Genomic DNA, 72,089 nt, shown 5'->3' on the forward strand with positions numbered 1-72,089 from the left:
GGATCCCATTTTTAAACTTTTTAAAAGTAATATTTCAAAATACACATTTTTAGGTCGTACAGCGACTATCAAAATACAATTCCCTGATGTCCCGAGACCGAACACTCCAGGTCGTGCTGCTTTGACATGTACAATCCTATCCGAGCTCAGGTTCACCCCAGTTCAGTTATCGCCTTTTCTTTACCTACACATGAAAGTAGAATCTGTGAGTCAACAGACTCAGTAAGAAAAGCATATAACATATCATATAACTTCCGACTTGTAACTAGGCGCCCGTACACCTATTTACAAGGCTTAACAGATGAGTAAGAACGTTCTAACTAGCTGTGCTATTGACCACGATATCACCCACTATCAGCACTATGATCGCACTGCGGGACCGGCACTATGTTCGTACCGCTATAATAGCATCAATAGCACCCAAGAGTATAATTGGCCATGATATCACTCTTAACCAGTACTGTGCCCGTACTGCCGAACCGACACAATTGTTGTGCCGCTATGATAGCGCCAATTAATACTCTCTAGGATGAATATCACTCTTAACCAATACGATGCCTGTACCTCCGAACCGACACAATTGTTGTGCCGCCATGATATCACCCAAAACATATATAATCATACATACAACATGCATATATCTCATATAACACGCTATATACAGTTCTTACCTGATTTCCAAATTCAAGTGTGCTGACCGACCTGAACGGAAATGTTCGCGCTAGATGGATGCCCTAATCACATTAATTGTAACACTGATGAGTGACTCGCTAAATCACTTTCCGGGGACTTAGACTTGAAACTAAAAGTTTTCCTATCGATAAACATCATGGCGATACCCTAAATATCTCAAAATTGGGAAAAACTAGGGTTCTAAAAATTCCCCCAACCGGCAGACCGGTCCCAACCGGAAGTCCAAAAATTGGAACACCAACCGGTCGACCGGTTAGTTCAGGTCCCCCATAACCGGTCGACCGGTTCTGTGCTGGGAACACAAAAACCAACGCCCTTAACTCAATTCAATCACAAACCTTACTAAAACTTCCAAGGTACCTATACAATGTATAAACAACAATTTCCAACAAGAAAATCACAGAACAAACCAATAAATTCCAACTTGCCATTAAAGCTCAAAGCTTGAGTTTCAAAACTCAAGCTTGCTTAGAATTAACACCAAGCACCAAAATTAACTACCAGAACCTCTAAACAACCAATATTGAACATAAAAACCGAACCCTAAACATTTCTAAACCTAACAGCCCCTATTTCACAAATTCACCATTTCTAACTAAGCAAAAACTTGAAAACTAAAGGGGAGTTCATTAGGGCTTACCTTAGATTAATTTCTCCCTTGAATTCCTTGCTAAAAACTCAGAAATCAACAACCCTTTCCCTTGATCTTGCTGGTTCGAGAAGAGAGAGAGAGAAGAAAGAGAGCTTCTCCTTCTATTTTTGGTATTTCCTTCTAATTCCTCTCTTTCTAACTAAGTAAATTAACTACTTAATTTTGGCTGAGAAAAAAGGTTGCAAGGTGTCACCAAACTAGGGCAGCCACCTATCCCACCATTTAACCAAATGACAATAATGCCCTTTGACCCAAAACTAGGGTAAATCAAAAGCTAGGGGTAAAATGGTCAAATCTCATAATCCCGCTCAATCCCGATAATTATTTTCTCTAAAATATTTCCCGCTAAGAAATAAAGTTCTAAACTTACCCATATGATCAAACTAGTCATCCATCGCATTTTCCGTTGTCGCCGAGCAAAAATTACAAAAATTGCATATTTCACATATAAACTAAATAATACCCCTAGAGTTTAATAAAATCTCTGAAATTGAGAAATTATAACTCTAATATTTATTTCTAAATATTGGGGTCCTAAAATAATTAAATTCATAAATAATAATAAAATATTGAAAATTAGTGCTAATTGCCTTTACTAATCCAAATTACTAAAGCGTTCATTACATAAAGCATCTACAGCCAGCAAGAAGCAGACTTTTTTTTTTGTCTCAAATAAGCTACGCCAGACGAAATTCAGGTTTGGGAAGTATCAAGCCTTAAAGATACGCCCAACAAGGCTGTTGTGATTAACCAGAAGACGACATCCTTGTTTACCCAATAAAGCAATATTGAAATCTCTCAAATTTCTAAACCCCATTCCGCCTTTGGATTTGCTTTTACTGAGATTTTTACTAAGAGTTTTCACCTTTTGATTGCCACCAGAAACGATTCATGAGAGTTTCCATTTATTTGCACGTGTCTTTTGAGAGGAGAAAAACATTCATAGCATAACTAGGGAGGGATTGAACCACTGATTTGATCATGACTTCTTTTCCAGCACGAGATAAGAACTTTCCATCCCCACTATGGATCCTCTTTTGCATTTTGTCTTTGAGAAAGCCAAGAACAACGTTTTTATTTCTTCCAAGAGTTCTACAGAGGCTTAAGTATTTGTTGTCTTCAGTTGCTTCACAGATTCCCATTGAGCTACAAATGAGATTTTTTGAGTTTTGGGTAGTATTGGAGCTGAAAAAAGCGGAAGACTTGTTAAAATTGACTTGCTGGCCTGATGCTTTTTCGAAGGTTAACAAGAGCTCTTTAACTTTGTTAATTTCAACACCAGTAGCACGACAATAAAGATAACTATCGTCAACAAAGAGCATATGAGACACAACTGGAGCTCCTCTGGCAACTTTACAGCCGTGCAACCAGCCTCTAACTTCTAAATGTCTTATAAGAGCAGAGAGACCTTCAACACACACCAGGAACAGGTAAGGGGAGAGGGGAGAGGGGATCGCCTAGCCTTATCCCTCTAGTTGGACTAAAGACATTGGTCTCATGATTCCCACATATTACTTTATATTTGACAGAGGATAAACAATGGTGAATGAGAGAAACCCATTTCTCATGAAAATCGAGCTTAAGAAGCATAGCATTAAGGTAAGCCGATTCAATGCGATCAAATGCCTTGCTAAGATCTCGTAGATACCTACCCTTAACGAGACAAGGATTTCCTGCCAAAATAAGGAATAGGGATAATTTTCCATTCCCAAATGCTAAACAAGACAGGGATGGGATAGCAACTCCCACCTTAACAGGTCCCGTTTGATTTTATTTATTTATTTTGTAATATTATTTTTAGTTATTATACATATATTTTTATGTGTTTTTTGTAATTTATTAGCAATTTTTTAAATATTTATATTTTATTTTAAATAATATTATATATTTAAAATTAATAACATATATTTATTATTTTAATTTTTACATAATTTATCTTTTTTATTTATAAATATATTAATTTTTAAATAAATGAGTTTCCACAGGAGTTATCATCCCAATAGAGGGAGAGAATATGTATTAAAATAGTTAACGGGAATAGAGTTGAAGAAAGCACTTTCTCTACATTGCCTGCCCAATTTCCATCAAGTTTTCATTTTTAAAATACTAATTTTGAATTAGAATCTCTTCCTTTAATATCATTACTAATTCAAATTGTTAAAATAAATTAACTTAAATAATTATATAAACACATTTTCATTGCTGGCAAAAAATTATTTACACTTTAATTTGTGGTGTATGTTAAAAAAAATGAGAAGACGGGAAAAATAATAAAAAAAAATACAACACTGACTCCTTTTTAAAATTAATAAATGTTTTTTTTGGTAGCGAAAACATTTTAGTTAAATCCCATGAATGTTTCAAATAATTCCATCATCTCTGATTATAAGACGCAAGGAAGAGGACAATTTAACAAGTTTTTATTTTTAGTTATTAATATTATTTTTCTTTTCCAAAGTGTTAATTACTACTACTACTACTAATAATAAAAATACTACAAAACATTCTTGTTCCCTAATAATATTTTATGAAGCATGAGCTTGAAGTGTCATTATCAAAACAAACATAAATGCGAAGAATATTTTTACCTAACCAAATTAAATGCTTCTGATGTTTGCATTAATTGAATAAAACTTAAATGCTGTGAAACCCAAAATTTGTTTAATTTCTTTCTGTGTGTTTGGCTCGATAACGCTAGCTACCATATTTACTACTATACAGCTTGGACCCTGTACGCCTCGGACTACATAGTAATGGTCGTCGTTTTGTCTTTAACCATTTTGAAAACGTTAAATGCTCAACGACGAACAAACAAACAAACGCAAAATCCCACCCAATCTTTAATTCTTTCCCTAATCTTCTCTTCTTCGTCTCCCACTCTCTTCTCTTCTCTGCTCCTCTCTTTTCTTTTTCTTTTTCTTTCACTTGCATTAATTCCCCCGCCTACCCATTTTTCTTTTCTCGTTTCTCATAATTATTATTATTATTAAATACGTATTTCATTTGAAAAACTTTATTGATTTTTAATCATTTATATATAAATGCTGCTGCATATGGGTTTGAGCAGAGACAAATGAAGCTAATCCATTCGAGCAAAGACAATCGCCACCACCTTTCACTACTATCAGAAATAAACAACTGAGACAGCCTCGGCTCTCCCATTTTTTATTTTTATTTTTTTTTCGATTTTTCTATTAATAATATTTTATTGATTTATTTGGGATTCTGGGTTGTATAAAGTGTATAAGAATAGGTAAGGATCAGATGGATCCAAAAGGCAAAACTTCGGCTTAGTCGTATTATTAAAATCAAAAGAAGAAGGAAAGAGAAGAAGGTTATAATAAGAGAGCATAGGAGGTCGTGTTTTGGGGTGTAGAGACTATGTTTGAGCAATCAATTTGTTTTTAGAGAGAGAGAGAGAGAAAAGAATCCCGAAGCCACTGTCCAGTTCCTCACGGCTGTTATCTGCTTGGCTACTGCCTTCTCATCACATCTACTTATCTTCTTCATCATCATCATCATCATCTTCTTATTCTTCTTCACTATGTAAGTACTTATCTTCTCATTTATATACTCTTCTGAATAACCCCATTTTTATTACTTTTTCTCTTTTTCTTATTTGGGTTTCAATTCATTATGACTGCTTTGATTAGTGACAATGTCGGGGGAGACGCTACTACTGATTTGACTGGAAACCCTGCCACCAATTATACAATTAATAGTACCACTACAACTGCTCATGTTGGAAGCTCTCGTCCGAGCTCCGGTGCCGGTGGTGGTGGTTCCAATAGCAGCGGGAGCAGTACTGAAGACTTGGCCTTAAACCGGCGTCGTTTACTAGCAGAACAACAACAACAACAACAACAACAAAGGGTACAATCTGTAGAGTCTGGAGCTGGAAAGATGGTGAGAAAGAGGATGGCTTCCGAGATGGAAGTCCAGACTGCAACCGCCGCTGATTATCTTAGGCTCTCTCGGCGTGGTGTTCCTATGGCCATCGGGTTCTCTTTTCCGGCCACTGGTGATAGTAATAATAATAATAATAATAATAATTATGGTATTATTCCTCCTAATCCAAATAATAGTTCTCCGACCTCGGCCAGACCATCATCAGTGAGTACGACCGGGATTAACCCCAACTACTCCACTTTGTTACCCAGTTTGACAAATCTGACGTCAGGTGGGGTTTCTGGGGTTTTATCAACTAATACTACTACTACTTGTTCTACAAGTCCCAACTTGACCCAAATCGACCCTCTCCATTATCAACATCTTCATCACAATAATAATCCTAATCAAATCAGGTCACTCCCCCAGACCCACCACCACCAGTACCAGTCCCCAGCCGTTTGTGGGTTTTCGGGTCTGCCTTTGTTCCCACCCGAAAGTACTACTACTACTACTAGCCGTGAAATAAACACTACTACTACTGCCAATATTATTAGTATCAACAACTCTAACAATAATACCATTCACAACAATCTTAGTCCAACTCCTACTGCTGGTTCAGGCTGTAGGGTTATTAGCCCCTCAAACACCACTAGCAGCACTACAACGTCATCAATGGATGATAACAATAACAACAATAATAATCACAACAACAGTGCCTCCGCTACGGCATGGATCGATGGTATCATTAAGGACCTCATCCACAGCTCCACCAACGTCTCAATCCCTCAACTCATCCACAACGTAAGGGAAATCATTCACCCTTGCAACCCAAACCTAGCCACACTCCTCGAGTACCGCCTCCGCTCCCTCCTAGCATCCGACCCATCCAACGTCCCCGTTTTCTCTCCTCCCCTGGAATCTTCACCCAACGACCAGTACTTGCACTGGGGAGGAGGAGGAGCTGTGCTTCCCCCTCCTCCCACTCCTCTTCCTACGTCAACCGCAACCAATACTGCTGATGTCATCCAACAACAACAGCCGGAGAATCCCTCTCCTGTGGAGGAACCTGTATCGGTACCATCCCCGGCGGTACTACTCCGGGAGAAGAAGGAAGAGCTTCGGCAACAGAAGCGGGACGAAGAGGGTTTACATCTGTTAACCCTTTTGCTCCAATGCGCAGAGGCAGTATCGGCAGACAACTTTGACGATGCGAACAAGATTCTTCTCGAGATTTCGGAGCTGTCGACGCCGTTCGGGACGTCGGCGCAACGCGTGGCGGCTTACTTCTCGGAGGCAATGTCGGCTCGGCTTGTGAGCTCGTGTTTGGGGATATACGCGGCTATGCCTTCGGTTGGGGTTCCGCAAAACCATAGCCAGAGGATGGCTTCGGCTTTCCAGGTGTTCAATGGGATAAGTCCGTTCGTGAAGTTCTCTCATTTCACAGCCAATCAAGCGATCCAGGAGGCGTTTGAAAGAGAGGAAAGGGTTCACATAATCGATCTTGATATCATGCAGGGTTTGCAATGGCCAGGCCTTTTTCACATATTGGCGTCTAGACCAGGTGGACCCCCTTACGTTAGACTGACTGGCCTAGGCAACTCGATGGAGGCACTCGAGGCCACCGGCAAAAGGTTGACTGATTTCGCCGACAAGTTGGGTCTTCCTTTTGAATTCTTTCCGGTGGCCGATAAGGTCGGGAATTTGGACCCTGAGAGGCTGAATGTCAGCAAGCGGGAGGCCGTTGCTGTCCATTGGTTGCAACATTCACTTTACGATGTTACGGGTTCGGATACCAACACGTTGTGGCTTTTGCAGAGGTAACTAATAACAATCTCTCTCTCTCTCCTTTGTTTCTCTCTCTTTATCTCTCTCCATATATAAATATATACATATCAATTGTTCACTTTTACAAACTCATACTTGAAAAAGATACAACTCGATCATCAAAGTTATTTGTTCTTTTTACGGTACCTTGTTTCTTTTTCTCTTTGCCTTTTTGTTATCATCTTCCACTCTCTCCCCAGTAACGGAAGACCAATGCTTTTTGAGTAATATAGTTTGGACGTTTTCGACTATGGGTCTTAATATATACAAAGAGATTTGTGTAATAAGGCCTAAACAATATTTCAGTGGTGCCATTTCTCCTTTATGTAGAAAAGGGAAAGGTACTTTGAAAGGCAATCAGCGCTAATTATGTCCACTCCTTTTCGGCTTTACAAATAATGCAATTTGTCATTTCTCGTGAATGCATATATATCACCATGCAAGCCAATTCAAACTACCGAAAAAAATAAAATAAAAGAAGCTTCAAGTCCCATGCTAAAAGAACAAAAGTAAAAAAAAAAACATGTTAAATTTTTTCATTAATTAAACCTTATTGATCGTGGTTATTTTTACACTATTCTAATTATATGGTATGTAACATCAGATTGGCGCCAAAAGTGGTAACAGTGGTGGAGCAGGACCTGAGCCACGCAGGATCGTTTTTAGGAAGGTTTGTGGAAGCGATTCACTACTACTCAGCGCTGTTCGACTCACTAGGAGCAAGCTACGACGAAGAGAGTGAGGAGCGGCACGTGGTTGAGCAGCAGCTGCTATCGAGGGAGATAAGGAACGTGTTGGCCGTGGGAGGGCCGTCAAGAAGCAGGGACGTCAAGTTCCACAACTGGCGGGAAAAGCTTCAGCAGTCAGGCTTTCGCGGCATCTCTCTTGCAGGCAATGCTGCCACGCAGGCCACTCTACTTCTCGGCATGTTCCCTTCAGATGGCTACACCTTGGTGGAGGACAATGGAACCCTTAAGCTTGGCTGGAAGGACCTTTGCTTGCTTACAGCTTCGGCTTGGAGGCCACCATACCATGCCACGCCCACAACTCTTCACTATTAGATAACTTTCTTGTTTAAAAAGAAATGAAAAATCCCAAGAGAGCTTAAAAGTACTATCCCTTCTACACTTGTCATTAATCTCTCCTTTTATTATTATTTTTTAAAATTTAGTTGAAGAGATGTTCTTACAGTTACTATGAGAAATACTTTCCAGTCTGAGCAATGTGGAAGGTAAGGATATATAATGTATAATCTGCAGAATGATCATCTTGTTTATGAAAGTCAGCAAAAATTTAAGTCTTTCTTTCTGTACTCATTACTTTTTGGAGTTTAGAGGGTTTATCAAGTGGTCGTTTCTAGAAATAGAAATGCTTGCCACGGTGTACGCTAATCTTTGTCTGTACTAAATTGATGTTTCCTCTTTCTTTGATTTTGTATTCGTCAAGGATACTTCCAAGCCAAAGGTTCAAATAATTATTAACACACCCTGGGCCCCTCGTGGTTATAAGTCTGCAATAAGAAATGGACAAGTGCTTTATCTGAAGGTGTTGTAATACCACTGCCAGTATTTTTGGTTTTTCTGGATCTCATCGTGTCAATATTTAATTAACAATAACCCAAGTTGCTGTATTTGATCAAGAGTTCATTCTACAAATGCCACAATCTAATACTGATTTAGACTAAATGAAAATGTAGTTTCTCTCATCTCGACAATGGATAGTAGTAAGAAGAAAAGAAAACACACACGTGAGTGACCAAAACTAGTTCACATTATAAAGGAAAAACGTTAAAAATAAATAAAATACAAACCCTGGTAGAAGAATGATTTCCTTTTAAGGCATACAATACTAGTCAGGCTTTACAGCCAATAGTGAATTATATTATGAAATGGCATGTTGAATATCTATGAACCAAACATCCAGGGCAACTTCCCGTGTACATAATTATTTGTATGCTTCTCCACTCCCAGTCAGTTGACAAAATAAGCCAAAAGGCTACTTAAATCACTTTCTAGATGAATTGCCATTCTCATTTCAATTCCTCTAATACTCTTGACTTGACACTTTGGTTGCCATCAGAGATCTTTGTCCCTTTTGCTCTCCCCAAAAGTGAATAAAATTATATTTACCAAAAAAATTAGAATTTACTGTTCGTCAAACTCAAGATGGCAATCTCCACTTCCAAATCATAAACCCTTTGGGGTTTTTTGATGAATAAGGTCAGCAACTGCAAAATCAACATCCACAAATTTCTTCCGAGCACTGTCTCCAGGAATCTCTACCAGAAAACCAACACAGTCAAGCTTGTCATAAACTCACATTGCAATCGCTCAAGAATTGTTCATCTTGGTTCCGAAAGTTCCTCCAGTAATGCTTATATTTTGGAATTCCCAATTCAAGCCACGGTTTCATGTTTCCATTATAGTGCAAAACGGCTGCTCCTTTTATGGCTTGCATATTAAGCATGTAGTCATGACCTAATCCACACAATGCCCACGAGTCATCAAGAACATGTATCAAATCCTGAAAGATGAGCAAACTAGCACGCAATGCTACAGCTTCACTTGGTCCTTGCATTCTCAACTGTACATAGATTTTAAAAAGAATAAGATAAAAGTCAAAAACATGTAAGTAGCTTACAGTAGATTTAGAAAACAAAATCAACAAAGAAGAAATTCAGAGAAATTGAGTCAGTAGACTCTTGCCAAAGCAACCTTAAATATGATTAAATTGTGAGCCTATATTATTGCACAAATGAACTAATAAGATTTGTCAAGCAAAGATGCTTGTTGCTTGCGTACCTCCTTCACCAATGTGCGGTGCTTTTCAGTAAGATCTAGTTCTCTCCACTTGTCGAGATCAATAACATTCAAGCCAGACATCCAAACACAAGAGTTATTGTGAAAACTTTTCTCACCCAGATAGCTTTTCAGAATATCCAATTTCACAGAACACAATTGCACTGCCCCATTAACTTTTCCTCCCAAGTTGAGGCTCCAGAGGGCTGATAAATCCTTCTGGACAACAACATCATCATCTAAAACAACAACTTTCTTCAAATTCTGGAAAATTTGAGGTAGAAGATAGTGTGAATTAGAGAAAGTTGACAAGTATTCTGTTCTACTTTGGGCAATGGGTGAAGAACTGTCAATGATATGGAAGGAAACACGGAATTCCACAGGCAACGACACATGTATGTTTTCGTTGTCCGGATAAAGCTGTTCAATGTTTAACACTTCAACTGTTGCTTCTTTATAAGTGTTTCTGATGAACCATAACTTCATTGCATAATAATTCTGAGCATTAGTTAGAACATGAAAAACCTGATTCACACTATCCTGAAAAAAGGAAAAAGAATTTTCAATGCCATAATGAGAAAAGTGAAAAAGAATTGCACAGCAAGAGAAGGTAGAGAGACTATCTAAACATACTTTGGCATGCATTACAGTTGAGTTTATCACAACTGATGATGCAAGTAAATTATTGGAGAAAATGACATAATGCTGCAAAGCAGGATCCCTGTATTTCTCAGTGGAGGAGAGCTCCGTATCTCTTGATGATTTAAAATATTCTACAGTTAATCTCATGGACAGGCAGTGAAGACTCTTCGGCATGGTCTGGACAGCCAGCTGGTAGAGGAATGCACTTTGTTTCATATGAAAGTTAGCTTCATCCTCTGTCATATCATATATTTGTCTTAATTTCTTATCAACATTATTACAGTCCACAGGGAATGTTTTAGCTTTTGCTATTACAGCTTCTATCCTCTTTAGCTTCTTCTCCACCCTAATCAAACATTTAAAAACCATACAAACATAAAAAGCTGGAACATGAAAAAAAAAATAACTATAAGTGTAGTGCAAATCATCTACTGCTAACTTGTCCTAAGAGCTAGATCTCGATCACTAGGGTCAAGGAAATTTTTAAATAGATTGATCTTGTCTAGACAATCATCAAACAAATTTAAATGGATCTACTTATGCAAATCACTAAAAAAAATGCAATCAGGATAACAAACTAACCAAATTAATTAAAAACTCTAAAAAGAGATCAGAATTTAAGGTTGTGTTTCATCTATTTCTTTAGTTACTACTAGAGAAAGCCAACATCAAATATATACAATGACATGTTAATACACCACCCTTAATCAATACAAGATTTCACACCCACCATGCCCAGCCTGATCATTGTACATTGCAACAAATATATTCAGAAAAGGAGCAAGTTGTTGGCTCCTTCATACTTGAAGGATAGTTGACATTATGGATCCAAGAGAAGTAAAAGAATAATTCAGCTGGAGGCTATTATTGAATCTGTTTATGTATATTCCGTAACAGGGTCGTCATTTAGTATTATGCTCATGTTTAATCATCTCTATATACCGTGAAAGAAATTTTAGAAATCCTTGCTCAAATGGATGTCCTAGCAGAAAAAATAAAAAACTGGCAGCAAACTATGCGCCTAAGAATAATTAATGGCAAAACATTGAAAAATTAAAGTCAACTGGAAAATATACGTGACAATTGGTAGTATCTTGGGTAACTGTTAACTCAGATGGTCAATAGTGAAATTATATAAAATGTTTTTTGAAACTTACTGTGGTGGAAGATCAGCATCAGTGGTTGATTCACTAAAAATTTTCTCCAATTCCTGAATATTTTGTTTCAACTCCCGAGACAACTTGTCTTGTGCGGGAAGTTTCGCAATAGTAGGAAAATATGCTCGTGCGACAAATAATCGGTCCTTCAATTTCTTCACCATTGAATCCTTCATCTCTTCTTTGTGCTCACGACTCCAAATGCAGTAGCTCCCATATTTTAATTCACATTGCTTGCCACTTTCATCAACATTTTTCATATCTTTTGTTATGTGAGTTGGGCCACCAGCACCAACCATCTGTTACAAATTTCAAATTCATTAAAGCAAATAAAACACAAGAAAATGAATAGCAAGTTACAACAATTTTAAGCAAAAGACTGAAAATTCATACACTTGGATTGGGAGAAGACTGTGGAACTTTCTTAGCTGGTGTTGAGACTCCTACAAATTGATTTGAAAATAATCCACGTTAATGCATAACTATAAGTGGGAAGGAGGGGTGTCTTAGTACTTAAAAATGCAGAGTTCAATGGAACCTTTTTTAAGAATATCATCTTGCTTAGTGCCACTGCGAATGGTTTCCTTCTCAGATTCATGTATAGATTTCTTAAATATATCCTGGCATGCAGAATGAGAGGATAATGAGACATCCATAGGCTACAAATCTGATTAACACAAACAATTTTATAATAGAAGCACCTTTCCATAACCAACAACAAGCCACTAGGAATCAGGGTTGAAAATATTGGTGTTGATAAAATTTTAGTACTTGATTTTATGAAAATCGATTGGAAATGCTTATCATAAAATTGAAATGAAAATTGATTGGAAATGTTTACCACAAAATTTAAAACATTCAATAGTACATAAACAAACATTAGCCATACATACGTTAAAAACTATCTTGAAAATTACACTACTATACAAATATAATAATATTTTACACACTTAATAAGATATCGATACCAAAACAAACTCTTAGAGGTTGAAAAGTAACTTTCATATGGTCTTGATCAATCAATACTAATTATATTATGATATAAACTTTGTATATGTACATGCAAATTAGAATTAAACCAACCAAATCAAGTAGATGAATAATACAAAATATCGCAGATAGTTGAGTAATAACTATTATTAGATCCCATTCTATAGTTGCGAGAATCATTAATGTGGTTACAAGATTCTCTACAAAGATTACTAAAAAAATATCAGAACCTTATAAATTCAGATATTTTCAACAAAAATATGCCAATCATATTGATTTTTTTCATCCTTGCTAAGAATCAATGGCTTCTCTAACAAACACACAAGATTTGACTAGAAAAATACTCTCTTGTCAACATTAAATCCTACACATGTACTGAGATCAAAATAGAAAAGGTATATCTATGGTCAGATTCAAAACAATTGTGTAAATTCAAAACATGAAATGAGAAGCCTTCCATAAAATGCATCAAACTTATGTTGAGTGTGGTAGTAAGGCAAACAAATTTGCACAAATTGAAAACAATTGTTTAAGTATAAAACAAATTATACAGTAATAGAGTAATGAAGCAGATGTACCACAAATATTAGTCAAGCAAAAAACAGAAAACAAACCATATATTATTTACAATAAAGGATGGTCTAGAGCAATTAATTATGGGAGTGGTATTCCAACGAAACAAAGGAAGGTTGAGCTGAAAAAAACTTATCAATCAAATATAATTTATTATGGCAAGATGATAGCATAGCTCTATGAATGATAAGTGTCAAGTACAACTATAAGTTATAACAACACACCCTTTTTGCACCCTAGCAAGCATTACCATAAAAATTTGAACTCATGGGGCTGTCTAGCCTGGCAGTGGCAGGTGGTGAGGATAATTGAAAAAAATAAGTTAAGATCTGAAGTTCATGTGGAGCTACCTATAGCAAAGATAAACTGTTGACTATACAAAGACCTCCGAACTAGAGTAGAAAATGCTAAAAAAAGAATCAGTGGAAGGAAAGAGAATAGATGACTAGAAAGCAAGCAACATATATTGACAAAAAGCAGCACTGCATTACTTATTGCCTTGCTATAACTCAAGTATTTGATGTACTCCAAGAGTAAGATCAAATGCATAATAATGCCCCTGGAGAGAAACAGAAGAGTACATCTGCGATAGTTATATCAAAATCAACATGTCTATCAAGGGATGAGGACACAAATTTAGTACCTCTGCAAACAGATATTTGTTATTTTGACCTATTGAAATACAGATTCCCTGCTCTACTGATCAATCCCATAACCTTCTTTTCTTTCCTTTTTGTTGGAACTCAATTCCATAACCTTCGCATAACTTAGTGGTAGCTTACTCCATACTATACTTTAAGAGTCACAGAAAGTTTGATAATATCCTTGCCCTAAATTTTCAACAAAGCCAGAGGCACTAGATTCATGTAAACATCAGTTTTCACCAAAAGGTGTGACAGTTTTATTAAAGTAAAACCAGTTTCAAAGCTATAAACCTACAACTAATTCGCTAACTGATTTCTTAGATAAACAATTTCTAGCCATGGTACAGATATAACACGCGGTACTAGATTTATCCCTGCAAGAATTAGATTAAATAATTATAACTGCGTCTGTTGTCCCATTCAGAAATCAATAATCGGGTCATTTGAAGTTTGAGCTTGAGATTATCGGGGACATTTATATTATATTTGGCATGAAGCACAAGTAACACCACATGATTTGATGATTAGACAGAAGCATAAGTTATGCAATAGGGAATTAGGAAGTTTATCCAATTTGATAGAAAAAAATGCTCTATGCAAATAGCAAGATAGCAATGCACTAGCTATGGTTTGACAGTGATAGAAAAGTAAGCATTGGCCAACAGAGTTCTAAGTAATGAACCTGAGAAAGACTTGGTGCCAGTCGTCTCACGAGATCATCCACATGACGAGACTGATCACCCTGAAAAATAAATAAATAAATCTAAGCATACACAGTTTCAAGACTAGTTACTACAAGTAATGGGTCAGTTTGCTCTTCTAGATTAGTGGATAAACTACACACTGATAACATGTACACACACTATTACCTCAGATTGGTCAGGGCTATCATTAATAAACCCTCGAATCGGATTCTGAAACAAGCCGAAACATAGAATTAAGTTAAAAAAAATAAAAAAATAAACGGGCATTGACAAAACACAAAATCTATTCACAAAACCCTCACCGAAGCCGAATTTTGTTCAGACGCGTATCCTGCATGAGACGAAAAGATAAGAAGGAATTTAGCAAAAGAAAGCAAACGGGTGTAAGCTGAAACATCCAATGGGGAACCAAAATGGACAAAATAGATTCAAAATTCGGGTATAGAACAGTGTCGATCTGAGTAAAATCGAGAATGTAAAAGCAAATCGCCATTAACAGAGGAGTAGTAGAGACAGTCTAATGGGGAAGAAGAAACAGATCTAAACACGAGCAATTGAGATTTGGCTGAACAGACATGATGGCAGTGAAAAAAGTAGAGGGAAGTGGAAAATTAAGTTACCTGGAGATTGAAAGCCATTGTGAAGACCAAGCAAGAAGACGAGTGGAACGAGCATGGAGAGGATAACGAGGCAGAGTACCCCAATCACTAACCCTCGCCATCGCTTCTTTGACGGAACAGCATACGAAGAGCCACCGCTCTTCATATCTTTACCCTTTTTCTCTTCACTCTACAGTCTCTACTTCCAATTATATATGGTATTGGAATGGAAACTGTTGCTTGTTTGTTCCTCCCAAGCTTAACCGATTTCGTTTGCTTTTCTATTGCAATCACATGGAGATGTATGTAAGAAACTTAAATTTTCTTTTAGTTATGATGATAAATAGTTTGTCATTGAAAAAAAAAAATAAGGAAGAAAGAAAAAAGAAAAGAAAAGAAAAGAGAGAGAGAGAGAGAGAGAGAACTAATAATATTAATTAATTTATTTTAATAAAGATACAAAAAAAGATTAGTTAATAATTTCAGGTAGATCTCACTGTGAGATTAGTATTTTAGTAGTGGCCTAACGATTGTTGGCTAATCTCACACAACATTAACATAAACCTCTGTAACGCAAAATTAAGGGAAATGTAGAACACATGACAAATTTAACCAATTTTTAATCTTCTAATTGTGTGAATAACTCATCTTCAACTTTTATTATCGTGTGCGCAGAGTAGAGTGTCATTCAATCCAATCCAATAGTAGTTATCGTCTTTAGCCGTCATCTTCAGTTGCTATCCCATGCTTGAAATTCGTCTTAACTAGTGGCTTGTCCTTCAAATGTTTTTTTTGTTGCCATTGATGTTTTTGTTAAGCATAGATTTGAAAGTTAATTTTTTTTTTCTTTGCTGTTCAAATTACATGGATGAATAGAAGTTTAAATTTTAATGTTATTATCAGAATACTATAATTGATGTGCTCGTTTGTTATTAATTTCCTTATTTTACCCATTAATTATTTGATTTGTTTTCTTCTTTTCTAAGTTAATTTTTTTAGATGTATACATAAAAGCACACCGACCATATATTTAATAACATACTAAAAGAATTTTATTCTTTATTAGTCTAAAAGAGAGAGCATCTTGAAGTGATTTTTTTTCTTATCTTTTTTAAGTTGTTTTGTAACATTGTTATAGTGCTCTATTTTTTTTTTTTTTAGGGAAACTTTTGCTTCATTAAAATATGGAAAGACAGTACAAAGCAAACAAGTTAAATAAAAGATAAAGGACCATTCCAAACCAACTCATTGTCTAATCTTAATCCTAGCTTTGCAATCTGATGAGCCAATTGATTAGAGTCCCTATATACATGCTCATTCTTAATATTAGGATTGAAGGATAACAAGTGTTTAATACTAGCTAAAATATCATCCAGTGGACTAACATTCCAATTACAAGAGTTAAGTTTATCAATAATAGTTTTACAATCTGTTTTTAAAACATCCACAGGAAGATGAAGCAATTGAACCCATTGAACAACATGATATATTGCCTTGGCTTCAGCTATGACAGCAGGGATACTTCCAATACAAGACTTGGCTATACCAGCTTTCACTCTACCCGAATCATCAACCATCACAATACCATAGTTGTGCTTCTTACCATGAAAATCAAGAGCAGCATCAGTATAAACCTGTAAAGAAGCTCTCAGAACATCATCCGAAACCCTGCTTTGCAAGTGAGCTGAAACACTAGAATGCTGATTAGTTTGTTGGGCGTCAAGGTACTGAAAAAAATAGTTGACACACCAATCAAAAATATCAGAAGCTGGTAAAACATTGTTATGGTGCAGAAAATTGCTCCTTTGATTCCACAGAGTCCATAAAAAACAAAACAGAATGTTAACATAATCTTTGTCCAAAATATTAAAAGAGAATAATAAAAAAATCAATGATATCATGATGTTTATATTTATAATAATGATCCATAAACCTAGAAGATTTTCAAGCTTTTTTCAATCTGGGACACCCTAGCAAAGCATGATGAACCATTTCTGGACTATTTTTATAAATAGGACAAAGTGGGGATTCAATAATATGTCTAGCAAAAAGTGAGGAAGCAACTGGGACAGTATGAGATACTACTCTCCAAATGAAGTGTTTAATTTTAGGAGGAGCTTTAGAGTGCCAGATTTTATTCCAAAACTTCTTAGAATCAGAAATAGAGGAAGAAGAGGGGATATCGTGACAAGAGAGAGCTAATTGATAGGCTGACTTAACACTGAATAAACCAGAACTCTCTCTGGACCAAATAATAGCATCTTTTCCAGATAGACCAGTAACAGGGACTTCAAGAATATCTTGTATAACAGACTCATCAAAATGATTTCTCAGATTGCTTATATCCCAATACCCAGAGTCAGAAATAAAAAAAGAAAGCTTAGGCGAAATAGGCAAGTGACCATCTTTATAGGAAATATATTTATTATTGGGAAGCCAATGGTCCTCAATGGTTAGAATGTTGTCCCCATCCCCAACCTTCCAAATAAGACCCGAAGCCATCAAATATCTTCCCCAAAGGATACTCCTCCAAGCAAAAGATGGTTTATGACCAGGGACAGCCTCTAAAATAGATGAGTTTGGAAAATATTGAGCTTTAAGCACTTGACACAACAAGGAGTTAGGGTGTTTAAAAAATTTCCAAGCTTGTTTTGCTAGCATAGCCTCATTATAATGTATTAAAGAACGAAAACCCAACCCTCCTAGACATTTAGATTGACAAACTTTTTTCCAAGATTTCCAATGAATTTTCTTGGTGTTACCAGAAGATCCCCACCAGAATCTAGCCATCGCAGCTTCAATTCCTTTACATAATTTGACTAGAAGCCTAAAACAAGCCATTGCATATGCAGGAATGGCCTGAATAACAGCCTTAAGAAGTATCTCTTTACCAGGCTTGGAAAACCATTCACCAGACCAATTAGTAAGCACAGAAAGAACTTTGTCCTTAAGAAAAGCAAAAGAATGATACTTTGATCGAGTAAGACATTGGGGCAAACCTAAGTATTTGCTAATGAAAGGCCTATCTTCAAGATCAAAAGTGGTGTAGAAAAGATTTCTAATATTCTGAGGGGTATTAGGAGAAAATAAAACAGAGAATTTAGCAAAGTTAATTGCCTGACTAGAGGCTTGGGAATAGAGCTAAAAAATACTCCTAAGGGAGCTACAAGAATCCCTATTAGTAGAGCAAAAAATAAGACTGTCATCAGCAAAAAGGAGATGGGAAATAGAAGGAGCCCTCCTAGAAATGGCTATACCCTTTAGAAGACCTTCAGATTGATGAGCACGAATGAGGGATGACAAACCTTCAGCATAAAGAAGAAAGAGATAGGGTGATAGAGGATCCCCCTGTCTCAAGCCTCGAGAGGTTTTAACAGACCCTTTAACAGTACCATTAATCAAAAAAGAAAGGCTGGAGGTGGTCACACATTTCATAATAAGGGATACGAAAGAAACATGGATATTGAAATGTAGCATAACGCTCTTCAAAGAATACCAATTGACCCAGTCAAAAGCCTTAGCCATATCAAGCTTCAAGGCAGCCCAGCCACATTTACCATGCTTTTCGGGAATTGATAGCATGAACAACCTCCTGAGCAATCAAAATGTTATCAAAAATAACTTTCCCAGTCACAAAAGCACTTTGAAAAAGAGAAATAATTTTATCTAACACCATTTTGAGCCTATTTGCTAAAACTTTAGAGAGGACTTTATAGAAGGTGGTACAAAGGCTTATGGGCCTATAATCTTTAAGGGTGCTAGCCCTTTATTTTTTAGGGATAAGGACAATCAAGGTGGAGTTAACCTCAGAGAAGTCAGCCTCATTGTTTAAGCAATCTAAGACTGCATGAATAATATCAATTACAACGGTATCCTAATTCTTTTGGTAGAAATAGGCATTAAGGCCATCAAGACCTGGAGCCTTATTTCCAGAGAGTTGGAAAACAGCCTGTTGGACTTCATCAAAAGTAAAAGGCTGGTTTAAGAAATCAACCTCTGAATCCTCAAGAGGGGGACCGAGACAATCAAGAATATAGTTGACTACCTCCGTATCACAGCCATCACAATGGAAAAGGTCCCCAAAATAAGAAGTGATAAGATCACTCAAATCTTCTAGGCTACTAAAGACATCACCATTATCATCCCAAAGAAATTTAATAGTATTATTTCGTTTCCTTTGAGAGGAAAAATGATGAAAGAAAGTCGTGTTTCTATCTTCAGCCCTAAGCCAATGAACCCTAGCCCTTTGACGCTAATAAACCTCCTCTTTATACAAGAGAGCATCAAGTTGGGACTGAAGATGTTTAACATGTGAGAGTATGTTCCTATCACTAGAAAGAGTAGATTGAATTCTCTCAATTTCCTGTTGAAGAGTAGTGATCCGAGACTTGAAACTATTTCTAACAGACTTACCCCAAGATTTAAGAGAAGAGATACAAGCTTTCTGAGAATAAAGGAACCTAGAGTAAACACCTAAATTGGACACATCATGGGAATTCATATCCCAACAACTCCTAAGAGTGGTGTAGAATTCTGGATTCTCAAGCCAAATGTTCTCAAAGTGGAAACGCTTATTAACAGAATTAACACAACTATTACTCTGCTGATTAATCAGAACTTTAAGGGCTCTATGATCATAGGCATAAATGGCAAATGATATAAAGCCGCATAAGAAAACAAATCTCACCAAGAAGTAGACCCAATGGCCCAATCAAGTCTCTCAAAAATAGTATTATTTTTCCAGGTATATTTATTACCTATAAAAGGAAAAGGAAGTAAATGAAACTTATTTAAAAAATTAGAAAAATTATCCATATTAGTATTATCAAAATAAGTGCTTCCAATTTATCACTATGTAGAAGATAGCTATTAAAATCCCCCATGATGAGCCAAGGGATATTAGGAGCATTGTAAAAGATTTTATCAAGAAGATCCCAAGTAAAAACACGTTGTGAGGCAATAGGAGAACCATAGAATCCAGTAAAATGAAAAGATTCATTATCATAAAGAGTTATAATACAGTCTATATGATTACAAGAAAAGTTTAAAATATTAACATCAAGACAATCCTTCCACAACAACATAAGTCCCCCCCCCCCAAAAAAAAAAAAAACTTCCTTGGGACTTCAAAAGCATGATCAAAACTAAGACCTACTCTAAGCTTGTCAACTGCATGGATAGGAAGTCGAGTTTCCATCAAAAAAAAGGAGAGAAGGTTTGTGATCTTTCACCAAAAGGGAAAGTCGTCTCAATGCACGTGTACTCCCCAAACCACGTGCATTCCAGCTTAATAAACTCATTTTTCTGGGCAGGTGTGCTCCACATCACCCGCCTATTCAGGTTCTAAAGTTGTAGCAGAAGAGCCATCTTCACTGTCACCAGCACGGGCTTGCTTTAGAGTAGATCTTAAATAGCCACCAATAACAGCTTAGTGAGGTTGAAAAGAGGGTCGTTTAATTCCAGAAGCTGAGGTCAGACCCTTGCCACGAACAGATTGATCTGGCTGGCCTACATTGACACCAGCTTCTAGCTCCATAGTATGAGAGCCAAGAGCTAAACTCCCACCATTTGTGGCTGGAACAGGGACTTGAGAAGTAAAGCCTTCCATAGAAGACTCAGAACAAACCATATGAGCAGTAGCAACTACCAAGACAGAATCAGTAGAATAGGATGTGAAAGCAGAATTATTCGAGGATAAGCCAAGGCCCGACCTACTAAAAGATGATAACATCCCTCCCAAATTAGGATTTACAGGAGTAGGGATCATGATGGCAGCAAATTGTTGGGATGGGGTAAACTGGAAGCCAGAGGTGACATGATGAGTAAGAAATGAGGGAAATCGAATGGTGGATCCCAGAGAACCCCTAGCAGGGATGTTAAGATCAACAGGAGGGATATCAAGCAAAGTCATGGCAGGTGGGTGTGGATACTGAAAAGGCATACTCTTATCAGATATTTCTTCCTTTCCCCTCAATAGAATATTAAAAGGACATAAAGGTTCAGAGAGGGTTTCGTCACATTTTTGTTAGAAAGCATGGCAATATCTTTTAGTGTGATCAAGGCAACCACAATAAAAGCAAAAAATCAGGGAGGTGTTCATATTTGAAATCAAGCCACTTAATGAACTCTCTCCCCATTCGGATAAACTTGATGTTCATACCCCTACGAATGGGTAGATTGACATCTAAGAGGATCCTAAGCCTTAAATATGGTCCAGTACCCTCCCTAACAGTATCCCTATCAACTTCAATGAGATCCCCAATTTCAAAGGCAATAAATCTAGCTAATCCATGGCTATATTGCAGCGTTGCAGTATTGGGCGTACGAGTCCATTCTGGACTTGGGCTACGAGTATGTAGTACAGATGTTGCATCGCTTTTCGAGAATGGTCAACTGGGAGGGTAAGCCAAAGAAGACACTCGACAAGGACGAAGTGATACGATTGTTTATTTGCTAGAAATGTAAGTTTCATATGCTTAACATTTATTTCATGTTAATTTCCATCTATTAATATATTTGTTTTTATTTTTCAGGTGACAGTGTACTCTATGTTATTGTTAGCCCAAGATATATTTCTAAGATGGGGTGAATTGGAAATTTAAACTAATTTCGGTAAATTCAAATTTTTAACACAAAACTATGCAATTAAACACTTAATCAAATAAATGCAAGTAATATGGCAAGTAATAATGTATAGCAAATAATTAAACTTGTAAAGTAAATAGTTTAAGGATAAGAAATTGCAAACTCTCAACTTTTACAAGGTTCGGTAGAGCTAAGCCACCTACATCCTTGGTCTTTAAATGTATAGACCTAGATTTGAGTTCTGATATTGATCCAAGTTAACGGGCTTGACTAACCCTTACAACCAAGAAATATTCACCGAGGTGTTTCCTAACCTCTTATAATAGTTTCGCACCGCCAAGGACTATTAACCTCTTTCTTGGATTGTTGTAGTGATAATCTCACTCTAACCGGGTTGTTTACAAAACCGGTGCCAACCTCACCTCAATCACAATATGGAAATGTTTTTGAAATTACAAGCAAATTCACTCTAGAAGTATGATGATACAATAGAAACCCAGAGTGATTAGCAAGGACACTTTAAATGAATAAACACAAATTTTGGCTCAAAGTGAGTGAAAAGTGTTTATTGGATTTTAAACTTGGAAGCTCATTGATCTCACTTGAATATGTTAGGTATATGACATAAATGCTCAGCCAACTTGAATGTTTTAGTGAAAATTGAGTTTGTATAGTGTTGGGGTGAAATGTAGACATTTATAGACGTTATCATGCATTTTAAGGAGAATTTTATCGTAAACTGGAATTCTAGATGGGAACTGGAATTTTGGATTGACAATCGGAATTTTGGATTCCAATCGGAATTCCAGATGGCTTATAGTGGCAAATTTTGCATTTTTTTGAATTAAAACGTGCATAACTGTTTACTCTATTACCCGATTTTAGAAATTCCAAGTTTGTTCTCTTAGTTAAATGATATGTAATTTAGAAGGTCAATCAAAAAAAATTTGAACTATTGGGTGAGAAAACTTATCGCACAAGTTAGTGAGTGGACCAAAATTTGAACTTATAAATCTTATTATACTATGCAAATCACTTTAACAAGACTAAAGTACACTTATACCATTTGATTGTGTGTAGTCTTGATGTAGATGAACTTTCTAGCTTTATTTGTGTGTTTTGATCAAAATTTGACTTTTTTCGAGAGTTGACTTTGACTGTTGAGTTGACTTTTTACTTTGAGTTTTTGAAGTCCTCTTTTGAATAGGGTCTTTTGCTCTTAATCCCTTAATGAATCTTTTGCTCTTATCAATTATGAAGTATTTATTTTACCTTTTAATTGTGCTACAAAATCAACAAATCTTTTTTTTTTTTTTTGAAAAGAGGAATCTTTATTCAAAAACAAGCAAGAACACACAAAGGCACATGGCCGAACTAACAAAATCGGCGGCAGCTGCTTCAGCCAGCAGCCCCACACCAAACAACTACCACCTATTAATTACATTGAAGAAATAATTGTTCTTTTGGAAATCTTTAAAAGGCCCCATACTCAAGATTCTCAACTGAACCTCTTTCCTAATATTCAAGCTCAAACAACTAGGAGCAGTGCAACACAAATCATAAATGCATCTATTCCTATTCTTCCAAAGATTATACATAGTAGCAGCCAAAATTGCATTAATGATACCTTTGGAAGCTCTTTGCCACGTTTCTACATGTTTCCATCAGGTCCTCAATAGAATTAGGCCATTTATACTCTCCAAACCAAGCATTTATTGTAACAACAACCTATTTAGCAAAAGAACAAGAAAACAGCAGGTGGTCATGTGTTCCGGCCTCTACCTCACAAATAGGGCACAAAGTGCTAGAGATTATCATGATTTGAGATAAGAAATCTCGACTAAACAGTTGGGTATTAGTTATTTGCCAATACAAGAATTTGTGTTTAGGCACAATAAGCTTATCCCAGACAGCACTAACATACTCAATCTTGTCCACATTCACCAACAAGTCATAATATTTCTTAGCGCTAAGCTTGTTCCCTTTAACCGCAAGATAAATTTTATCTTCTTCCATAGTTTCACGGAGTCGAAGAATCTTCTTGAAATACCAGCCATCATCCATCTTCATTGGGTAGTCCCAAATATCATGCTCTTTTAGATAAACAGAGTTAATCCATTTAACCCATAGAAAATCATGTTTACTAGTATGAGCCCAAAAGAATTTAGCCAAGAGAGCCTTATTCCACTTTTTCCCTTCTCAGAATCTAATTCCTCCAAGGTTTTTACGAAGACAAACCTTTTCCCAGGAAGCTTGATGAAGCTTACTCTGTTGGAAATTATTTTACCAGGATCTTAGATCTACTCACAAGTATGTTTATTAACACCCTAAATATGAACTTTCTAAAGCGATAAATTAAACACATATAAAGTTTAAGAAACCTTACATTGGGTGCAGCGGAATATAATGACTCCTTCCGTTCAGATATCTAGCCCTTGATTCCTTTCTGTAGCAGAGCATTATCAATATCTGAACCTGGATCTCTTTCTCTGAATCCTTGATGCTGAATCTCCTTTGCTGATGATCTTTCTTCACGATCTTCCTCACTATGATTGAGGTATTGCTTGATGTGTGTGGGCACTACTCATACACTAAGGATTTCGAAATTATCAAGAGGGAAGAGAAAGAAGAAGTGGCAGCTAAAGATAGGGAGAGAGAAGGCTCAGGTTTTTCTCTGAAGGAAAAATAGAAAATTTTAAGTGTAATTTTCCTGAAGCCTTCACTATCTATTTATAGCATTCCACTAGGGTTAGGTTTGAATTATTTGGCATTAAAATAATAAAAATATCAGTTTAAATTTCCTACAAAAGTGGCTGGCCCTATACTAGTGGATTTGGGCCTCACTTTTTGCAATTTTGCAATTTTAACACCTTTTGTATCTGATTTTCTCAAAAATGCCAATTTCCTAATTCAACCATTTAAATGCCAATTCTAACTATTTAATAACTATAAATAATTATTAAATAATATTGTCATTTATCATATTTATTAATTGAACCATACAAAGTATCATAATTAATAAATATGCCCCTATAAACTCTTTCTTTACAATTTCGCCCTAACTTAGTGAAAAATTCACAAATAGACATAGTCTAATTTGAGAATTATAATTGATTAATCAAAACCAATTACATGAGTCTTACAAGCAATATTATCTCAACTAGTGGGGGGACCATGGGTCTATATAACCGAGCTTCCAATAAGTAGATCAAGAATTTAGCACTAAAATTCACTAACTTATTAATTCTTCGTTGAATCCACGCATAGAACTTAGAATTGCACTCTCAGTATATAGAATGCTCTATATGTTCCACCATATAGACACATCATTAGTTATCCATTGTTATAATCCTAATGTGATCAATGATCCTCTATATGAATGATCTACACTGTAAAGGGATTAAATTACCGTTACACCCTACAATGTATTTATTCCTTAAAACACTTGACCCCGTATAAATGATATTTCAGCTTATGTGAAATGAGTACTCCACCATTTATGTTCGTTTGGTCAAGCTTGAAGGAGATCATCCTTTGCTTACTATTCGCCAGATAGAAGCTATAGATTCCATGTTTATGCTAGCGCTCCCACTCAATTGCACTACCGTGTTCCCAAAATGTACGTATCACCCTGACCTAAAAGTAGGCTTAACTAACAAATCAAAGAACACGAATAGCCTCCTGAGATTGAGCCTAATCATAACAGGATTAAGATCATTTGATCTAGGATCAACTAGGCGATATTGACTTGAATAGATATTACGGTAAGTTTAATAAATCTAAGTCAAAGTTCAATATCGGTCCCTTCCGATGCATACTCCATGCATCCAACCTGAGCTTTACTTTAGCCAATGTTTTGGAAAGAACATAGTATTTCTCCAAATACAAGTAAACTCTTGTTGTAGATTATCATATCAGCAAAACCCTGTGTCTGATAAATCTAGGAAACTTTATTCACATAGTCATGTTTACTTTCCAATGTGTTGACGGCACAATAAACAGGATCAAGTATGTGAAAAGGGTTTCAGATGAATTTATACATTATGTACATATAATCATGAAATAAATCATGTGAACCATGCAACATTAAATGTTATTTATGATCTATATTAATAAGCAAATCTGATTATATTGAAATGAGTTTTATTTAGGGCATAAAACCCAACAAACTCCCACTTGCACTAATATAAAACAAAAAGTGCGTTTCAAATAATCTCAACACCTTGATATGCAAATCAATTGTAGTAGTAGTAAACTCCTCGTAATAGGATCTGAAAGGTTGAATTAACCACAACCTTTTCTCCACTATTACTCTTCCTTAATCACAAAATCATTAATAATGTGAAATTCCTCTCTATATGTTTACTCTCTTGGGATACTGGATTCTATATCTTTGGCAACTATTTTTGGTTAATCAGGAAATTAACACTAGTAGTGTAAGGCAATTTGGAATGATGCCAAAAATGTATAGAACTTTCCTTAGACTGAATAAGTACCTTTCCTGCAACCTTAACATTCAGTCCCTCTCTGGTAGACCTAGAGACTTCAGATAGGTTTTTACACTTCTCCAAAATCACTATTCCACCCCCAGAGTAATCACCATCTTATCAGAAATATTTACTAGCACATAGGCAAATTTCGAAATCTGATATTGTGTAGTCTAAGAGTTTTAATCACACCCTTATAGACTAACATATAGTTCCTCTTCTTAATCTTAAAATTTACTTGATTGTCTTCCAATGTTCTTCTCTTGGATTAATCTGATACCTACTCATTACTCCCACTCAACAGCAGGTGTCTGGTCTAAGGCATACAAAAGCATATCTAAGACCTCTCACTGTTGATTTAAGAAATTCTTTCATGGCTTTATCTTTTCTGGAATAGTTGAGACTTTTCCTTAGATAAATAAAATCTATGTCTAAGAAGTTGTGAAGCTTCTATAGATTGCCATTAGAAAGAAAATGCTTCAGCATCTTACTAAAGTAAGTTGCATGCATTAGAGTAAGTAATTACCAAGTATACCACAAGCCATAGGTTTAGATAAAATCAAACCTATAATACTAGGAACAGGAAGTTTGTTAAGTCCATAGAATAGACTTATTAACTAAAATTTCCTTTTATGTCCTTGTAATAGAAAACTTTACGTTATTCCATGTGAATGGATTAAACCATAGTTCTATTGGCTTTTCTTCTTAGTTTCTTATCTTGACAATCCATTACTTGTTTAAACTCACAATGGATTTTAATCACTAGTATCTCCCAAGTCATAAGAAGGTGAGTTCCTAGAAACTCTCCCACTACGACAAGGTACCGTGAATTATGTCGAAGAAAACTAAATGGTATTAACCTCTTTGGTTGTGACAAGACAACAGAGGCAGTGGGATCATCATATGTTATATAAGATGATAGAACACTTTTGGAATCAAGAATTAAATATCTCCTTTATTTGCTTGTTTTTCAGACTTAGTCATTTTCTTAGAAAAGTAGTATTTGTTTGAACAAACACTTTCTTATCTATTGACAATGGGATGGTCCACCCATAATCACTTAGAATAGCTAACAAACCATGGTTAACAGTTCTAGCTTTTCTTAAGATTTTGATTAGGTCATCCATGAATCTAGTAATGATTTACATTAAGTATACAACCATTACATCATTCTGAAATTGTATTACCATAGAAGGATTTAGGCAACGACTAGTAACTAATCATAAATATGCAACTCGAAATTTCTGGGGAGGTAAGTTTGGATATAATTCAAAAATCAATTTAATGATCTTTGAACTGCATATCTACTAACTATTTCTCCACCCCTATCAGTTCGCAAGATCTTTAACCACTTACCTTAATGGTTTTAACCATTGCTAGAAATTAATGAAATTTTTCAAACATTTCAAATTTCTTGCTAAAAGGTATAATCTAGAGTTATCGTTTTAAGAATACAACGAAAAACTCATATCCACCCCTGAATGTACATCCGTCTGCGAATGAGATGAACTACTTTCAGTGGATATAGGCATATTAACTCTTTGCAGAGATTGATCTTGTCAAATCCACTATGAACAAGATACAAATACCATAGATTAAAAAAAAGTGGTAGTGTCTTTTGATGACTTAGGTATAGTTACATCAAAGAGTTCTTAGAATACTTCAAGTGGATCCTGGTCACAGAATACCTAACTCATATTCCATACAGTTTGAATCCATTAATAAAATATGGATATTAAACACTTGAGAAAGTGTAACTGTATTGTATCTGGAATTAGAAATATAAGAAAATTTCTGTTTGGATTCTAAAATTAAAGTCAAAGACTTAAATTCAACCAAATATAATGAGTAATTCTTTCTTGGACCACCACTACTAATACAAACTCTAAGTCAGATTTGCCCATACAAGTAGGAGATTTCTAAGATTGAGGATTTATATCAATTGGGAATAGAATTTCGGGATTATAATCATATGCGTCATTTAATTTCTTAAGAGAAAATATAGAATGACATGAAATGATTTATAGACCATTCATCCAATGATATGTTATAAAGCTAATTCGAAATGAATAAGCTAAGAGGAATTAGGATAATTTTGTTTAAAATAAGAATCCAACGATGCTTCGATTAGCGAAAGACAAAGTAATCTTATTTATGTAATCTTCTTGTTTCATATTGTAAAAATACTAGTCTAAGGTGTCATCAATTGATGAACAGTTAGATGTCGCATATACAATACTTATCTTTCGAGATCTTACACTATTATGTATGTCTAATGGTGAAAATCCACTAGGGATTTATCTCATTAGATAAACAAACATGTTGGACCAACAATGAAGATTCGAAATTAAACTACAACTTAATAACAGAAAATAACATGGTTCAATATAAATTCATACACAATTCAAAAATTATAAACATATAGCAAGTAGGAATGACTAGTGAAAATACTAAAACATACAATCCTAAATAATTTCCAAGGTTTTCAATAAACTGATACAAAGGTCCCTAAGAGGCGAGAGTCAAAGCATCATTTATTGAATAGAGTTGTCAGCTCATCTAAAATAGAAACCATTCTAGCAACCTTTTATTCGATCAAAATAAGAATCCAACGTTGTCCCGGTAGGCGAGAGTCAAGGTTATTCTCATTTTATGAGCTTCCACCATTGTTTCATGTTTCATAAGTTTATCTCTAAGTAGTCACCGTAGGGGAGAGTCTAATAGAGACGAAAACTTACAAAACACTTATCAAATGAAATCTTACGGTGTTAAATGCGTTCAACGAATAACCATCCATAGGGGGACGAAGTCTAGCGTCTCGAGGTTATATTGAAAACATTTAACTTTTGTAAGACCAACAATGGAGATCGAATATCTTAATAATAATCAAGCTCATTATTTAAAGTGTGTTGTATTTTCTTTGATTCTCTTTATTTAATTTATTTATTTTAAATATATATTTATTTAAAATTTCCAATTTAGAATGAAAAATTCTAAATATAAATTTTAATTTAATATTTATAAATTTTACTTAGATGGATATGAAAATAACATGTATTTCTTCCATCTTAGTAATAATTTCTAATAAATATTTAGAAAAATATTCAATTTAAGTTGTTACAAAATTAATATAAATTAATTTACAACTCAAATTTAATTTTCTATAAATATATATTGCATTTTGAAAAATTAAAGTATTTAAGAATACAATTTTCGAAAATGCATGTTAAAATAAAAAAATTAATCCTGGGAAAATTATTTTAATTTAATGTTGGCCCAAAATTAATTAATAAAATTAATTTACAACAAAAAATATAATTTTCCTATTTAATTAAATATATAAGAAAAATTTCAAATATTTAAGTACGATGATGAAAATCAACTTAAATATTAATTTACTATTTAATTAAATACACTAGAAAAAATACTTCAAGCAAAAATATCATCTATCTAGATTTTCCTTTGACTAATTAATTCAATTTTTAATAATATACTTTAATTTAATTTATTTTAAATTAATCAATAAATGAAAAAATCATTGATTTAAGTTGATCCAAGAATTAATTAAAATAAATAATTAATTTACAACTTAATCTATTTTTCAAGATAAAATTCGAAATTCTAGCATTTAAGAAATGCAATTTCAAAAATTGATTAATAAAATAAAAAAAAATATATATATATTTTGAAAATTATTTAAATTTAGTTGAAAAAATAAATTTCAACTAAAAAATAATTTTCTATTTAATTAAATGTCATGAAAAAGAAATATTTAAGTATGATGATAAAAATCAACTTAGATATTTAATTTTCAAATTAATTAAATGTATTAAATTCAAGAAATAAATAATTAAGTGTAGAGAAGACTTAATTATTAATTTCTAGTTTAATACTAGGAAAAATATACTTAAAATAAATTGTACCAAAATTAATTAAATAATTAATTTCACAATTTATAATATTTTCCTATTTAATATTAGAAATAATAAGTAGTCTATAAATAACTATCTAGAAAATATCTTATTTGACTAAGTATCTTTTCCACAAAATTTGAAAAAATATCTAATTTAAGTTGTATTAGAAAAGATCTAGAACTTAAATATTTTTCAAATTTAAATTTAATTAAATATCAAAAATTAAGTTGTAACCACTTAATTTGAAAATATTCCATTTTAAGTTAATATTTGAAAAGATATTAACTTAAAAAATATCTAAAGAATCTTAATAACCAATGCCTAAAATTCCTCAACTTAATTTTAAAATTTGAAATTCAAAAGATATTCAGATTTAAGTTGGTTAGTTGTAGATAACTAAATATCAACTTAAATAAGAATATTTAATGAAAAATTTAAATTAAGCTCCAGAAAGAATCTAGATGGTTATAATTCTATATTCAATTAAATACAAGAAAATACATATAGTTTAGCTTAGAATAAAGAATTCTTTAAACTATAATTTTCTTAAATTAATTTCAAAATAAATGAAATTAATTATGTTGCTAATCAATTTTATTAGGTTAAACTAGTGTAATTAACCTAGTACAGTTATTCAAATCAGACAAATGGGCCTTCACAATTGGGGTGGTTCATGTGAGGGGGTGCTGGGTTCAGTATGTCGTACCCACTTCTATGACTCCCAACTCTCACACAAGGCCCAAAAGAGAGGAATTTAACCTTAAAATGAACAACTGTTATTAATTGACTAAGCCCAAAAACTAAATGGGCCTAAATAAAATCTATCAAAAAAAAAAAAACTATGACATTTTATTTAGCAACAGCAACCTATATGCATCTATAATCAAATTAAACACATAGGCTCACACAGGCACACTTTGGATGGGTCCTATCATGTTGCTAGGTCATACACAGATGAAAGAAGATTGTAAATATACCTGTTACAAATTATTATCTTGACCAAGGGAGCCATCAGATCATTAGATCTGGCAAAAAGTAACCATGGCTATTTGCAATCAAGTAATAATAGGTTTTGAAAACTTACACATAAGCTAAAACACATACTCCTGCAACAAGGTTAGCTGGATAGTTGGATGTAGAATTTATTTAATTTTAAATAAATAATTTCGAAAAATAAATAATTAAAAAATATTTTAATATTCGAAAAATAAAAAAAAATTTAAAAAAAAAATTTAATTTCGCAAATAAAATTTAAATTTCGAAATTTAGAAAAAATATTTAAAATTAAACCTACTTTTTGAAAAATTAGGTTTCAACCAACCTAAATATCATTTCAAAATTTGCTAACTACTTTTAAAAATTAAATGTTATTTTAAAAATAAAAATTAAATAAAAATAAGAAAAGATAAATGAAATATCTTTTCAGATTTTAAATTTAATTTAAATAAATAAAATAACAAAATTTAAAAGTTAGCAAAATATCCTACATCTATTTAAATTATAAATATTTTATTTTAAATTTAAATAAGGTCAAAATATCTAAAAAGATTTAAAAAAAAAAATCTTAAAAGATAAGATATAATTAAAAATATCTTAAAATATTTTATAAATATCTTATAAAATCTGACCTTAAATTTTAAAAAAATAAGATATAATCAAATTTAAAAATAAGATAGATTTTTAAGCAAGAAGATAGATACTAATTCTATTCAAATTCAAATTACACTAATATCTTGAATTAAATTTAAAAAATATTAAATTAATTCAAAATGATAATTAGAATTGAATTAGGAATAGTAATAGTATAAATACAAAACTATACAAAAAATTGAAAGTTAATTCCATGAAAAAGCATGAAAAATCGAAGAAAAACAAAAAAATTCGAAACTGTACAGACAGATTTGCGATCGCAGGAAAATATCAGCACAGCCCCAATTTTTTCAAATCTTCAAAAAATCATAACTAATTCAAATAAAATCCAAATTAAGTTCTGTAAAAGGCTAACTTGCTTAATTTTTTCCATACTATCCAATAAAAATAATTCCAGAGATTAAATCGCAATTATTTTTCACGAAAATTTCACAAACATCAATCAATCATCAAATAACACTCAATACAACATGATACCATCCAAAGAACATACAAACAATCGTTTTAAAGTCCAAATTTCTTGCAAGTAAATCAATTACCATGGCTCTGAGGCCAGTTGTTGGAAATTATTTTACCAGGATCTTAGATCTACTCACAAGTATGTTTATTAACACCCTAAATATGAACTTTCTAAAACGATAAATTAAACACATATAAAGTTTAAGAAACCTTACATTGGGTGCAGCGGAATATAATGACTCCTTCCGTTCAGATATCTAGCCCTTGATTCCTTTCTGTAGCAGAGCATTATCAATATCTGAACCTGGATCTCTTTCTCTGAATCCTTGATGCTGAATCTCCTTTGCTGATGATCTTTCTTCACGATCTTCCTCACTATGATTGAGGTATTGCTTGATGTGTGTGGGCACTACTCATACACTAAGGATTTCGAAATTATCAAGAGGGAAGAGAAAGAAGAAGTGGCAGCTAAAGATAGGGAGAGAGAAGGCTCAGGTTTTTCTCTGAAGGAAAAATAGAAAATTTTAAGTGTAATTTTCCTGAAGCCTTCACTATCTATTTATAGCATTCCACTAGGGTTAGGTTTGAATTATTTGGCATTAAAATAATAAAAATATCAGTTTAAATTTCCTACAAAAGTGGCTGGCCCTATACTAGTGGATTTGGGCCTCACTTTTTGCAATTTTGCAATTTTAACACCTTTTGTATCTGATTTTCTCAAAAATGCCAATTTCCTAATTCAACCATTTAAATGCCAATTCTAACTATTTAATAACTATAAATAATTATTAAATAATATTGTCATTTATCATATTTATTAATTGAACCATACAAAGTATCATAATTAACAAATATGCCCCTATAAACTCTTTCTTTACAATTTCGCCCTAACTTAGTGAAAAATTCACAAATAGACATAGTCTAATTTGAGAATTATAATTGATTAATCAAAACCAATTACATGAGTCTTACAAGCAATATTATCTCAACTAGTGGGGGGACCATGGGTCTATATAACCGAGCTTCCAATAAGTAGATCAAGAATTTAGCACTAAAATTCACTAACTTATTAATTCTTCGTTGAATCCACGCATAGAACTTAGAATTGCACTCTCAGTATATAGAATGCTCTATATGTTCCACCATATAGACACATCATTAGTTATCCATTGTTATAATCCTAATGTGATCAATGATCCTCTATATGAATGATCTACACTGTAAAGGGATTAAATTACCGTTACACCCTACAATGTATTTATTCCTTAAAACACTTGACCCCGTATAAATGATATTTCAGCTTATGTGAAATGAGTACTCCACCATTTATGTTCGTTTGGTCAAGCTTGAAGGAGATCATCCTTTGCTTACTATTCGCCAGATAGAAGCTATAGATTCCATGTTTATGCTAGCGCTCCCACTCAATTGCACTACCGTGTTCCCAAAATGTACGTATCACCCTGACCTAAAAGTAGGCTTAACTAACAAATCAAAGAACACGAATAGCCTCCTGAGATTGAGCCTAATCATAACAGGATTAAGATCATTTGATCTAGGATCAACTAGGCGATATTGACTTGAATAGATATTACGGTAAGTTTAATAAATCTAAGTCAAAGTTCAATATCGGTCCCTTCCGATGCATACTCCATGCATCCAACCTGAGCTTTACTTTAGCCAATGTTTTGGAAAGAACATAGTATTTCTCCAAATACAAGTAAACTCTTGTTGTAGATTATCATATCAGTAAAACCCTGTGTCTGATAAATCTAGGAAACTTTATTCACATAGTCATGTTTACTTTCCAATGTGTTGACGCCACAATAAACAGGATCAAGTATGTGAAAAGGGTTTCAGATGAATTTATACATTATGTACATATAATCATGAAATAAATCATGTGAACCATGCAACATTAAATGTTATTTATGATCTATATTAATAAGCAAATCTGATTATATTGAAATGAGTTTTATTTAGGGCATAAAACCCAACATACTCCTATTCCCATTTGTTCCCCAAAGGAAATCCCGACAGTTCTTATCAATGGCAGCCGTTATCTTTGACGGAATAGTGAAAACACTCATCCAGAAGTTCCTTATTCCAAGCAACACCGAATGAATCAATTGAGCACGACCTGTAAAGGACAGATTTTTACTAGCCCAAAAATTAAGGTTCTTATTCACTTTATCCAAAATAACACCACAGTCAGTTACCTTCCATTTTGTTGGCCGAAGATTCACCCTAAGGTATTTAAGCGGAAAGCAACCTTCTTCGATTTGAACTAAGTCAAGGATCTTGGATTTGACTTGCTCACTAACCCCTCCAAAGTAAATATGAGACTTTGAGGTATTAGCAGACAATCCTGTAGCATTACAAAACTTCCTGAAAGCTTCATAAGTAAGCTTCAACGAATTATAATTCCCTTTGCAGAAGATAACTAGATCATCAGTAAAATGCAAGTTAGTCAATCTCAGATGCCTACATAAAGGATGAAACCCATAACCTTTCTTGTAATGACAGCTTTAGTAATTTGGATTAGTAAAGGCAATTAGCACTAATTTCTGATATTTTTATAATTATTTATGGGCCACATTGTTAGAAATGGGCATTAGAGTTATAATCTCTCAATTTCGGAGATTTTATTAAACTCTAGGGGTATTTTATGAATTATATATGAAATATACTATTTTTGTAATTTTTGCTCAGCGACAACGGAAAATGCGATGGATGGCTAGTTTGATCACATGGGTAAGTTTAGAACCTTATTTCTTAGTGGGATTTATATTGGAGAAAATAAAATACCGAGGTTACGCGGGGTTATGGTATTTGACCATTTTACCCCTAATTTTGAAAAATGCCTAACCTAAAGGGGTATTTTAGTAATTTTAGTGGTGGGTTAGGTGGCTACCTAAGTTAGTGACACCTAGCAATTCTAAGGCAGCAAGGGATTAATTAGAATCCTTTTCATATAAAGAAAATCAAGAAGAAATAAAGAAAGAAATCAAAAATTGAGAAAAACCATCTTTCTCTCTCTCTCTCTCTCCCTTGTTCGGCCACCATAAAACCAGAGGAGACCACCTCAATTCAGCTTGTTTTCAGGAGTATCAGCTAGGGATTCAAGTAAGACTCAAGTTGAGGTAAACCCTAGACCATTGGTTCTTTGTTTTCAAGCTTTGATTTGGTTTTAGTTTGTGATTTTGAGACATAGGGGCTGTTAGAGTTAGAAATATTTAGGGTTTGAATTTTTAGGTTCATTTGAGTTGAATATAGCTTCTTGTAGCTGGTTTTGATGTATGAGATTGGATTTATGCAAGTTTGAGTTTTGAACTCAAAGCTTTGGTCTTTAATGGCATGTTGGATTTCATTGAGTTTTTCTGGGAAATACTTGTTGGATTATGTTGTATATGCATTGTATAGGTGATCTGGAAAGTATGGTTGCATTTGGTGGAGTTTTGAGCAAGAAATGTGAATTTTAGGGTGAACTGGTATGAACCGGCTAGCCGGTTTTGGGAGGGTCCCCGAATGCTCCATTTTCTCAATTCTCATCCATTTCAGTACCGTAGTTGGGTGTTTCCCTATTTCTTGAGTTGGTGTAATTCCTTGAGGATATAATAGAACCTAGAGTTGTAGGTTCGGGTTTCTCGGGATTAGGGTTTTAATCATGTGATTTACCCGGTTTCATTATGTGATTAGGGCATCCATCTAGCACGAGACTTTCCGTTTAGGTCGGCCAGCACACTTGAATCTGGAAAGAAGGTAAGAACTGTGTATAATATGTAATATGAATATATGAGTGTATATTTATGTTAAGTGTATATGCATGCTTATATGTTAGTTGCACTACCAACACTTGTACGGTTATGGTACAGAGTGCATTAGTATAGTGAATATTATTTAAGAGTACATTACAGTGATACCAGCACAAGTACGGGAAAGTACAAGGTGTCTGTGGTATATCACTCAGTGGTACTCGGGGTAAGAAACAAACCCTACCAACACTCGTATAGCAAGGTACGTAGTGTATGTGGTATAGTGGTTGTACCCTAGTATAGAACGTTCTTACTCATCTGTTAAGCCTTGTAAATAGGTGTATGGGCGCCTAAATACAAGTCGGTATTATATGATATGTTATATGCTTTTCTTACTGAGTTTGTCAACTCACAGTTCTGCTTCCATGTGTAGGTAAAGGAAAGGCAAAAGCTAAATAGGAGTGAGCCTGAGCTGGGATAAGGTTGTACATGTCGAGACAAGGCGACCTAGAGTGTTCGGTCTCGGGACATCTGGGGTTATATTTTGTAGTCGCTGTGCGACCTGGATATTATGTATTTTGGAATATTGTGTTTAAAAGTTTGAAAACGGGATCCCGGTACTTGTAAATAGTTTTGTAAATTATAAAGTTTAATATTTATTACAAAAGTTTTAATTTGACACGTTTTTTAAGAAAAATCTTTGATTGGCAAAGATAGCACTATAATTGAAAAGGCATTGTAGCGTGTCTTAGCATTAGGGCGTTACAATTTTAGTATCAGAGCCGTCAAGTTTGTTTACCGAAGCTTGCCAAGACATGTACAATCTGTTGGAATTATATTTATCCAGGATCTTAGATCTACTCACAAGTATGTTGATTTAACAACCTAATATTGAACTTCTAAAACGATGAACTAAACACATAAAAGTTAAGAATAACTTACAGTGATTGCAGCGGAATTAATGTCTCCTTCCACTCAAATCTCTAACCCTTGATTCCTGTCTGTAGCAGAGTATAATCAAGATCTGAGCCCGAAAGTTCTTTAGTTGGATGTGATCCTTCACAGTCTTCCAAACTATAATGAGGTACTGAATGATGTGTGTGGGCACTTCTCTCTCACTAGGAATTTCGAAATTTCTCTCTTGTTTTCTCTCTTGATTTCGTGTGATACACTATGCAAAGCAAAGTTTTCTCATTCAAGCACACCAAGAGAAGAGAGGGGGCGGCTATAAATAGGAAAAGGGAAGACCACAACTTTCCAAATAAACAGTTTCCTCTTTTTCTGTGTAATTGAATAACTGCCTTATTCAGTGTGATTCACCACTTTCTTATTTAGGCTAGGCTTTGATTAGCAATTATATGGCAAATTAAATTGAAAATAATAATTGGGAAATATGCAATCATGTGGCCGGCCATGGTGTGTATGGGCCTCACATGGATTTTGCAGTTTCCTCAATTTTATTTCTATTTCTCCAAAAATGCCATTTTTCCAATTCTAATCATTTAAATGCCAAAACTAATTATTTAATAACTAAAATAGATTATTAAATAATATTTCCATTTAAAATTAATTATTAATTTAGACATGCAAAGTCTCATAATTAATAATTAAACCTAGAAACCCTCTTATTTACAATTTCATCCCTAAACTGTGAGAATTCACAAATTAGACATAGTCTAACTTTTAGAATTATAATTGATTAATCATAAATCAATTATAGAGTCTTACAAACAGTATAGTCTCAACTAGAATGGGGACCATGGATCTATATTCTGAGCTTCCAATAAGTTGAACCGATTTACCAAGTAAATCCCTAACTTATTAATTCCTCGTTGAATCCACTCTTAGAACTTGGAATTGCACTCTCAGACTTATATAGAGCATATCATATGTTTCACGATATCAATATGCTATCTCATTTAACCATTGTTATAATCTTAATGTGATTTAGAGATCCTCTATATAGATGATTTACATCGAGACGGGACCAATTTACCGTTTACACCCCTCAATGTATTTTGCCCATTTGAACACTTAGTTACCTGTAAATGATGTTTTAGTGATCTAATATATAGTCACTGAAACAAGAGCTCATCCATTTACTTCTATTTAACTAAGCTCAAAAGGAATCATCACTTTACTTCTATACACCAGTAGAAGCTATAGATTTCCATATTTATGTTTAGCACTCCCATTCAGTTATGCTATCATGTTCCCAAAATATATGTATTATCCTGACCCAAAGGTAGGCTTTAACTAATAAATCAAAGAACAAGAATAGCACTCCTGAGATTGAGCCTAAGCATATCAGGATTTAGATTCTCTTAATCTAAGATCAACTTCTGACATTGACTTGGAAAGATACAACGGTAAGTTTACAATATCTTTAACCAAGTTCAATATCGGTCCAGTCCAATGCATACTCCATACATTCGAAACCAGTATACTTTGCCAATGTTGTGGAAAGAACATAACACTCACTCCAAGTGTAAGTATACTTCATCGCTGATTATCACATCAGTGTAAATCCAAAACACTGATGAACAGGGACCAAATCTTTTGAATCATATAATTACAATCACATTCCACTGTATTGACGATACTGTAATTGTGAATAACTATATGTTCTGGATTTAACTGATTTTGTGCATATATCAAGTATATATATTAAACCATAAACATGTAACATACATGTAATCATAATTCACTTCTAAATTGATAACTAATCAGATTGTAATGAGTTTTATTTAGGGCATAAAACCCAACAAACTCCCACTTGCACTAACATAAAACAAGTTGTGCATTACAATCAATCTTTTGTCTTGATCCTCTGATCAAGTGTAGTATATTTGAATCCACCCATATGTCTGGAACCAGGTTCATAAGACCCATGAAACCTCCTTAACTTATGCTTTACTCATCAAGGGATACTGAAATCCTTACTGCCCATTAAGTACATCTGAACAACCAGAAGACATATCTCTCAAATTTTAAAATTTGGAATTGAGATAATGCAGTGTAGAATTTTCTTCAGTAAAATAACTTTCTGGTAATTTTGAATTTACAAAGTTATATCTTCTCTGATGAAGCTTGAATTATTATAGATGGGTTTTAACACTCTTCTATAATGATTCCTTCACCCCCAGAGTGACCACCATCTCACAATGAGTCGGTGTGCATATCAGGATCACTAATGCATAGTTCCTTATATAACATATATGTCACTTTTGTAAATCTTTCTTGATTGTCCCCTAATGTTCCCTATTTGATTACATCTCAGATGGCTCCCACTCAATAGCAGATGTCTGGTTAGAAACTTTTAGCCTTTTACTATTGTTTCTGGGAACATCTCATTGTGACTTATTATCTTAAGCTGAAACTGTAAGTTTCTTTAAGATTAGGTCAACAACATAGCAGTCTAGTATTTGAAGTGTAAAATATTTGCTAGAGATTTAAGCAATCAAATCAAGATACCATAAAATGTTATGAGGAATAGACATCTTGAATCAAGTCTTTCGAATAGACTATGCAAGAATTCTTCTATCTTACTCTCATAATTCTGATAAGTTATTTCTATCCATGTGAATGGTTAGACTTGTTTTTATCAGAGGTGTTCTTAAGTTCCTATCACAATTATCAACCAAACGAAGATGGGAAAAGAATTTTAATATTCTCCCACTCAACCAAGGTAATGTGAAACATTATCAAAGAACTTTAATGGTATCAATAACTATTACAACAGTGAATTTAAACTGGAACATATAATCAAGATCAAGGATTTATTATGATAATAGCTAATTTATTATATTATTTCCATGTTTAAAATTATGTGTCACAAAGGGTACTGTAGAATAAAGTCCACCCCTAAGTTTATAGAGATTATGGTCCACCCCTAAAGGTTGTAAATCTCTAAGTGTGATAGAGAGTCTGTGGAGTTGAATATAATCCAGAGTTCATTAGATATAAAAAATCGTTTGAACTGCATATTATTCTTAACTTTTCTCCACCCCTATCAGATCAAAAGATCATTTTATTAAACAAATTCTCAAATAATTGTTTTTGGAACTAACAAGTATTCATAAACATAGAAACAACTTCTAGTGTTTATGCAGTAATTACTCTGTAAGGAGTTTAAATACCTTTTGAATTTGCATCAATAATAAAAACACATACACATTCAAACATAATAAATATAATAATCGGTAATAGATAAAATAAAGAACTGAAGCTCAACTCATAAATTGCAATATAATTGAAAAAGATATGTTATTATAAACCAAAAAAAATTGTTTGCAATATTTATGAGAACCAAACAGGGAATTAAGATCCCAAAACTTGAAATCCAAATTGTTTGAAAAACTAAACAATTAATTCAAATGAAAGAGCTTCTTCTTTATTGTAGACAATCTCCATCCACCATCCAGCTTTCTAATCCAACTCGTTAAGACAGCACCCGAGTTTAAGAAGCTTTAGCTATAAGAAGAATAATAAACAGGGTTAGCAGTCCAGAATTATTAATCCAAAAGGATAATAATTCACTAAAAACACATCAGTTTATAAAGAAAATACCTTGTTTCTTTGCGAGATACTTAGGACATTGGGATTTCCAATGGCCTTTCTCATTGCAGTAGAAACACTTTCCTTTTGGTGTATTGCCAGAAGCTCCAGCATTTTTGTTCCTAGCTGCATTCGCAGCTTGAGCTCGCTTCTTGGCATTTTTCCACTTCTTCTTATGATTGGATTTGGAAGTAGAAGCAACAAGTGCCTCAGGACTACTTGTCTTATTACCATTTCCAGAATACTGAGGTTTATTCCCTCTTTTCTTGGGACCTCCAATCAAATTTTCATATGTCTGAAGGTCGTTGACTAAAGTATGAAAGTCTTGTTCCTTCTTATTCATGACATAATTTGATGTGTAGGGCAGAAAATCTGGAGTCAGACTATTCAAGATGAGACTCACTTGAGTAGTCTGATCCATTTCAGCACCATGATTCTGGGCTTCCTGGAAATAACTAGCCATCTGGAGAAGGTGATCACGCACATTCTGATGGGGTTCCATCCGTGCGTTGATGAATTTCTTAGTCGCGTCAAAACGAGACTGGATAGATGCCATACCGAATAGCTCAGTTAACTGTGTCATGATTTCTGCAGCCGTGACAGTGTTTGCAAACCTTGTTTTCAAGGTGTCAACCATGCTGGAAAGCATGAAGTAACGAGCTTTATTGTTAGCATTATGCCAACGCTCGAACTTCTCTTTCACAGTTTTGGTTGCATTGTCACTTGGCTGCTCAGGGGACGGCTCAGTCAACACAAACGAGGCACTTTCACCTATGAGAGCAATATGAATGTTCTCTCTCCACTTTGGGAAGTTAGACCCATTTAGCTTATTTTCAGTTAAGAGTGACAACATGGGATTTGACATTGCAATTCAGGATACTACAAGATAACACATAGATATCAATTATGGTTTATCACAAAATCTTATTTAGAAATTATTGGCATACAACAATTAGGAATGACTAGAGAAAATAAAAAAAAAAATTCAATCCTAAATAATTTCCAAGGTTTTCAACAAACTGATATCAGTGTCCCGTTTAGGCGAGAGTCAAAGCTATCATTCATCGAATAAAGTTGTCAGCTCATCTAAAATGGCAAACATTCTAGCAACCTTTTATTCGATCGAAAAGAGAATCCGACGTTGTCCCGTTTAGGCGAGAGTCAAGGTCATTCTTATTTCATGAGCTTCTACCATTGTTTCATATGTTTGTAAGTCTTATACAGTACCCACCATTAGGGTGATTAATACCAATATAAAACACTTACAAACATATTTATCTTTCGAGATTAAACGGTGCTAACTTGCTAATGAACGTTCCTCCATTAGGGAGGATTACTCACTAAAACAATAGCTATGTAAAACCAACAATGGAGATCGAACATCTTTAAATAATAAAGCTCATTATTTAAATTGTATTTTCTTCTATTATTTATTTATTTTAAATCTATATATATATTTATTAAATTTTAAATTTAGAATAGAATCTAAATAAAATTTAATTTAATATTTGTAAAATTAAACTTAGATGGTTAAGAAAATAAAATGAATTATTTCCATCTTAGTGTTAATTTTCCAACAAATATTAAGAAAATTACTTAATTTAAGTTGTATTAATTTAAATTAATTTGCAACTCAAATTAAAATTTTCTACAAATATATATACTGTATTTCCAAAATATTCAATTTTCGAAATACATTTAAAATAAATCAAACTTTACTTAGAAAAAATACCTCAAGCAAAAATATTATCTATCTAGATTTTCTTGACTAATTAATCCAATTTCTAACAATATATTTCAGTTCCTTTATTTTAAATTAATCATTAAATGAAAAAAATCATTGATTTAAATTGATTCAAAATTAATTAAAATAATTAATTTACAACTTCAAATAGTTCACTCTGAAGATCAAATAGTTCATAACTCCATAAATCCTACTATTTCAAGCTCAGTTGAGAAGATAAGAGAGAGTGATTCCACTTCCTCAAGTTATACTTCACAACAAAATAAACTAGCAAGAACAATAATCCAAAAACGAATAAGCAGTGATGCTTTAGTCTTCAAATCATGTGTTTTAGAGAATGATAAATCCATTTGGATTCTTGATTCTGGGTCTACAAACCATGTAAGTTGTTCATTGCAATTGCTTGAAAAATGGAATTATTTGAAATCCGGAGAGTTGAAATTTAAGGTTGGTAATGGCGAAATGGTATCGGTTAGAGCTAGAGGAAAACAAAACTCAAGTTTCAAAACAGAATTTTGGAATTAGACAATGTCCTATACATTCCCAATTTCAGTAGAAACTTGATTTATGTTTCATGCTTACAATTGCAACAATACAAATCAGATTTTTCGAGTTTTGGTTCTACCATTTCTCGAAATGACATTCATATTTGTGTTGCATCCATGGAACATGGGCTTTGTGTTCTTAGACCAGACGAACCATTTGCCCTACATAACGAACTTTTTAAAGTAGCTAAACCTAGAAACCACAAAAAGCAAAAGATCGACGAGAATAATGAAACATATCTATGGCATTTACGTTTAGGTCACATAGGCTATGACAGACTAAATAGGTTAACCAAAGACGGTCCATTGAAAAATGTCATCTTAGGTGAATTACCTGTTTGTGAGTCTTGCCTAGAAGGAAAAATGACCAAACGTTCTTTCTCTACAAAGGGAGAGCGTGCCAAACAACCCCTAGGGTTAGTGCATTCAGATGTTTGCGGACCTTTGAATGTAAAAGCCCGATGTGGTTACGAGTACTTTGTCACTTTCATTGACGATTACTCTAGATATGGACATATTTACCTTATGCATAAGAAATCTGAAACGTTTGAAAAGTTTCAGGAATTTCAAGCATTGGCTCAAAACCAATTGGGTAAAATGTTAAAGATCTTGCGAACTGATAGGGGTGGAGAATATATGGATATGCAGTTCAAAGATCATTTGATTGAACTTGGCATTGAATCCCAATTAACTACCCCTAGCACTCCACAGCAAAATGGAGTTGCAGAAAGAAGGAATCGCACGCTTTTGGAAATGGTTAGGTCCATGCTTAGTTATTCAACTCTACCTACGTCCTTCTGGGGATATGCAATTCAGATGGCAACTGACATTTTAAATGTTGTTCCATCTAAATCAGTCCCTAAGACACCTTTAGAACTATGGAATGGTCGTACACCTAGTTTACGCCATTATAGAATCATGGGGTGTCCTGCTCATGTCTTAAGAAAGAAAGATGGCAAACTTAAAAAATGAACTGAGGTTTGTATGTTTGTCAGAAATTCTAAAGAGACTAGGGGTGGACTATTTTATAGTCGCAAGGATGATAAAGTGTTTGTTTCCACAAACGCCACTTTCCTTGAAGATGACTATATTAAGAATTTCAAACCATAAAGTAAAGTAGTATTGGAGGAAATGCTTGCAGATATAAGACCTTCCAATGTTCCGTCCTCTTCCACTCAAGAAGAGGATAATCCCACTCCCTCAGTTGAACCAACTGAGAAAACTACTACCAAAGTTCTTGTTCAGAAGATCACCGCTCCTCGTCGTAGTGGGAGGGTTTCAACAAAACCAGATCATGGCTTGGATGGTGAAATCAATATGGTCGTTGGTGACGGTATTGATGACGACCCATTAACCTATAAACAGGCAAGGGCAAGTCCGCAACGGAAATGATGGTCAGCCGGCATGGATTCAGAGATGGATTCCATGAAAAAGAACAAAGTCTGGGAATATGTAGACACACCCGATGACTATCGTCCAATCGGATGTAAGTGGGTTTACAAGAAGAAAAGAGGCGCTGGAGGCGAAGTCGAAACTTTTAAAGCTAGACTGGTAGCCAAGGGTTATACCCAAAGAGAAGGTGTGGACTATGAGGAAACTGTCGCCATGCTCAAATCCATCCAAATTCTTCTCTCCATAGCTGCCGCTTTCGATTATGAAATCTGGCAAATGGATGTCAAGACAACCTTCCTTAATGGGGTATTTGAAGAAACCATCTATATGGAGCAACCAGAAGGCTATGTTCTTCCAGGCAGGAAAAGAAAGTTTGCAAATTAAATAAGTCTATCTATGGACTTAAGCAAGCTTCTCGCTCATGGAACAAAAGGTTTGATGAAATCATCAAGACCTACGGCTTTCTTCAGAATGAAGATGAACCTTGTGTTTACCAACTCAAGGAAGACCAAGTAGTAGTATTCCTGGTCTTCTATGTTGACGACATTTTGATTATTGGAAACAATATCAAGAAAATGACTAACATCAAGGAATGGCTTGACACTCAATTCGATATGAAAGATTTGGGTGAGGCAACCTATGTTCTTGGTATTCAAATTATTAGAAACCGGAAGAACAGATCTCTTGCTCTCTCTCAAACAACTTACATTGACAAAGTTTTAGAGAGATTCTCCATGAACAACACCAATGGGGCGAATATGCCTTCTAGATATGGTATTCGTCTATCTAAGGAACAGTCTCCTACTGATCCTCAAGAGATAGAGGACATGGCGAAAGTTCCTTATGCTTCTGCAGTTGGAAGTCTAATGTATGCAATGTTATGCACTAGACCTGACATCTGCTATGCAGTTGGAATCGTGAGCAGGTATCAGTCAAATCGAGGTCAGGAACATTGGAATGATGTTAAGTATATTCTGAAATACTTAAAGAGTACAAGAAATTTTGTGTTAGTCTACAAGGGTGGTGCTTTAAATCCCATAGGCTATACCAACTCAGATTTTGAGGCATGTCTTGAAGAAAGGAAATCTACATCTGGGATGGTGTTTACTCTTGGGTGTGGAGCAGTAGTTTGGAGAAGTGCTAAACAAACCACGATTTCAGACTCTGCGATGGAAGCAGAATACATAGTTGCAGCACAAGCTGCCAAAGAGCTTGTCTGGCTGAGAAAGTTCTTCACCAATATCGGTGTCGTGCCTGAAATGGAGAAGCCTCTTGTCTTACTTTGTGATAACAATGGAGCAATAGCCAACAGTAAGGAACCTCGAAGCCACAAGAGAAGCAAACACATAGAAAGGAAATATCAGATCATCAGAGAATATGTGGCAAGAGGGGATGTACTGGTTGAGAAAGTGGACACAGAAGACAACTTAGCTGATCCATTCACCAAAGTCTTGGCAGTGACTGCATTTGAAAAAGCACCGTCAGAATTTAGGATTAATTGACATGTACTGATTAGTTTTATATTAGTGCAAGTGGGAGTTTGTTGGGTTTTATGCCCTAAATAAAACTCCACTTCAATGTAATCCATTTTATTCTACATCAATAAAGAAACAGAAGTATTTTTCATTCATTTGTGTATGTTTTGGTTCACTTTATCAATTGCTTGTCTATTTGATTTATAAATTCATCTTAAACCCTTTTCACATACTTGATCCTGTATATTGTGTTGTCAACACTTTGGAAAGTAAACATGACTATGTGAATAAAGTTTCCTAGATTTATCAGACACAGGGTTTTACTGATATGATAATCTACAACAGAGTTTACTTGCATTTGGAGAAATGCTATGTTCTTTCCAAAGCATTGGTTAAAGTGAAGATTGGGTTGGGTGCATGGAGTATGCATCGGAAGGGACCGATATTGAACTTTGACATAGATTAATCGAACTTACTGTAATATCTATTCAAGTCAATATCGCCTAGTTGATCGTAGATCAAATGATCTTAATCCTGATATGATTAGGTTCAATCTCAAGAGTGTTATTCGTGTTCTTTGATTTGTTAGTTAAGCCTACTTTTGGGTCAGGGCGATACGTACATTTTGGGAACACGGTAGTGCAATTGAGTGGGAGCGCTAACATAAATATGGAATCTATAGCTTCTATCTGGCAAATAGAAAGTAAAGGATGATTTCCTTCGAGCTTGACCAAACGAAAATAAATGGTGGAGTACTCATTTCACTTAGATGAAATATCATTTATACGGGGTTAAGTGTTTTAAGGATAAAATACGTTGTAGGGTGTTACGGTAATCTAATCCCTTTACATTGTAGATCATCTATATAGAGGATCGTTGATCAAATTAGGATTATAACAATGGATAACTAATGACGTGTCTATATGGTGGAACATATAGAGCGTTCTATATACTGAGAGTGGAATTCTAAGTTCTATGAGTGGATTCAACGAAGAATTAATAAGTCAGTGAATTTAGGATGTAAATTCTTGATCTACTTATTGGAAGCTTGAATATATAGACCCATGGTCCCCCCACTAGTTGAGACAATATTACTTGTAAGACTCATTTAATTGGTTTTGATTAATCAATTATAATTCTCAAATTGGACTATGTCTATTTGTGAATTTTTCACTAAGCAATGGCGAAATAGTAAAGAAAGAGTTTTTAGGGGCATATTTGTTAACTAAGATACTTTGTCTGGTCTAATTAATAAATATGATAAATGAAAATATTATTTAGGGATAATTGCGGCAAAAGTCCCCAAAAACTTGAGGTTGATGCCGATTAGTCCTCAACCTTAAAAATTGGCGGTGAAAATACCTAAGGTCCCAATTTTTGTTTGTCCGTTGGTCCTTTTTCTAACGGATTCGTTAAACCCAAATAAAGTGCCACGTGTCAATTTTTTATTGGTCCAAATAATAATTTTAATTAAAAAAATTTAAAATAAAATAAAAAACTAAAAAATATATTTTAAAATTATAAATTTATTTTATTTTATTTTATTTTTAATTTTATATATATTTTTTTCTTATTCATCTTGTTCATGAACCCAACCAACAAGAAGTTCGACTGATTGACTTCCTGAAATTTTCAAATCAACTACAAATCACAAATTAAAGAAATCTGCATTCAGAAACTTAAAAAAGAAAACAAAAAAAAAAGCAAAAACCATCTTTAACATCACCAAACAAATACAAATTAATGAACAAAATAAAAAAAAAACTCACAAAATAAAAATACCCAGAAAATAATAAGCAAAAAAAACCAGAAAATAATAACAATAAAATTCCAAACACTATTCCTTCCTGAGAAATTCCAAATTCAAATTGAAATTGAAGCTCCTTAAAGAATTCCAAAATAAAATATGAATGGCAAATAAATAATCTTCATGACTATGAATACCCACGGAGACGGAGCTTCCCTTTGCCCAGCCAGTGGAGCCATCTCTAGCCATGGATCTTCGAAAGCAACATCCCCACAAAGATCCCGAACCAACGAAACTCCCAAGCCTCGCCTCCCTCTCTCGTTCTCTCTCTCAAGCCATTCTCTCTGTGTCTATCTCTTTCTTTTTTTCAGATTTGCAGAAGTTCTTAGACTTGTTAACCCAGATTTGTAAAGAAGAATAGAGGGAATGAGGTTGAAGAAGAAGAAGCTCTATGTGTTTTTTGCAGCAACTGTTCCTTGATAGACACTGAAAATTATGTGTACATACCTGGATACCATCAGGTAAGTTCAGTGAAGAAAGCATCAAAACTGCATCCTGGCTAAACTTAATCTCTATTCTCCAACGTTTGGGAGCAACCTACAGAGAGAGAAGCAAGTTTGATATCTTTCAATGACAAAACCCAGAAAATGATAAGATTATAGTAAGTTCAGTTTTGCTTTAAACTACATAACACAATCAATTTATATCACAAAACTTATTTATTAATCAAATAAAATCCCACACTTAAAGAACAACTTCACCATACAAGAAAATTAAGAGGGAAATAGATTTATAGAAAAATGGGTTTGTAACTATATGACCTCAACAACACGACCCACTATGATATCTCCAACCTCCGGCTTGTACCGGGACCGTAAAGCACGAACGTATACCAGCTTATTGACTCGCTCCACAATACCGCAAAGTGTCGCAACGACCTCGCCATTGAGTTCTGAGGTTCCGTGTCCCCTTGATCAGACAAAAACAAGGTTAGCCAGCTTATTGAATCGTGTGAGAGAGAGGATTCACAGAGAGGGAAGAAATTTTAGGGGTTTGGGATTTCTAAGGGTGGGGATCTCGATTATGGACTTAGCTTGAGCTAAGGATGGCCGGAGATGGTGGCACGTTCTGGGTAGAAGGTTTGCTTGTCTCCATTTAGGGAAGAAGACGAATGAGAAACTGAAGAAAAACATAAATCAATACCAATAGTTTTGTGTTTTTTTTAATTATTATTATTTATTTTAGTTTATGTTTTTATTTGTTTTAAATTAGTTTTTAATAAAAGAAAATATTGGAATTTTTTAATAATTTTTAATCAAAGTTATGAGGTGGACCAATAATACTTCAACACGTGCCAAATTTGACAGTAACTAACGGACTAGTTAAGTTAGGGACCAACGGACAAACAAAAATTGCGACCTTAGGTATTTTCACCGCCAATTTTTGAGGTTGAGGACTAATCGGTATCAACCTCAAGTTTTTGGGGACTTTTGCCGCAATTATCCCTATTATTTAATAATTATATATAGTTATTAAATAGTTGAAATTGACATTTAAATGGTTGAATTTGAAAAATTGGCGTTTTTGAGAAAATAAGATATAGAAATGATAAAACAGCAAAATTGCAAAAGTGAGGCCCAAATCCACCAGCCATGGCCGGCCACCTTTGTAGGCTTTATCATTTAATATTTTCATTATTTTAATGCCAAATAATTCAAACCTAACCCTATGTGGCATGCTATAAATAGATAGTTATGGCTTCAGGAAAAAGTGACTTTTGCATCTTGTTTCCTTCAGAAAAAAACCTGAGCCTTCACTCTATACCTAGCCGCCACTCTCCTTTCTTCTTCTTCATTGAATATTTTGAACCCTCTTAGTGATAGAGTAGTGCCCACACATAGCAAGTAGTACCTCAATCATAGTGAGGAAGATCGTGAAGAAAGACATTCAACAAGAAGGACATTCGGGCTCAGATCTTGATAATACTCTGCGACAGAAAGGATACAAGGGTTAGAGATCTGAGTGGAAGGAGACATATTATTCCGCTGCACCCAATGTAAGGTTTCTCATACTTTATATGTGTTTATTTATAATCGTTTTAGAAGTTCATATTTAGGGTGTTAATCAACATACTTGTGAGTAGATCTAAGATCCTGGTAAAAGGTTTGATGAAATCATCAAGACCTACGGCTTTCTTCAGAATGAAGATGAACCTTGTGTTTACCAACTCAAGGAAGACCAAATAGTAGTATTCCTGGTCCTTTATGTTGATGACATTTTGATCATTGGAAACAATGTCAAGAAAATGACTCACATCAAGGAATGGCTCAACACACAATTCGATATGAAAGATTTGGGTGAAGCAGCCTATGTTCTTGGTATTCAGATTATCAGAAACCGGAAGAAAAGATCTCTTGCTCTCTCTCAAACAACCTACATAGACAAAGTCTTAGAGAGATTCTCCATGAACAACGCCAATGGGGCAAACATGCCTTCTAGATATGGTATTCGTCTATCTAAGGAACAGTCTCCGACTGATCCTCAAGAGATAGAGGACATGGCGAAAATTCCCTATGCCTCTGCAGTTGGAAGTCTAATGTATGCAATGTTATGCACTAGACCTGACATCTGTTATGCTGTTGGAATCGTGAGCAGGTATCAGTCTAATCCAGGACAAGAACATTGGAATGCAGTTAAGTATATTCTGAAATACTTAAAGAGTACAAGGAATCTTGTGTTAGTCTACAAGGGTGGTGCTTTAAATCCCATAGGCTACACTGATTCAGATTTCCAGGCAAGTCTTGATGACAGGAAATCTACATCTGGGATGGTGTTTACTCTTGGGGGTGGAGCAGTGGTTTGGAGAAGTGCTAAACAAACCGCGATATCGGACTCAACTATGGAAGCTGAATACATAGCGTACGAAGCTGCTAAAGAACTTGTCTGGCTAAGAAAGTTCTTCACCAGCATAGGTGTTGTTCCTGGAATGGAAAAGCCTCTGGTACTACTCTGTGATAACAATGGAGCAATAGCAAACAGTAAAGAACCTCGAAGCCACAAGAGAAGCAAACACATTGAAAGGAAGTATTACATTATCAGAGAATACGTGGCAAGAGGGGATGTACTAGTTGAGAAAGTTGACACAGAGGACAACCTAGCTGATCCATTTACCAAAGTCCTGGCCGTGACAGCCTTTGAAAAGCACCGTCAGAATTTAGGATTAATTGATATGTACTAATTAGTTTTATATTAGTGCAAGTGGGAGTTTGTTAGGTTTTATGCCCTAAATAAAACTCCATTTCAATGTAATCTATTTTATTCAACATCAATAAAGAAACAGAAGTATTTTTCATTCATTTGTGTATGTTTTGGTTCACTTTATCAATTGCTTGTCTATTTGATTTATAAATTCATCTTAAACCCTTTTCACATACTTGATCATGTTTATTGTGCTGTCATCACATTGGAAAGTAAACATGACTATGTGAATAAAGTTTCCTAGATTTATAAGACACATGGTTTTACTGATATGATAATCTACAACAAGAGTTTACTTGTATTTGGAGAAATACTATGTTTTTTCCAGAACATTGGTTAAAGTAAAGCTCAGGTTGGATGCATGGAGTATGCATCGGAAGGGACCGATATTGAACTTTGACTTAGATTTAATTAAACTTACCGTAAAATCTATTCAAGTCAATATCGCCAAGTTGATCCTAGATCAAATGACCTTAATCCTGTTATGATTAGGCTCAATCTTGAAAGGCTATTCGTGTTCTTTGATTTGTTAGTTAAGCCTACTTTTAGGTCAGGGTGATACGTACATTTTGGGAACACGGTAGTGCAATTGAGTGGGAGCGCTAGCATAAACATGGAATCTATAGCTTTTATCTGGCGAATAGTAAGCAAAGGATGATCTCCTTCGAGCTTGACCAAACGAAAATAAATGGTGGAGATCTCATTTCACATAAGCTGAAATATCATTTAAACGGGGTCAAGTGTTTTAAGGATAAAATACATAGTAGAGTGTTACAATAATCTAATCCCTTTACAGTGTAGATCATTCATATAGAGGATCATTGATCAAATTAGGATTATAACAATGGATAACTAATGATGTGTCTATATGGTGGAACATATAGAGCATTCTATATACTGAGAGTGCAATTCTAAGTTCTATGCGTGGATTCAACGAAGAATTAATAAGTTAGTGAATTTTAGTGCTAAATTCCTGATCTACTTATTGGAAGCTCGGTTATATAGACCCATGGTCCCCGCACTAGTTGAGATAATATTGTTTGTAAGACTCATGTAATTGGTTTTGATTAATCAATTATAATTCACAAATTAGACTATGTCTATTTGTGAAATTTTCACTAAGTAAGGGCGAAATGGTAAAGAAAGAGTTAATAGGGGCATATTTGTTAATTATGATACTTTGTATGGTTCAATTAATAAATATGATAAATGACAATATTATTTAATAATTATTTATAGTTATTAAATAGTTAGAATTGGTATTTAAATGGTTGAATTAGGAAATTGACATTTTTGAGAAAAACAGATACAAAAGGTGTTAAAATTGCAAAATTGCAAAAAGCAAGGCCCAATCCACTAAGCCATGGCCGGCCACCTCTGTAGGCTTTTTAAGTTGATATTTTCATTATTTTAATGCTAAATAATTCAAACCTAACCCTAGTGGAATGCTATAAATAGATAGTGAAGGCTTCAGGAAAAACACACTTTCTGAATCAGAAAAAACTGAGCCTCCTATCTCTCTTCCCTAGCCGCCACTCACTCTCTCTTTTCTTCCTTTGATTTTCGAACTTACCCTAGTGATTAGAGTAGTGCCCACACACAGCAAGCAATACCTCAATCATAGTGAGGAAGATCGTGAAGAAAGATCATCAGCAAAGGAGATTCATCATCAAGGATTCAGAGAAAGAGATCCAGGTTCAGATCTTGATAATACTCTGCTACAGAAAGGATACAAGGGTTAGAAATCTGAACGGAAGGAGTCATTTAATTCCGCTGCACCCATTGTAAGGTTTCTTAAACTTTATATGTGTTTAATTTATCGTTTTAGAAAGTTCTTATTTAGGATGTTAATAAACATACTTGTGAGTAGATCTAAGATCCTGGTAAAATAATTTCCAACAATTCCTCTAATCCATCATGGAACAATGCCAGGACATGATATTTCATCAACGATATCCCGAAGGAGCCCATTCCAAACTATGGTTGCCCAAGTTGACATTTTAACATGGGCACCGATTTTGTTTCATCTGGTGACGCCTGTGCAAATTTGACGAAACTAAAATTCGTGGAATACTTTTCACCAAAAAGAAGACTAAACATCAAATAGATTTCAAAGATGTTGCCCCCTACCTGGGTGCCCAATGCAGGCCCCCATGCCACTATGGGCACCTAGGTTCACGTGTTTCAACCTAAGGCACTCCAGTACACCTTTATGGAGAAGTTTCCTGGGAATTTTCCTTATTTTTTCTCACAATGAAGATACAAGTGCTTTCAGGAAGCAAACAAAGACGCCCAACACACCAAGGGTTGATGCTTTATGTGCCCAGGTTAACATAACCTGACTATTCATGGTTCCCCGTCAATTCAATTATGATTCTGTCTTGGGATTTATTCTTGTTTGCTCCCAAAACAAGATACACGACTTAAAATCAGGATAAAATATCATCCCAGTGGTCGTTTAGTCCCTAGGCATCACCATGCATAACACTAGGCGCTAAGGTTGACATTTGGCCTAGGGCTCATCGGTCTTATTTCACTTATAACAGATAAGTATTCCAAATCTTTTTAACTCTTTATATTTAAGAGGGATTTATTTACCACCGTTCTTTGACATTACCTTTTTATATATATATATATATATTGTGTGGTAATAGAGTTTATTTTTGTTATTTTGTAGGTTATTTTGTGAAGGGCCTACACTTAAAGAGCATTTACCGATAAATTTATTTTTAAATATATTCTGTTTGACTTTGACTTCAGTAGTTTTAAATTAAGGTGCTAGTATGTTGTTACTAGCCAAATGTAGTTGTACTTAGAAATGTTGTTGGTATTTTAATTTTTTTGAACTAGTGACATGGGTTGTGTGTTATTCTATTTTTGTCTTTTAATTTTATTTTGAAGATTGTTATTCTAGTATAACTATGTTTTTGGTTTGGTGTTGCGATGTTTTTTCAGATTTGCTAGCTCTGGCGACAACTAATAATTATGAGAAGGTGTTTGCTATTTGAAGACGTACGTTATAGCTTTATTGTCTATATTTTCGGGGGCAGTTTTGTCCCATGTGGCTCGCGATTTGATTTCTACAGCTCATGGTTGGCAAAACATGCCCTTCGGTTAGACAATGAGCTATCCTGGTTCGAGGAGGTCAATTGTGGTTTGCTGCTTTGTTAATCATGTGTGACTCTGTTCACCACGTCAAATAAAAAAAAGTGTGTCACACACCCTTGCCACAATTTTGAACTTTTGGACCCCAAAATGCCCTCACGCTCTCAACCACGAATCGCAGGAATTTTCTCGCAAGTTTTGTGCGCATTTTCTATTATTTTATTGTAATTTAATAGGATTTACTTCCCTATACAAGGAGAGCTCCCCTTGGGGTTGCACATGGATTGGGTTGGACAAGTTGAGGCTATTTTAGCAACCCAACCCAACTAGATCGACCTATAAAATTTTAACCTATTCACATTATTTTTCTATACAAACCAACCCAAATATTACGGGTTGAGTTGGGTTAAGACCCTTATTTCACATAAAAAAAAAATAGGTGTTAATATAATCAAATACATACATTTCATAAGCAAAATCACCCAAAAGTTACAACATTAAACTCATCCAAATTTCAAAATTCAAATATAAGTCTTCAAAGTCATTTAAATTTGTCATTACAAACTTAAAATAAAATTAAAAATTTCTATAAAGTAAATTAATCAACAATGTCTATTGTATTCTCTTTTGGTGGGGATCCTTGATAATAGATTTATTATCTACAATTAAAAAAAAATATCAGTAGCAATATATATAAAAAAAAAAAAGTAGCAATATATAGCCAAAAATTCAGCAGCAATAAATTTATTTTTTGACATAACTAAAATAAAAAATTAGTAGCAATAAACAACCAAAAAAATCAGTAGCAACTTATTTTTTTGACATAAATATAAAAATCAGTAACAAAATTAGCAAAATTTTTACTCATCACACACAAGATCAAGACAACAAAAAGTTATAAAACAAAAAATACTACGAAGTAAAGGAATTTAAAAAAAAATATTAATTTTAGTAACCAATACAATAATATAACCGCAATAATACATTCATATATATTCAAATACTATAAAAAATCAACAAAAATATTCATAATAAATTTAATAGACTCATAACGATATTTGAAATTAGAAAAAAAAAACAAAATACAAATATACAATACATTCATTATATGTGAAACTGAAAGAACAGAGACAGAGAGAGTGAGAGACTACCTGATGAGAATGGCTTCGACTGGTGGTGCGACTGGCGGTGCGATTGAAAGGAGTTTGTGCGACTGGTGCGGTGGAAGAATGGCTTCGTCTGCCAGTGGATCCATCTGCAGCGGCAGCTAGCGACTCGTGGTGTGTCTGGCAGGGTTCGACGGAGCAGGATGGTGGAAATGGGGTGGTTGACGGCTTACTTAGGGTTGGTCAGGATTTGTTGCTAGTGGTGGTGTTCGAAATTATTTTACCAGGATCTTAGATCTACTCACAAGTATGTTGATTAACACCCTAAATATGAACTTTCTAAAACGATGAAATAAACACATATAAAGTTTAGGAAACCTTACATTGGGTGCACCAGAATTTAATGACTCCTTCCGTTCAGATCTCTAACTCTTGTATCCTTTCTGTCGCAGAGTATTATCTGTTGGGTTTTATGCCCTAAATAAAACTCATTTCAATATAATCAGATTTACTTATTAATATAGATCAGAAATAACATTTAATGTTGCATGGTTCACATGATTTATTTCATGATTATATGTACATAATGTATAAATTCATCTGAAACCCTTTTCACATACTTGATCCTGTTTATTGTGCTGTCAACACATTGGAAAGTAAACATGACTATGTGAATAAAGTTTCCTAGATTTATCAGACATAGGGTTTTACTGATATGATAATCTACAACAGAGTTTACTTGCATTTGGAGAAGTGCTATGTTCTTTCCAGAGCATTGGTTAAAGTAAAGCTCAGGTTGGATGCATGGAGTATGCATCGGAAGGGACCGATATTGAACTTTGACTTAGATTTATTAAACTTACCGTAATATCTATTCAAGTCAATATCGTCTGGTTGATCCTAGATCAAATGATCTTAATCCTGATATGATTAGGCTCAATCTCGATAGGCTATTCGTGTTCTTTGAGTTGTTAGTTAAGCCTACTTTTAGGTCAGGGTGATATGTACATTTTGGGAACATGGTAGTGCAATTGAGTGGGAGTGCTATCATAAACATGGAATCTATAGCTTCTATCTGGTGAATAGTAAGCAAAGGATGATCTCCTTCGAGCTTGACCAAACGAACATAAATGGTGGAGTACTCATTTCACATAAGCTGAAATATCATTTATACGGGGTCAAGTGTTTTAAGGAATAAATACATTGTAGGGTGTTACGGTAATCTAATCCCTTTACAGTGTAGATCATTCATATAGAGGATCATTGATCACATTAGGATTATAACAATGGATAACTAATGATGTGTCTATATGGTGGAACATATAGAGCATTCTATATACTGAGAGTGCAATTCTAAGTTCTATGCGTGGATTCAACGAAGAATTAATAAGTTAGTGAATTTTAGTGCTAAATTCTTGATCTACTTATTGGAAGCTCGGTTATATAGACACATGGTCCCCGCACTAGTTGAGATAATATTGCTTGTAAGACTCATATAATTGGTTTTGATTAATCAATTATAATTCTCAATTTAGACTATGTCTATTTGTGAATTTTTCACTAAGTAAGGGCGAAATTGTAAAGAAAGAGTTTTAGGGGCATATTTGTTAATTATGATACTTTGTATGGTTCAATTAATAAATATGATAAATGACAATATTATTTAATAATTATTTATAGTTATTAAATAGTTAGAATTGGCATTTAAATGGTTGAATTAGAAAATTGGCGTTTTTGAGAAAATTAGATGCAGAAAAGATGAAACTACAAAATTGCAAAAAGTGAGGCCCAAATCCACTGTGTAGGGCCGACCACTTTTGTAGGGTTTTTCCCTCTGATATTTTCATTATTTTAATGCCAAATAATTCAAACCTAACCCTAGTGGAATGCTATAAATAGATAGTGAAGGCTTCAGGAAAATTACACACTTTTCTTCTGACACTTTCTGAATCAGAAAAACCTGAGCCTTCTCTCTCCCTATCTTTGGCCGAACCCACTCTCTCTTTCTTCCCTCTAAAATTTCGAAATCCTTAGTGTATGAGTAGTGCCCACACACAGCAAGTGATACCTCAATCATAGTGAGGAAGATCGTGAAGAAAGACTTTCAGCAAGAAGGAGGTTTCAGCATCAAAGATTCAGAGAAAGAGATCCAGGTTCAGATATTGATAATGCTCTGCTACAGAAAGGAATCAAGGGCTAGATATCTGAACGGAAGGAGTCATATTATTCCGCTGCACCCAATGTAAGGCTTCTTAAACTTTATATGTGTTTAATTTATTGTTTTAGAAAGTTCTTATTTAGGATGTTAATAAACATACTTGTGAGTAGATCTCAGATCTTGGTAAAATAAATTCCAACATTATCAAGATCTGAACCTGGATCTCTTTCTCTGAATCTTTAATGCTGAAACTCCTTTTTGCTGAAAGTCTTTCTTCACGATCTTCCTCACTATGATTGAGGTATTACTTGCTGTGTGTGGGCACTACTCTATGTTGGATATTATTTTACCAGGATCTTAGATCTACTCACAAGTATGTTTATTAACATCCTAAATATGAACTTTCTAAAACGATAAACTAAACACATATAAAGTTTAAGAAACCTTACATTGGGTGCAGCGGAATATAATGACTCCTTCCGTTCAGATATCTAGCCCTTGATTCCTTTCTGTAGCAGAGCATTATCAATATCTGAACCTGGATCTCTTTCTCTGAATCTTTTATGCTGAAACTCCTTTGCTGATGATCTTTCTTCACGATCTTCCTCACTATGATTGAGGTATCACTTGCTGTGTGTGGGCACTACTCATACACTAAGAAATTTCGAAATTTCAAGAGGGAAGAGAAAGAAGTGGCAGCTAAAGATAGGGAGAGAGAAAGGCTCAGGTTTTTCTCTGAAGGAAAAATAGAAAATTTTAGTGTAATTTTCCTGAAGCCTTCACTATCTATTTATAGCATTCCACTAGGGTTAGGTTTAAATTATTTGGCATTAAAATAATGAAAATATCAGTTTAAATTTCCTACAAAAGTGGCAGGCCATACACTTAGTGGATTGGGCCTTGCTTTTTGCAATTTTGCAATTTTAACACCTTTTGTATCTGATTTTCTCAAAAATGCCAATTTCCTAATTCAACCATTTAAATGCCAATTCTAACTATTTAATAACTATAAATAATTATTAAATAATATTGTCATTTATCATATTCATTAATTGAACCATACAAAGTATCATAATTAACAAATATGCCCCTATAAACTCTTTCTTTACAATTTCGCCCTTACTTAGTGAAAAATTCACAAATAGACATAGTCTGATTTGAGAATTATAATTGATTAATCAAAACCAATTACATGAGTCTTACAAGCAATATTATCTCAACTAGTGGGGGGACCATGGGTCTATATAACCGAGCTTCCAATAAGTAGATCAAGAATTTAGCACTAAAATTCACTAACTTATTAATTCTTCGTTGAATCCACGCATAGAACTTAGAATTGCACTCTCAGTATATAGAATGCTCTATATGTTCCACCATATAGACACATCATTAGTTATCCATTGTTATAATCCTAATGTGATCAATGATCCTCTATATGAATGATCTACACTGTAAAGGGATTAAATTACCGTTACACCCTACAATGTATTTATTCCTTAAAACACTTGACCCCGTATAAATGATATTTCAGCTTATGTGAAATGAGTACTCCACCATTTATGTTCGTTTGGTCAAGCTCGAAGGAGATCATCCTTTGCTTACTATTCGCCAGATAGAAGCTATAGATTCCATGTTTATGCCAGCGCTCCCACTCAATTGCACTACCGTGCTCCCAAAATGTATGTATCACCCTGACCTAAAAGTAGGCTTAACTAACAAATCAAAGAACACGAATAGCCTCTCGAGATTGAGCCTAATCATAACAGGATTAAGAACATTTGATCTAGGATCAACTAGGCGATATTGACTTGAATAGATATTACGGTAAGTTTAATGAATCTAAGTCAAAGTTCAATATCGGTCCCTTCCGATGCATACTCCATGCATCCAACCTGAGCTTTACTTTAACCAATGCTCTGGAAAGAACATAGCACTTCTCCAAATGCAAGTAAACTCTGTTGTAGATTATCATATCAGTAAAACCCTGTGTCTGATAAATCTAGGAAACTTTATTCACATAGTCATGTTTACTTTCCAATGTGTTGACGGCACAATAAACAGGATCAAGTATGTGAAAAGGGTTTCAGATGAATTTATACATTATGTACATATAATCATGAAATAAATCATGTGAACCATGCAACATTAAATGTTATTTCTGATCTATATTAATAAGTAAATCTGATTATATTGAAATGAGTTTTATTTAGGGCATAAAACCCAACACTCTAATCACTAAGGGTTTCGAAATATTAAGGAAGAAGAGAGAGAGAGAGTGGCGGCCAAAGGTAGAGAGAGAGGCTCAGGTTTTTCTAAATGAAAAGTGTAATTTTCCTGAAGCCTTCACTACCTATTTATAGCATTCCACTAGGGTTACGTTTGAATTATTTGGCATTAAAATAATGAAAATATCAGAGGATAATACCTAAAAAATTCGCCGGCCTGGGCCTCACTTTTTGCAATTTTGCAGTTTTATCACTTTTGTATCTGATTTTCTCAAAAATGCCAATTTTCAAATTCAACCATTTAAATGTCAATTCTAACTATTTAATAACTATAAATAATTATTAAATAATATTGTCATTTATCATATTTATTAATTGAACCATACAAAGTATCATAATTAACAAATATGCCCCTAACAACTCTTTCTTTACAATTTCGCCCTTACTTAGTGAAAAATTCACAAATAGACATAGTCTAACTTGAGAATTATAATTGATTAATCAAAACCAATTGCATGAGTCTTACAAGCAATATTATCTCAACTAGTGTGGGGACCATGGGTCTATATAACCGAGCTTCCAATAAGTAGATCAAGAATTTATTACTAAAATTCACTAACTTATTAATTCTTCGTTGAATCCACGCATAGAACTTAGAATTGCACTCTCAGTATATAGAATGCTCTATATGTTCCACCATATAGACACATCATTAGTTATCCATTGTTATAATCCTAATTTGATCAATGATCCTCTATATGAATGATCTACACTGTAAAGGGATTAGATTACCGTTACACCCTACTATGTATTTTATCCTTAAAACACTTGACCCCGTATAAATGATATTTCAGCTTATGTGAAATGAGTACTCCACCATTTATGTTCGTTTGGTCAAGCTCGAAGGAGATCATCCTTTGCTTACTATTCGCCAGATACAAGCTATAGATTCCATGTTTAAGTTAGCGCTCCCACTCAATTGCACTACCGTGTTCCCAAAATGTACGTATCACCCTGACCTAAAAGTAGGCTTAACTAACAAATCAAAGAACACGAATAGCCTCCTGAGATTGAGCCTAATCACAACAGGATTAAGATCATTTGATCTAGAATCAACTAGGCGATATTGACTTGAATAGATTTTACGGTAAGTTTAATAAATCTAAGTCAAAGTTCAATATCGGTCCCTTCCGATGCATACTCCATGCATCCAACCTGAGCTTTACTTTAACCAATGCTCTGGAAAGAACATAGCATTTCTCCAAATGCAAGTAAACTCTTGTTGTAGATTATCATATCAGTAAAACCCCGTGTCTGATAAATCTAGGAAACTTTATTCACATAGTCATGTTTACTTTCTAAAGTGTTGACAACACAATAAACAGGATCAAGTATGTGAAAAGGGTTTAAGATGAATTTATAAATCAAATAGACAAGCAATTGATAAGGTGAACCAAAACATACACAAATGAATGAAAAATACTTCTGTTTCTTTATTGATGTTAAATAAAATGGATTACATTGAAATGGGGTTTATTTAGGGCATAAAACCCAACAGGTGGATCACTAGATCTTGAGCTTTAGAGAGAGAGAAGTGAGGGAGCAGAGAGAGAGAGTGTCGTTTTTCTTTAGGGTTTCATTTCAAAATATGGGTGAGTGTAATGTGTTTGGGTTAGGTGGAATTATTCATTCACGTGTTTCTTATGATGGAAAGGAATTGTAATATTCATATTATGGTGACGTTTGGTAACACTTTTTTAATCAGTTTTTTGTTTTTAAAATTAGAAAAGTGAAAATATTTTTTAAAAACATGTTCTATAAAACTGTTTTTGCTTTTCAATTTTTTAATTGAGAATCAAATTTTTTCTTTTAAAAAAAAATCACTTTCAATATCTTTTTAAACAATTTTTTTTTCTTAATCAATATTTTGGACTCCGACAAGACCCGTACCCAAATCCTCTCTCACGGCCCTTGTGCTGAACCCGACCTCTGACCCGAATCCGAATTCGACCCCGGACCTAGACCCGACTTAAATAAAATCAAAAAAATGAAAATAAAAATGAACTTTACAGAACACACTTTTGTTTTCTATTTTTAAATTTGAAAAACAAAAGTGGTTACAGAACGCATTTTTGTTTTTCAAAAACAAAAATTTTACTTTCATTTTGTGATTAAAAAAATTAGAAAACAAAAGTGTTACCAAACGACACCTATATTTTTTTTATTGTTGATCATAAGAATTTAGGTCGGGATCGGTTACATGGGCCATATAAGGCCTAACCCAATTTCGACCCATATAAGTCGGCCCACGATTTTTTTAACCCATCTCTATTTGGCCCAATATTTTTACAACCTTTTCGGCCCAGTTTCAAGTTGGATTGGCCTAGCTCCCTTAACTCATTATTCACACTTATAATTCTCTCTATAAGGTCAGAGTTTCTCTCTTTTCACACTTTCTTTCTCTAAAAATTATGAAATGAAATTAAACTTAGTCATTTTTCTTAAGTTGTCTTGTAAGATAATTAGCTTTTGTGATAATATAAAATCAAAATAGACGTATGATTGTTTTTTAGTTACAACAGTTAGGATTTGATTAAAAAAGCATGACTGTAAGATTTTGGGGATTAATTAAATTTTGTTATAAAATAATATAAAGTAGATGAGAAGAAAGAAGAAGAAGATGAAGAGAGAAAGAGAAAGTGAATGAGAATTTCTGAGTTGTTTATTCCAATGGGGTGAACCCCTATTTATACAAATACAAGAGTGAGATATTAAGAAACTAAGAAAAAAGGAAACTAAGGAAAAGAGGAATGTTGATTACAATTAATGACAATAAATAAAAGATTTGGATATCCACATAATTAATAATATTTATAACACTCCCCCTTGGATGTCCATAATAACTGCCTTATTAAAAATCTTGCTGAAAACTTGATCAAAGGAAAAAGAGTATAGTGTAAGCTAACTCCCCCTCATTTAGGCATTTGTGGAGATCTTCTAATCGACGAATTTCGATCTTGTCTGCCGTCTTCTCAAATGTTGATGTTGGTAATAACTTTGTGAATAAGTTTGTAAGATTGACACTTGATTGAATATGTTGAACACCAATATGCATTTTCTTGAAGCGTATAAAGAAGAATTTCGTGAAATGTGTTCTAACTCTATCTCCTTCAATGTACCTCCTTTTAGTTGAACGATGCAAGCAGTATTATCCATAGAGAATTGCTTGGGTTGATACTTCTTTATTGAGTGCAATCCATATGTTTCTCGAATATGCTATGCCAATGATCTCACTCACACACATTCTCTACTTGCTTCATAAAATGCAAGTATGTTAACATGATTTATAGTTGCCTCGTTAAAAACCTTGCCAGAAAAACCTAGTGGGACAAAATCTGAGCTAGGGAAAAGAGTATAATATATATTTCATATTCATAATTATTTGCAAGTTGCCTCGTTAAAAACCTTGTCAGGAAAACCCATTGGGACAAAACCTGAACTAAGGGAAAAAGAGTGCAACATGAATATGTCTCCCCCTCATGCACATATGATCCATAATTCTTTTGGTGATAATATATCTCATAAGATTATTGTTATCACTTTTAAAATATCACCATATATAATCTTTGATCATATATTTTCTATAACTCTTCCAGAGTATGTATGGACTTCTAAATTATAGATGAGGGGTTCGTGGAACATTAGTCTTTATCCAACTAATTGTATCATTCATGTGTGTACACAACTTTGTTCATACGAAAATTTAAAATTTCAAGTAGATATGAACATAACACATTAATGGTACTGTAAATTTTCATTTGTAACAATGATGGTACTCCAAGACCATATATTTATTCCATCTTGTTTTATGATCTTAATTTCCATATCAAATGATCATATATCTATAATTCTTGATACATATGAAGTACTTCAGGACTTCAATACTAATGAACAAACTTTATACATTAATATTTCTCGAAATACAAAAGAAATAAAAGTTTGTTCTTCAATTAATCAAAAACTCTTCAAGAGTCTATCACAACGTATAATTTACGTATTTATATTGCATAGACAACCATACGTATTTTTCAAACAATAATTTACTTACATGTCTTTATTTCATACAAAGATCTTTCTCATATAGTGCGCGCGACTTTGAATTTATATCACTTAAGACATGTATTAAATTCTTCTAGAATTTTTAGATAAGGCTTATTTCAAATTCTCACTACATTAGGAGCTCCAAATAAATAACCTTTTGTTGCAACATTTATGTGACGCTTATAAATCCTCATAAAATATATTCCAGGCTATAATCAAATCATGATTATTTTTTTCAATATTTAAGCCTTACTTCAATCAATCTCATGTCTATGCAAACTTTGTACAACAATTCATTATGTACAAATACATATATGCAAATTTCTCATTAGAAATATTTATTTGCACACCCTACAGGTCTTACTTCACTTTATGTGAGTAAATTTGCCTGGATTGCGTCATAATATTTTGGCCAAAAATCAAAATGTAAGTCGATGATTCTCGACAAATCTAATACCATGATCCTTGCTATCTCATGTTAGTTTATTGCATATGCAAACATTCAATATTTATTGTCGACAAAAATTTCAATAAATGATAATTTCCTCCCATATTGACATAACTTATAGAGATCTCTTTAAATTACATATTTTTCAAATATGTTTATCATTTATAGGTACCTATATAGAATCACTTCAGGGATTCAATTATGATCAAATGTGTTATGTCTAACTTCTTTTGGGAGTCTCTTCAAGTACCGTTTTCATCACGGTTATCATTTTAATACTTTATAACATTAAGGTATCTCCATGAGTACCTCTAGATTTAACAACTTCAGGGCAAATCAAATGAACATTTATTAATAATTTCTACATTGTTCATTTACGCTTCAGGCGTTTTCAACTCATTCTATCTCAACTTTGAGTAATATTGATTTGCAGTTGGTATATATCATTTTGAACTATATTGTTCTTATATACTTTGTGCAAGGATCATTTTTCAAAAATTATCATCATCCCAACTGCTTCTTCCCCCCTGATCGAGAGAATTTTTAAAAATTGTGATATCTAATAATATTAATATACCTGTAGGGATTTCAGTATATCACAATGAATCAATATTTGTTTAAACTCATATATACTATATTAAATTGAACTTTAGGTTCAATGAACTTCAGTTTCAAGTTTAATCCTTATGAACTTAATTCATTTCTAAGAATGAGTCATACGTGTATAATTAGAAATACATAAATTTACACATTTTGTAAATGCATGATTATATAATCTTATCACATCGATAAGAAACTATGCAATAAAAATCTAACAATGGCTCAAGATTGTTAAGAAAATATAATTTAAATATTTTCTATGTGCAAATATATGCACATTCTTCTTTTGAGCCTTATAAATAACAATGAGAAGAATCTTTTGGTTCGTCAACAAAATTTAGTCAAATTCTTTGACAATTTATTGCATATGATTGATCATGTCAAAATAATTCAATTCATGAACTTCAGGTTCACTATAATTTGTATTTCAATGAAACTTTCAAAATGTAATGTAAATTCATTACAACATAATCATTACAAGTTTCATTTTTATATACACGAATAATATAATTATATTATTCTCCAAAACATATACACTCTTCAGGAGTCACTATTATGTTTATCAAACTTTATATTTCTTCAGGAATCACTATCATCAATTCAATGATGTGTATAATATAAAATGTACATGACAACTTTATCATGTTGTTATAATGATCAAATAGATATAACCATAATATATCATTCATGTTTCCTGGTATCTTTTTAACAAGTCGTCTAATTTATTAATAGACTATTCATCAGTCTAATTATCATGACTTGATATATTATATATTTAAATGTACAACCAGTACATATAATAAGTTATTTCTTATCACTTTTATAACTAGATAAAAGTTATACATCTAGGTACATACAAATATATTTTACTACTCTAAGTAGCAATTGTATGTAAGACTTCTTTAGGAAGCTTTTCAAATAATTATTTTGTGATTCTTTATCACTTTGATTATATTGGATCACTAACAAATATTAGTAAATTATATATCCACTTTTGGGAATATGCAAACTGAATTATATAGTAACTATATATATACATATCCTGTACTAACAATAGTTTGAAACTATTGATTTCAAGAAATAATAAAATATGCATATATTAATTTGCTTCTGGCATTACCAATATATGTGAAATTTATATTCTTTGAAATAGAATTTCATGTCTATTCATTCTCTTCAGGGAATGATATTTAAATATTCTAAATGTACAATCAATTTGTACAATTCACACTTATTCAATAATCAAATATACTTTTATCTTGATTATAAGTGTGTCCGCGACTACTATTATTCAATCCCACACATTATATATAGATTTCATACACTTTGATTGTGTGTGGTATTTCATCTTTTTGTTGTTTTCAATTTCTTCTGGAAATATTTGAGTAGCAAACAATGCCATTGATTATTTAAAATCATTACATTCACTTCGGGGAATGACGTTGAACAAGTAGAACATTATTATAAATTTCTTAAAAATTTATTACTTGTTCATCCATAAAAATATAAGAAATTATTCAACAATTTCTTTTACGATATTTCAAAGAATATATGAATGCAATTTTTGCATAGTCTCCAAAATGTATGCAAAATTTAATCTTCAATATATGTCAGATTCAATAATTTCCAACATTGCAAGTAATAACAATGTATAATAACATGACTAATACGAGGAATCTTTAAAAGTGATTGACTTCAATTCGTATCATTCTCTGCAGGGAATGATGAACAATAAATACTGCCTCATGTATTTAAATAACATTAGTCATGCTCATTGTTATTCTTATACTTTAATGTTTCAATGCAATTTTCTTAACATTCTTTTTGGGTATTCAAAACCCACTATAAAATTGCATCAATAATAATCATTTTTAATGATTCTTTAGTTGTATTCACATAAATACAATCATTTTTTTTTCTTCGATAAATATAAAACATTTACTTTAGAAAATGTTTGTCAAAATCTATATCGATATTAGATTATTTTTCATTGTCCTCAAAGAATACAAGAACATATATATAAATATGTATTCATCTCTTTCATTATATATTCATCAACTATATAATGAATATTACGTTTGCATAATCTTCAGGATATATGCAAGATTTTATTAAGGACGCATAATCATCAGGATATATGCAATATTTTATCGATGATGCATAATCTTCAGGATATATGCAATATTTTATCGATGATGCATAATCTTCAGGATATATGCAATATTTTATCGATGATGCATAATCTTCAGGATATATGCAATATTTTATCGATGATGCATAATCTTCAGGATATATGCAATATTTTATCGATAATACATAATCTTTTAGATATATGTATAATTTATATAGATTTTCTCTATCATATCATAGGCACACATACATTGTAAATATTATGAATGATAACAACATAATATATATATATATAACATTAATAATAAATATATAAAAACATATACATACATATATAATATATAGATAAAAAGAAAAAAGAAACCAAATGATTCTTGAAATTGTTTCAGTCAGATGAGTATATATATAAATATATATTTAGTGTATCGTGACTTTGAAACAATTCAAGAATTTTAACAAAATACTTACATTGGGTCTTAGACAGAGATTCATGCTTGAAGCTTGGGCAGAGACTCGTGCTGATAACGTGTTATAAAATAATATAAAATAATATAAAGTAGATGAGAAGAAAGAAGAAGATGAAGAGAGAAAGAGAAAGTGAATGAGAATTTCTGAGTTGTTTATTCCAATGGGGTGAACCCCTATTTATACAAATACAAGAGTGAGATATTAAGAAACTAAGAAAAAAGGAAACTAAGGAAAAGAGGAATGTTGATTACAATTAATGACAATAAATAAAAGATTTGGATATCCACATAATTAATAATATTTATAACAAATTTTTTATTATGACAAATTTAAATTTTATTTTATTGTTATGTTATTTTAAAAAAAAAATAATTTTTTTTGAGAAATTAAACAAAAATTAAAACTTAAATGTGAAAGTATCGTTTCATTAAAAATAGTATTTTCCAAGAAAAAGTTTGTTAGTACTAATTTCAAATAATTTAATTTAAACTTGCTGAAGATTTTTTTTAAAAAAAATTTAAAACAATTATTTTGAGATAATAATAAATAAAAAACAAAGTGAGTATATTATAGATATTTGTTTGATATTCTAAATTCCAATTTAGACTATCCAATTGATTCCTTTTTTTTTTTCGCTCGAATGGATTGATTCCTGCTGGGGAAAGCGGTGTGGGGCCCTGTAAAGTGGACCCAAAGGCAAAGACGCGAAAGAGCACGCTGCCGTGGACTTTACTTTCTTCTTCTTCTTCGGTTTCATTACTTCTCCTTCCAACCCACCAACAACTGAAACACTTGGATCACCCAACCAACCAAAACCAAAACCAAAAATAAAGAAAATAGCCAACAAAAATGGCGTCCACGGAGGGTCTTGTACCTATAACGAGAACTTTCCTTTCATCTTACTACGACAAATACCCTTTCGCTCCTTTATCCGATGACGTCTCTCGTCTCTCCTCTCAAATTCGCTCCATGGCTAATGATTTACTCCGTGACCTTCCCCCCTCTCAAGGTATTTTTCGAAATTTGTGTGATAGATTTTCAGGGTTTTTTGATGATCCTTTTGTTGTTAGGGCTATAAAATTTTGGTTTTTTCTCAATATAGCACAGTTATTTTTCTGTTTTCTTATGCTCTCTCACATTATAGGTTAGAAAGTCTTTAAATTGAAATCTTTTTTTTTTTGCTAAAGATTTTTGTATTGAAACGCTTTGATGTGATACTGCTATCATCATGATTTTTAGCTTTTAGTGTAACTTAGGAAGCAATGTATGCAATGATTGCATTGTGTATTGTATGTCCCCGAATGTGATGCTTTTAAGGTACCAAGTATCTCAAACTCATATTCAGCAAGAGAAAAAAATAAAATCAAACTCATGCTAAAATCACCTTTTCTTTTGTTCTTATTTATTTTTTACTTTTTGTCGTTTATTTGCTATCTGGGTTTTCCTGGTTTTTTATATGTTTTTTTTTTTAGGTGAAAGCTTATTATTACATGAATCTGACTCTCCACCACCCCATAAAATCGATGAGAACATGTGGAAGAATCGAGAACATATTGAAGAGATTCTCTTCTTACTTGATACATCTCATTGGCCTCCCACGGTAAGAATAAGATAAAATCTTGCTTTGAAAACTACCTGAAGAGCTATTATGATGTCTACTTGTATACCTTGGGTCTTATGGTGGTTTTACATTAATTTTTAATCATGGAGTTTTTCATGACTGAATGCAGCTCCAACAGCACAATACTCCTGATGATGCTGAACTTGCTGTTATTCTGGGGCAGATCAAATCTAAATTTCAGAACACTTTGAAAGCTTTAGAAACATTCCAAGCTACAAATTCTGAACGCGTGTTCAATACAGGTTGATTTTATAGGCATGTCAATTAATGCTTGCATTTCACTAACCTGAATTTTATAATCTTCTAATTCGTATTTTGAAACTAAATACTTGACATATTGTTTGGTAGTTTGATATATCACTCACTTAATTTCTACACATATTCTGGGTGCTTACTGATCTAAAATTGTATATGTACCCCTATATGTACCCGTGAGGGGGTGCGGTGGGTATTCCATTGTTCAAATCCTTCATAGACTCAAAAACTTGGGGCATGTGGGAGGTCTCCTGGTCGAACTGCCAACGCCCCATGGGATTAGTTGGGCGAAGCCCAGAATGGACTACTGAATACAAACACAACTTTTAGGAAAACTTATAGTGATACATATGAGCACACCAACAACAATTTGTGCAAGGACTGTGACAGGATTTAAATGTGATGATTAGTTGGATTTGCACTCTGCTGCTTTTCTTGACCAAATAATTTTAATCTAGATTCCAATTGATCATTATAGATATGCAGTTGTTTGGCTGTGTATCTGCTTGTTTTGATTTTTGGGATTTTCTTTAGTAGTATGTGGTAACAATATATTTTTAAAAATTGATTTATGTGACTTTGAATATTTTTGCAGTTATGACATACATGCCTCAAGATTTTCGAGGAAAACTTATCAGACAACAAAGAGAACGTTCTGAGAGGAATAAACAAGCTGTAGTTGATGCTTTAATTAATTCTGGAGGAAGTATACATGATCGATATGCACTTCTATGGGACCAACAAATGGAGAGGTAAGAGATGCTTGGGTGTATATTATAAACATATAATGCATTAAAAGAAAAAGAGAAGTTAATATTTTTCTAGGAGTTTAGGGAACTAATAATTTTGAAAATACATGAATGTATATTCAAAAAAGACTAACTGAAATCATGAGCCTAGGGGTTTATTCATAGACTGATTAATTAGTCTTACTTACTTCGAGTCGTAATTTTTCGTTTTTGTTTTAAAAGATAAGAAAACAAGTTAAACTCCTAATAAAATGGTCCTAAGAAAAAAAAGTACTAAAAATCATTTTATCTGTCTTACATAAGTTTCTCTTTGAAAGAAAGTTTGTTCTCAAGTTGGCTGTTGAAGAAAATAGTAAATGTCATTTCCTTGCATCTGCAATTAAGCTTACTTGGAGCCTTTGTAACCTTGAGCTTGTATTACACCGATTTGATGCCAAAAAATTATCATCACTATGAACTTCAATAAAATATCCCTTTTAGAAATCAAGTGTATGGTCATTGAAAGAGAACTAAAGCTAATTATTTGAACTAGTTTAAGCTCCTTCTACATCTTCAGTCTTATCAAGTTATCATTCACTTTTCGTTCAACAGCACTTTGAAGATGGCAAGCTTGCTCAATTTCAATTTATCTCTTCTAATATACACTTTTTTTTAACACCGTAATATGAAATTTCTGGTTGTATCCTTAAGTGCTTGTGACTTTTCCCGTAATTATAATACTGCTGTCTCCCATCCTATTATCATGGCAACAATTTAGCCTTTGCTAACCTTTTCAACTTTGCCTAAGTGCGTATTGTTATTAGGCCTTGGTTTTTCTTGGAATAATAAGTTGCTTCCACCGTGTTGCGGCACATTCTTCTAATTTTTACCACCAATTTAGCCTGACTTTGACAAATTTCAATGATTAATACTTATTGAAACATGAGATTTCGAGTTCATAGTCGAAATCATAATCATGACTAATTGTCAATCGCTTCTATTATCACATGATCAGAATCATAATATGCTCAGTGGTGTTTCTTGGAGAGAAATCTTTGGCTTCCTGTTTGCGAGAGTCTAGATTAAACCCCTCCTATTTCATAGTTGGTAGTTGCAAAGTCAGTGGGAGAACCCCATAGAGTCATACCTTGCAGTGTGATGGCCCCCTTGGTTGGTTGATTTTTCCGATTATTGAAATTAGATTCATCTCCAACCTTGCTTGGATACTAATCAATGTAATAAAACACAAAGATGCAGAAGTGTATACTCTATGTTTAGAGAGCTTGTAAATCTGAAAATACTTGTATGTAATTTAACTAGTGACAACCTAATTACCTCTTTTAATCATCTCACTAGGAGTCCTATTTCAAATTAATTAAAATTCCTTGACAAATTCATCTCCTAAAAACATAAAAAAATAAAGAATCAATCCTAATGAATCAAAACTATTAAAAATCACATTATGCATTTTAGACCACCATATTTGTCAAGCTATGAACAATAAATTTATGTAATATCTCCCGCTACTCTCCCAGGAGGAAACAGTTAGCTCAGCTTGGTTCAGCTACAGGTGTATACAAAACCCTCGTGAAGTACTTGGTTGGGGTTCCACAGGTATTGTTCATGAACCATTTTTGCATGTACTTTCTTTTATGCAGTTTACATGCTACCAGTCATGCAGTTCCTTGGAACGTTACATCTTCGAGTTTTCATTGACACAATGTGTTCAGTAATAGTATTAGTAATTAGTAATTTATATAGTTCAATATATGAGTTTTCATATACATATAGTTGTTGGGTTTAGTTTGAGTTATGTTTCACTAGACTCATTGCGATGCTTTGTATGAATTGTTTATTTGTATTCCGTTGTTTTAAAATTAATGATACCTTGAGTAAATCTTTAGATTTCATTTTCTGGATGCAGGTTTTACTAGATTTCACCCGTCAAATAAATGATGATGATGGGTAAGTTTTGAGGATAGTTTGTATCCTTTCCACTATTTATGCTTCTTGTTTTTTTTTCTTTCTAATTTGAGATGATATTTAAATATATATGTACATAAATATATGTGTGAGTGTGTACTTCATAAGATACGGAAGTTCTAAAGTATATAAAAATACAAGTTTAAGAAAGCAGTGTGATGTTGTTCGATATTAGTTAATTTGGACATATTATTTTTTATAGTCCAATGGAAGAGCAAAGACATCGTTATGGACCACCTCTATATAACCTTACAGCGATGGTGCTTTTTATTCGGCTCTTTCTTTCATTGGCTTGGGGGCGGTTCGAGGCTAGAAAGTTGTAAGATTGTTTTTCATTTTATTATTTGTCCAGCTAACTTTTCAATGGTGATTGGTTTTTATCGCACTTTGCTGCTGTGAGGCAGCAAGATTTTTATTTCGTTCATTATT

At 33.6% G+C, this 72,089-nt stretch overlaps 4 protein-coding genes across 4 annotated transcripts in view; 2 read left to right on the forward strand and 2 right to left on the reverse strand.

The window, feature by feature from the left end:
- Positions 1 to 595, reverse strand: part of LOC133038212 (uncharacterized) — a 1,903-nt gene extending 1,308 nt beyond the window's left edge. Inside the window, exon 1 of the mRNA XM_061116300.1 lies at positions 565 to 595. Within this exon, the coding sequence (XP_060972283.1) occupies positions 565 to 595 (31 nt within the window). The remainder of the gene's footprint in view (positions 1 to 564) is intronic.
- Positions 596 to 4,054: 3,459 nt separating this feature from the next.
- On the forward strand, positions 4,055 to 8,360 carry LOC115716431 (protein SCARECROW). The gene is made up of 3 exons (XM_030645221.2): positions 4,055 to 4,891; positions 4,999 to 7,053; positions 7,665 to 8,360. The coding sequence occupies exons 2-3, from the start codon at positions 5,249 to 5,251 to the stop codon at positions 8,119 to 8,121; spliced, it is 2,262 nt and encodes a 753-aa protein (XP_030501081.2). The 5' UTR covers positions 4,055 to 4,891; positions 4,999 to 5,248; the 3' UTR covers positions 8,122 to 8,360.
- A 452-nt stretch (positions 8,361 to 8,812) lies between these two features.
- On the reverse strand, positions 8,813 to 15,529 carry LOC115716430 (probable galacturonosyltransferase 7). The gene is made up of 10 exons (XM_030645220.2): positions 15,189 to 15,529; positions 14,871 to 14,899; positions 14,734 to 14,778; positions 14,547 to 14,606; positions 12,196 to 12,277; positions 12,051 to 12,100; positions 11,658 to 11,956; positions 10,492 to 10,846; positions 9,862 to 10,398; positions 8,813 to 9,643 (listed from the first exon to the last, which is right to left on the reverse strand). Exons 1-10 carry the CDS (start codon positions 15,331 to 15,333, stop codon positions 9,368 to 9,370), a joined length of 1,878 nt encoding a protein of 625 aa, XP_030501080.2. The 5' UTR covers positions 15,334 to 15,529; the 3' UTR covers positions 8,813 to 9,367.
- A 52,142-nt stretch (positions 15,530 to 67,671) lies between these two features.
- LOC115716694 (uncharacterized) overlaps positions 67,672 to 72,089 on the forward strand; it is a 9,048-nt gene continuing 4,630 nt past the window's right edge. Inside the window, exons 1-7 of the mRNA XM_030645551.2 lie at positions 67,672 to 68,082; positions 68,546 to 68,673; positions 68,804 to 68,936; positions 69,545 to 69,701; positions 71,213 to 71,291; positions 71,602 to 71,642; positions 71,863 to 71,979. Of these exons, the coding sequence (XP_030501411.1) occupies positions 67,923 to 68,082; positions 68,546 to 68,673; positions 68,804 to 68,936; positions 69,545 to 69,701; positions 71,213 to 71,291; positions 71,602 to 71,642; positions 71,863 to 71,979 (815 nt within the window). The 5' untranslated portion in view covers positions 67,672 to 67,922. The remainder of the gene's footprint in view (positions 68,083 to 68,545; positions 68,674 to 68,803; positions 68,937 to 69,544; positions 69,702 to 71,212; positions 71,292 to 71,601; positions 71,643 to 71,862; positions 71,980 to 72,089) is intronic.

The sequence above is a fragment of the Cannabis sativa genome, chromosome 5, assembly GCF_029168945.1.
Source record: "Cannabis sativa cultivar Pink pepper isolate KNU-18-1 chromosome 5, ASM2916894v1, whole genome shotgun sequence".
In the NCBI taxonomy this organism is placed as follows: domain Eukaryota; kingdom Viridiplantae; phylum Streptophyta; class Magnoliopsida; order Rosales; family Cannabaceae; genus Cannabis; species Cannabis sativa.

What these genes read in the sequence shown, in the direction of transcription:
- LOC115716431 (XM_030645221.2), top strand. Translation starts at nt 5,249, where the DNA reads ATGGTGAGAAAGAGGATGGCTTCCGAGATGGAAGTCCAGACTGCAACC. An exon ending in ACGTTGTGGCTTTTGCAGAG is followed by an intron (nt 7,054 to 7,664) that starts GTAACTAATAAC and finishes ATGTAACATCAG; the next exon opens with ATTGGCGCCAAAAGTGGTAA.
- LOC115716430 (XM_030645220.2), bottom strand. Translation starts at nt 15,333, where the DNA reads ATGAAGAGCGGTGGCTCTTCGTATGCTGTTCCGTCAAAGAAGCGATGG. An exon ending in AGTCTTCTCCCAATCCAAGT is followed by an intron (nt 11,957 to 12,050) that starts GTATGAATTTTC and finishes AATTTGTAACAG; the next exon opens with ATGGTTGGTGCTGGTGGCCC. An exon ending in GATGCTGATCTTCCACCACA is followed by an intron (nt 10,847 to 11,657) that starts GTAAGTTTCAAA and finishes ATGTTTGATTAG; the next exon opens with GGTGGAGAAGAAGCTAAAGA.